This window comes from Lampris incognitus, chromosome 3 (assembly GCF_029633865.1).
Source record: "Lampris incognitus isolate fLamInc1 chromosome 3, fLamInc1.hap2, whole genome shotgun sequence".
NCBI lineage: Eukaryota > Metazoa > Chordata > Actinopteri > Lampriformes > Lampridae > Lampris > Lampris incognitus.
In genome coordinates, this window is record NC_079213.1 from 105195854 (window position 1) to 105267942 (window position 72089).

Below are 72089 nucleotides of genomic sequence, written 5' to 3' on the forward strand. Positions count from 1 at the left end.
ACCACTCATCAAAGTGCAGTTACATCAAGTATTTTACTCATATGTTGCTCGGTTATTGCTGCAGAATCAGAATCAGAACCATGTTTATTGGCCATGTAGGTTTGCACTACATGGACTTTGACTCCTTTTGTGGCTCTCTCCGTGTACTTAACATAGAATAATAGCACTACAACACAACAATCTTCAGATATATACACAAGGATTGACTATACACAGGCGAAATAAGAGGCAATAAAGTGCAATGGTGCAGAGACTATATCAGAGATGCTGAAATAAATGTTAGCAGGATACTTAATTAATGGCCTCTTACTTAAAGGGTTACCTAGTTCAATGTTTTCCTATTATCCTTACTTAGTTCTTAAATGAAATTGTCTGGAGAGAGAAAACATCTCAAGCTGTACTGTGTGTGCACCTGTTGTAGATGTCAAAATGGAAACTGTTCATCCAGTTCTTTGCTGGATGAGGCCATGGTGCCTTTCTCACACAAAACAGCCAATCAGCACAAACCAACTTCTCGGGTGACTTTTGGTACATATAATTTCCTCTGTTTAACAAGATAATTTTTCTTTTCTGTTTTCTACTTCTTAGTCTAAAATGTAGTTGTTTCTCCATTGCAGCAGACACAATATACTAACTGCAAACCCAACGGCATCCTCTCGTGAGGATTACAGACAGTACAAATCATTCTTTGGGATGGGCTCAGTGTTGGTGATAAGGCCCGACAAGAGTGTGGCAAGACGTTTCCTAGGTTCTCTATTTGTTTTCGCTGTTTTCGGTCCTTTAGTCCTGTGTTATCTTACAACTGTTAACAATGATCATTTATGAATAGTCCAGTTGACATGCGTCGTTTGACTTTTTCTACTGCTTGCCGTTGCCATTTTATCCCTTTTCTACTTGTTGCCCGTCTCCTTTGTTCGTGAAAATAGATTCATTCCATGGTCCCACTTACTGTATATGTCGATTTAGATAAAAGACTCTGTTTCGTGTTTGTGTTACGTGTACAATGAAGACTTGGTTAGCACGCTAGTTGAAAGTGACTGCAATCAGTGTTCTTTATCTTAGTTTACTCCATTATCTGGATCGCTTATCCTACACAGGATCGCAGGGATGCTGGAGTCTATCCCAGGAGTCATTGGGCGGCAGGCGAGGAGACACCCAGGACAGGCCACCAGGCCATCACAGGGCCCACACACACATACACACACACATGCACAGTCACAGCTAGGGACAATTTAGTATGGCCAGTTCACCTGACCTACATGTCTTTGGACTGTGGGAGGAAACCAGAGCCCCCAGAGGAAACCCACCCAGACATAGGGAGAACATGCAAACTCCACACAGAGGACAACCTGGGACGACCCCCAAAGTTGGACTACCCCAGGGCTTGAACCCAGGACCTTCTTGCTGTGAGGCGACTGTGCTAACCACTGCGTCACCGTGCCGCCTCTTAGTTTACCCATTTTCCTAAAATGTATCTCACCCTACACACTAAGGTAAACAATTTCTGTTCTACAGTCTGTTTCAGGAGGCTTAGGGATGTGAGTAAACATTCTGATATAATGTCAACTTTTTGAGATGTTTAACTTAAAAATGTCCCCGTAAAAGCATGAGGGGCAGAAGTGTTCAGAATCTCCTTGAGTGGAGAGGAATGATGATGTCTCATTTTAATTCTTAATTTCACTTTAACCCAAATTAACCACATTTACAACACATTTTTTCAGGTGAAAGGTACTTGATAGTTCAAAATGTCACACACCAGCTTCAGTGGATGCACAGAATACCTCAGGCCCATCACTCCAGTAGCTCTACAACTAGATCCTGTCTTTTAAATGTGCCATCAGCTTGTGAAGGCATATTTTGTGTATTGGAAAATATATAAGACTTTGTGTTTCACTTTATTTGGGCATCATCAAAGTGTCATTGTGCTGAAAAGCTCATCATAGTAAAACAAAAATGTGAATGTCCAATAGAGCGGGGGGGGGGGGGGGGGAGTCAGAAGGGTGTTAAAAGAATAGGGACAATGTTGGGGAAAGAGAGAAGGGAGGAAACAATACAGAAAAGAAGGAGGGAGGAAGAAAAGGAAATAAGGAAGGAGGGAATGAATGAATGAATGAAATAAACAACAAACATTCAATCAGAGAGGACAGTGGTGTGTAATAATTCACCAGAGGACGTTGAGGATAGTGCAGGTTGTCAGGCCACCGAGAACTGCTCTCCGAAACCACAGGATCTGGACACAAAGAGGAAATCAAATCACTTTTCTTTTTTGTGATCATTTATTTACAATTTGAATAATAATAATAAGCAAATGACACCCAGTAGAGTTTGCATGAACACATACAGATAAAACTGAACAGAAATTAAGGGAAAAGACTAGAATAACGACAATAAGGTAGGAAAAAATAAATAATTGGTAAAAAAAAGAAAAGAAAGGAAAGGGCATAAACGGAATAAAGAGCATTTCAGCAGTTAGTGGTAAAACCATCAAATACCAGCAGTATGTACATAGTGAACACAGTATTTGCATATATGTATATATATGCGTGATCTGTTTGACACGACTGGGTGCTGGATCAGGTGACCAACAAAATCAATGAAGTTACATGATTGGTCAGTTGACCGAATATGGAAGCGGGAGTTGCCCTGTGGTTGGTGCTGGGGTGTATCAGCCGGAGGGACTGGAGGGACGCTCTGCTCTGTGTGACGAAAGCGTTTGCATGCCTGTGATTGGCTAACCCTCACCCTAACCCTGTTCTTTATTTCATTAACAAAAGAACAAAACACAGATTCAGTACACAGGGGATAGCATACAAATAGAACAACAACAGGAGACGGGGGTATATCACACCAGGGCTGTCCCAAATACCTCCTCCATTTTTGGGCCCCGGAGCTTCGGTGTGTGTGTGTGTGTGTGTGTGTGGGGGGGGGGGGGTGGGGGTGTGGGGGGGTGATGACTCGGGAAAGAGTCAGCAAGACATCCTGTTGTCTGTTTATTTGTTAATAAAAAAAAACTCCTAAAGGTTTGGTGTGTTTTATTCATGTTTGTAATACTGAGGGATTTGGTCGAACAAGGTCATATCGATGCACTTTTTATGACATAACAGCTTGTGACATTTTTTTCTTATCATGGATAAATTATGAATCTACATAAAGGCTCGTTATAATAGGCTCCGAATCCGAGACACCGCCCGGGAAAGTGCTGTGTAACACAGGTGCAGAAACAGCACACTTGCTCCGACAAACTTAAGAGCTGAGATTTATATTCATCTATAATTTCTTTATTGTCATTTCTCAGTATTCGCATGCGTTGAAATGCATTGAACCCTCCCTAGACATGAGGAGAAGTGGGCGGGGCCAACTCCAGTTCCACATTCCATCAGCTATTAGCCTAAGACTAGTATAACGTTTTACAACCTGAACCCAACAAGAGTCAAACAGAAACACAAAACATGCTCATTTCTTTCTTCTTCTTTTTTTTTGGAGGGGAGGATCCCCTCCCCCCATTTTCTCCCCAACTGTACTTGGTCAATTACCCCACTCTTCTGAGCCGTCCCAGTCGCTGCTGCACCCCCTCTGCCGATCCGAGGAGGGCTGCAGACTACCACATGCCTCCTCCGATACATGTGGAGTCGCCAGCCGCTTCTTTTCACCTGACAATGAGGAGTTTCACCAGGGGGACGTAGTGCGGTAGGATCATGCTATCCCCCCCCAGTTCCCCCTCCCCCTGAACGGGCGCCCCGACCGACCAGAGGAGGCACTAGTGCAGCGACCAAGACACATACCCACATCTGGCTTCCCACCTGTTGATACGGCCAACTGTGTCTGTAGGGATGCCTAGCCAAGCTGGAGGTAACACGGGGATTCGAACCAGTGATCCCCATGTTGGTATGCAATGGAATTGGCCACTGCGCTATCCAGACACCCAAAATATGCTTATTTCTGTTATAACAACAATACTTTTAATGAGAAGCTGTAACAGTAGGCTTAACTGTGTAATACACCGATTTTTTTCTGACAATGTGCGAACTGTAATAAATAGAACAAGGCAGCACAATTATAATACCAGCAGCACACATTTCAATTAATGAACAATTTCAATGAAAATTAAAGCCGCAAGCGGCGTTGGGAGGGGTCCAAGCATTGGCACTGTTGCGCCCCCTATGGAGCAATTTGAATGGTTTTGTCCTCATGATCATATACCTTCACCCAACGTAAATAATTAACACTATGATACGTAGGGGCCTTTTATACACCTGGCCTGTAATAGACTACCGTTTCAACATGAAACTAAACCGCTGTTGGTAATGTAATAAAGATTGAAGAATCTTGCTTCAGAAACAGCAGCCTACCCGAGTTTCCAACTACATATGACAGTGTCGGATTACTTGGGTCGCCTGTGTCCTAGACGATTACCGTAATTTTTTAAAATGTCGTAACACTTCCATCGCTTCAGAAACATGTGCCAGAGTTTCCAAAACTGGACCAGACGGTGTCTGATTTCTTGCGTCCTAGCCGACTGTCGTAAAAAGAAAAAGTATGTCGTTATACCCAGGTGTCCTGGCGTGTGGTATGTAGAGCTGCAGCGCTTCCACACCAAATAAGTCAAAATAGCGGGCAAACTACATGACTGACATAGGTGGTCCCAACAGTAAAGTTGTTGAGCACATTGAGATGCATGGGTCGATTAAGTTTTGTGTTGATCTGACTTATGCTGTGGGAGTTATGGCCTTTTAAGCATGACCCTTTGTTATAGCGCCACCATCTGGCTGACATGGGTGATTTGTAGTGCCAGAGTAGTGGGGGGCCATATGAATGCACCTACCAAATTTGGTTGGTCTAGGACTTATGGTTGCTGAGCCTCAGACATTTTTAGCTGAGAAACCGCGCCCAAACTAATACAAGTCAAAATGGCGGGCAAACTATATGGCTGACATACACTCACCGGCCACTTTATTAGGTACACCTTGCTAGTACCGGGTTGGACCCCCTTTTGCCTTCAGAACTGCCTTAATCCTTCGTGGCATAGATTCAACAAGGTACTGGAAACATTCCTCAGAGAGTTTGGTCCATATTGACATGATAGCATCACGCAGTTGCTGCAGATTTGCCGGCTGCACATCCATGATGCGAATCTCCCGGTCCACCACATCCCAAAGGTGCTCTATTGGATTGAGATCTGGTGACTGTGGAGGCCATTTGAGTACAGTGAACTCATTGTCATGTTCAAGAAACCAGTCTGAGATGAGTCTGAGAAGTAGCCATCAGAAGATGGGAACACTGTGGTCATAAAGGGATGGACATGGTCAGCAACAATACTCAGGTAGGCTGTGGCGTTGACACGATGCTCAATTGGTACTAAGGGGCCCAAAGTGTGCCAAGAAAATATCCCCCACACCATTACACCACCAGCACCAGCCTGAACCGTTGATACAAGGCAGGATGGATCCATGCTTTCATGTTGTTGACGCCAAATTCTGACCCTACCATCCGAATGTCGCAGCAGAAATCGAGACTCATCAGACCAGGCAACGTTTTTCCAATCTTCTATTGTCCAATTTTGGTGAGCCTGTGCGAATTGTAGCCTCAGTTTCCTGTTCTTAGCTGACAGGAGTGGCACCTGGTGTGGTCTTCTGCTGCTGTAGCCCATCTTCCTCAAGGTTCGACGTGTTGTGCGTTCAGAGATGCTCTTCTGCATACCTCGGTTGTAATGAGTGGTTATTTGACTTACTGTTGCCTTTCTATCAGCTCGAACCAGTCTGGCCATTCTCCTCTGACCTCTGACATCAACAAGGCATTTTTGCCCACAGAACTGCCGCTCACTGGATATTTTCTCTTTTTCGGACCATTCTCTGTAAACCCTAGAGATGGTTGTGCGTGAAAATCCCAGTAGATCAGCAGTTTCTGAAATACTCAGACCAGCCCGTCTGGCACCAACAAACGTTCAAAGTCACTTAAATCACCTTTCGTCCCCATTCTGATGCACGGTTTGAACTGCAGCAGATCGTCTTGACCATGTCTACATGCCTAAATGCATTGAGTTGCTGCCATGTGATTGGCTGATTAGAAATTTGCGTTAATGAGCAGTTGGACAGGTGTGCCTAATAAAGTGGCCGGTGAGTGTATGTGGTCCCAATAACAAAGTTGTAGAGCACATTCAGATGCATAAGTCTGTGCAGTTTTGTGTTGATCTGACTTATGGTGTGGGAATTATAGCCTTTTACGCATGACCCTTTGTTATAGCGCCACCATCTGGCTGACATAGATGATTTGTGGTGCCTGAGTAGTGGGGGGCCATAGGAATCCACGTACCAAAGTTGGTTGGTCTAGGACTTACTGTTGCTGAGCCTCACACACTTTTAGCGGAGAAAAATAATAATAATCCTAACAAATACAGTAGGGTTCCACCAGCTTCGCTGCTTGGACCCCTAATAAATGAATGGCCTTATATAGAATAAAATGAACAGTAATAAATAGAACAAGGTAGGTAGCACAGTTAAAATAAAAGCAGCACAGCACACATTTTAATGAACAAACAATTTCTTTCCAAACTTTCAAATAAAAATAAATAAATAAAAAGCTACTCGCTTGGAGTTTGGAATAGTGAAATGTACACTACCGTTCAAAAGTTTGGGATCACATTGAAATGTCCATATTTTTGAAGGAAAAGCACTGTACTGTTCAATGAAGATAACTTTAAACTAGTCTTAACTTTAAAGAAATACACTCTATACATTGCTAATGTGGTAAATGACTATTCTAGCTGCAAATGTCTGGTTTTTGGTGCAATATCTACATAGGTGTATAGAGGCCCATTTCAAGCAACTATCACTCCAGTGTTCTAATGGTACAATGTGTTTGCTCATTGGCTCAGAAGGCTAATTGATGATTAGAAAACCCTTGTGCAATCATGTTCACACATCCGAAAACAGTTTAGCTCGTTACAGAAGCTACAAAACTGACCTTCCTTTGAGCAGATTGAGTTTCTGGAGCATCACATTTGTGGGGTCAATTAAACGCTCAAAATGGCCAGAAAAAGAGAACTTTCATCTGAAACTCGACAGTCTATTCTTGTTCTTAGAAATGAAGGCTATTCCATGCGAGAAATTGCTAAGAAATTGAAGATTTCCTACACCGGTGTGTACTACTCCCTTCAGAGGACAGCACAAACAGGCTCTAACCAGAGTAGAAAAAGAAGTGGGAGGCCGCGTTGCACAACTGAGCAAGAAGATAAGTACATTAGAGTCTCTAGTTTGAGAAACAGACGCCTCACAGGTCCCCAACTGGCATCTTCATTAAATAGTATCCGCAAAACACCAGTGTCAACATCTACAGTGAAGAGGCGGCTGCGGGATTCTGGGCTTCAGGGCAGAGTGGCAAAGAAAAAGCCATATCTGAGACTGACCAATAAAAGAAAAAGATTAAGATGGGCAAAAGAACACAGACATTGGACAGAGGAAGACTGGAAAAAAGTGTTGTGGACGGATGAATCCAAGTTTGAGGTGTTTGGATCACAAAGAAGAACGTTTGTGAGAAGCAGAACAAATGAAAAGATGCTGGAAGAATGCCTGACGCCATCTGTTAAGCATGGTGGAGGTAATGTGATGGTCTGGGGTTGCTTTGGTGCTGGTAAGGTGGGAGATTTGTACAGGGTAAAAGGGATTCTGAATAAGGAAGGCTATCACTCCATTTTGCAACGCCACGCCATACCCAGTGGACAGCGCTTGATTGGAGCCAATTTCATCCCACAACAGGACAATGACCCTAAACACACCTCCAAATTGTGCAAGAACTATTTAGAGCAGAAGCAGGCAGCTGGTATTCTATCGGTAATGGAGTGGCCAGCGCAGTCACCAGATCTGAACCCCATTGAGCTGTTGTGGGAGCAGCTTGACCGTATGGTACGCAAGAAGTGCCCATCCAACCAATCCAACTTGTGGGAGCTGCTTCTGGAAGCGTGGGGTGCAATTTCTCCAGATTACCTCAACAAATTAACAGCTAGAATGCCAAAGGTCTGCAATGCTGTAATTGCTGCAAATGGAGGATTCTTTGACGAAAGCAAAGTTTGATCTAAAAAAAATCTTATTTCAAATACAAATCATTATTTCTAACCTTGTCAATGTCTTGACTCTATTTTCTATTCATTTCACAACATATGGTGGTGAATAAGTGTGACTTTTCATGGAAAACACAAAATTGTTTGGGTGATCCCAAACTTTTGAACGGTAGTGTATGTTCATTCTATACTGTTAAACCTCAATAAATATATTGGAGAAAAAAAGAAAAAAAATGTTTCTGGATATTCATCACAGAAAGAGCAGTTTGTGGGCGTCCAGGTAGCGTGGCGGTCTAGTCCATTGCCTAACAACACGGGGATCATCGGTTTGAATCCCCATGTTACCTCCGGCTTGATCGGGTGTCCCTACAGACACAATTGGCAGTGTCTGCGGGTGGGAAGCTGGATGTGGGTATGTATCCTGGTCGCTGAACTAGCGCCTCCTCTGGTCAACTGGGGCGCCTGTTCAGGGGGGAGGGGGAACTGGGGGGGAATAGCGTGATCCTCCCATGTGCTACGTCCCCCTGGCGAAACTCCTCACTGTAAGGTGAAAAGAAGCGGCTGGCAACTCCACATGTATCGGAGGAAGTATGTGGTAGTCTGTAGCCCTCCCCGGATCAGCAGAGAGGGTGGAGCAACGACCGGGACGGCTTAGAAGAGTGGGGTACTTGGCCAAGTACAATTGGGGAGAAACTTTAAAAAAAGAGCAGTTCGTGTTTATCTCTCAATTTTATGCATGTAGTGATTGGCGGGGTAGTATTGATGAATAATTTTGAACAACTCCTAGGTATTTATGGGGGAGCATCCAAACATTCTTCCAATTTATATCATTTACAAACCGATTGGGTGGCATGGTGGCGCAGTGGTTAGCGCTCTTGCCTCACAGCAAGAAGGTCCTAGGTTCAAACCCCGGGGTTGTCCAACCTTGGGGGGTCATCCCAGGTCCTTTCTGTGTGGAGTTTGCATGTTCTACCTGTGCCTGCGTGGGTTTTCTCCGGGTACTCTGGTTTCCCCCACCATCAGTAAGACATGCATGTTAGGGTTAATACTCCTGTCTGTGCCCCTCACCGAGGCATGGCAAGACAAACTGGAGTTGGTCTCCGGGCCCTGCACGGCAGCTGCCCACTGCTCTTAGCTACACAGCTAGGATGGGTTAAATGCAGAGGAAGAATTTCCCCACGGGGATCAATAAAGTAATATAATAAATAAAAAATAATTATATTTCAAGACATATGGAATAGAGACAACTCTGAAATAGGGCACATGGCTGTGTTATTATTTTGGGGATGTAGTGAGAAATAGATTTTTCTACAGATGAGTTAGCTGGCTTGAGGAAATTAACATATCTGGATGCAGGCATAACTGTATTCCTAGAAAGACTTAAGGTGCCTGTTGGAATGGAATCAAAAACTAGCAAATTCCCTAGGGGCTACTGGGAAATTGCACATATGTTGTTTGTATGTATGTATGTATGCATGTATGTTTTGTCTCTTTTTGGCAAATTAATTACACTCAAAATATGAGTGTAGGGAGGTGGAGCGAGTCTGTAACCATAACTGTACAAAAGCGTACAAAAAGAACTACACTTAATGGCTAATGAAAAGGCAACCAGATGAACTGATAAATAAAAGATCCACAAGGCCTACCATAGGGAGACCATACTTTGGTTTTCTAAAAAGAGGACACTGGTGGCATGGGGCAGACTGACACCCGCAGTGGGTGGAAGATTGGGGCTGGGGGGGGGGGGGGTTCAAGTAATTGGTGGCACCGTGGCAATGTGTATGGCCCTGAACCCTAATAAGCGGCCCATTGGCACCAACACACCTGTCACAACATGTGAAATAAAGTGACATCCATCAGATGGATCATAATTTACGCATATTAGTTATAATTACAATTATATTAAATTCTGTCAAATCAACAATCCCAAGATATGAGTGGGAAGTATTGTTCTTACAACTACACTACCGTTCAAAAGTTTGGGATCACATTGAAATGTCCATATTTTTGAAGGAAAAGCACTGTACTGTTCAATGAAGATAACTTTAAACTAGTTTTAACTTTAAAGAAATACACTCTATACATTGCTAATGTGGTAAATGACTATTCTAGCTGCAAATGTCTGGTTTTTGGTGCAATATCTACATAGGTGTATAGAGGCCCATTTCAAGCAACTATCACTCCAGTGTTCTAATGGTACAATGTGTTTGCTCATTGGCTCAGAAGGCTAATTGATGATTAGAAAACCCTTGTGCAATCATGTTCACACATCTGAAAACAGTTTAGCTCGTTACAGAAGCTACAAAACTGACCTTCCTTTGAGCAGATTGAGTTTCTGGAGCATCACATTTGTGGGGTCAATTAAACGCTCAAAATGGCCAGAAAAAGAGAACTTTCATCTGAAACTCGACAGTCTATTCTTGTTCTTAGAAATGAAGGCTATTCCATGCGAGAAATTGCTAAGAAATTGAAGATTTCCTACACCGGTGTGTACTACTCCCTTCAGAGGACAGCACAAACAGGCTCTAACCAGAGTAGAAAAAGAAGTGGGAGGCCGCGTTGCACAACTGAGCAAGAAGATAAGTACATTAGAGTCTCTAGTTTGAGAAACAGACGCCTCACAGGTCCCCAACTGGCATCTTCATTAAATAGTACCCGCAAAACACCAGTGTCAACATCTACAGTGAAGAGGCGGCTGCGGGATTCTGGGCTTCAGGGCAGAGTGGCAAAGAAAAAGCCATATCTGAGACTGACCAATAAAAGAAAAAGATTAAGATGGGCAAAAGAACACAGACATTGGACAGAGGAAGACTGGAAAAAAGTGTTGTGGACAGATGAATCCAAGTTTGAGGTGTTTGGATCACAAAGAAGAACGTTTGTGAGACGCAGAACAAATGAAAAGATGCTGGAAGAATGCCTGACGCCATCTGTTAAGCATGGTGGAGGTAATGTGATGGTCTGGGGTTGCTTTGGTGCTGGTAAGGTGGGAGATTTGTACAGGGTAAAAGGGATTCTGAATAAGGAAGGCTATCACTCCATTTTGCAACGCCATGCCATACCCAGTGGACAGCGCTTGATTGGAGCCAATTTCATCCTACAACAGGACAATGACCCTAAACACACCTCCAAATTGTGCAAGAACTATTTAGAGCAGAAGCAGGCAGCTGGTATTCTATCGGTAATGGAGTGGCCAGCGCAGTCACCAGATCTGACCCCATTAAGCTGTTGTGGGAGCAGCTTGACCGTATGGTACGCAAGAAGTGCCCATCCAACCAATCCAACTTGTGGGAGCTGCTTCTGGAAGCGTGGGGTGCAATTTCTCCAGATTACCTCAACAAATTAACAGCTAGAATGCCAAAGGTCTGCAATGCTGTAATTGCTGCAAATGGAGGATTCTTTGACGAAAGCAAAGTTTGATGTAAAAAAAATCTTATTTCAAATACAAATCATTTTTTCTAACCTTGTCAATGTCTTGACTCTATTTTCTATTCATTTCACAACATATGGTGGTGAATAAGTGTGACTTTTCATGGAAAACACAAAATTGTTTGGGTGATCCCAAACTTTTGAACGGTAGTGTACATTCACAGCCTTTTCTTACTCTAACGTAGCTTAACCATGCCATGTGATATGCTAATTCAGTACACTTTAACAACAAATATTACTGGGGCCACTACAGTAAATTGCAAATGAAAATTTAATATCCAGAAATTCACATTACAGACACTACCACTGACTATCCCTGTCACAAACTGGCCACAATTTTGAACATTGTCCATACATGGTCCAGCCATATACTAGGCTTTGACCTAGTCTTGCTTTGCAGTGTCTACTGAACCAAACCTAGCAAAGCCTGAGAGATATCTGCTTAAAGGTGCTGTGTGTCATTTCACTTGAATTCTTACCAATTCATCGATGTGACTAACAACAAATCAAGCAAGAAAGATATATTGAAATAGAAAGATTGCATATACACAACACATTTACCAACATCTGTTTCAAACGCCCTCAGTAGGTACTGTTCCCTGTGATCATTGTTACACAATTTGATGACAGCTATGAATGTGCGCCAATTCTTCTGGGTATCGTGTCGTCAAACAACAACGAAAGCAATTTAGCTCGTACCTCTGGCTGTCTCTCTTGTGTCTGAGTGTGAGTGTGTGTGTGTGGGGGATACCGGTCTTTTAGTACCATTCAGCAACCCTTTATTATATTCACAACGCTAACATATAATGCTTCAGATGAACAGAAATATTACACCTAGGACCTTTTTCAAGCGGCATTTCCTGGATGGAGAAATGGTCAACTGATTGCAGGTAGTGTCTGATGTTGTGGAGGATTGTGTGTCTGTGCTTTACCTGAGCCTTGTTGTGTGAAATCTGGGAGAAGAGGAGTGGCATCACATTAACAATCCCTCCTGTGGAAACAGAAATATAACGACAGGTAAGAAATGGCCTCTCCTGCTCAAACAAAATTTACACAGAAACAAAAAAAGGCCTGTATTTACTAAACCTCCTTCAGGAGAGATCGTGGTTTTAAATTTAAGCACTTCTTTATATCCCATCTGTGTCTACTGATGTATAAAAATGATATAAAGGGGTATAGATGTAGAGGACAGTGATGGTGGTGTCCCTGTATAAAGGATATAAAGGGGTGTAGATGTGGAGGACAGTGATGGTGGTGTCCCTGTATAAAGGATATAAAGGGGTGTAGATGTAGAGGACCATGATGGTGGTGTCCCTGTATAAAGGATATAAAGGGGTGTAGATGTGGAGAACAGTGATGGTGGTGTCCCTGTATAAAGGATATAAAGGGGTGTAGATGTAGAGGACCATGATGGTGGTGTCCATGTATAAAGGATATAAAGGGATGTAGATGTAGAGGACAGTGATGGTGGTGTCCCTGTATAAAGGATATAAAGGGGTGTAGATGTGGAGAACAGTGATGGTGGTGTCCCTGTATCTACTCATATATTTTCGGAATGTGTGTGTGTGTGTGGTGTTAGTGTATGTGTGTGTTAGTTAGTGTAGATAGCGGGACCGAAAACTAAAGCATTTATGATCCTAATTCTTTTTGGAGGTGGTAGGTATTGTCTCAGAGAGTAAGGGAAAAATCCCAGAAAAGTAAAATTATGCATAATTATGCATAAATATGCAAAATATGCATTTTCTAAAAATGGCTAAAAACCACTTTTCTCGGCATTTCAGATGATTCTGAGCATTTGGGGGGAGGGAGTTGGATTGGGGGGGGTTTAGGGGCAGGGGGAAGGCGGTTAGCTGGCAGGATGGAGAGGAGGGAGATTTAGATGGGTGGATAACCAAACCGCTACATTGTAGCGGGTTCTTCTAGTAAAGGATATAAAGGGGTGTAGATGCGGAGGACAGTGATTGTAGTGTCCATGTTAAAGTATATAAAGTAATGCAGATGTAAAGGACCATGATGGTGGTGTCCCTGTATAAAGGATATAAAGGGGTGTAGATGTAGAGGACCATGATGGTGGTGTCCATATATAAAGGATATGAAGTGGTGTAGATGTGGCATTGTAAGATGGCGACATGTACTCTTAGGCATCTTAGGCAGTACATCTACTGCCATCTCACAAAGCTTGATTGCAAACATTCCCAAATCCTCTGTGACTAGTACACATGGTCACCGAAACTCTAGTTACTGGTCACGCCTATTTGCATATGAAACTGATCGTTAGTTTCAGTCATTGTGCAATTATATTGTTTATAAGGGTGCGGATACCTGCGGTTGGTTTAAACTGAAGAGGTCACTTAGATGAGTGATGAAACATTTCTGTCAGTAAACGTAGTGTCCAGATGAAGTGATTCAACTTTCTTTGATTTTCTTACTTGGATTACTGAGCATAAATAAAGATGTAGTGAGCAGGGATTCCGCTTTGCTGATAACTGGCCTTCTTTCTGGGGTCGCCATTACCTGCTGAAAGCGGATGGCATTCACCCTACTGGGGACGGTGCCGCTCTTTTGTCTAGCGATATCGTTACTTCATTTAGTTTGACAATAGGGACTTATCATTCAGCAGGTTGCAGGTGATTAGAGAGCCTGCTAGGTTTAAATCTAGTGCAGATGTGGCGTCAACTAGTTTAATCAATATGTTTAGTCAGGGAATTTCACATAGCATAGATTATCAGATTGACAGCTTGGTCTGTAACATTGAGACCATCTCCCTACCCTGTTGTATTGCCCCCAAGCTCTCCTCTCCTAAATGTATGACTCACAATAATCTAATAATCATTGCTACCACTGATGGTGGTGAAATGTGCAACTCCCCAATAATCTACAGAACCAAATATTTAATGTTGTCAAAAGTGTGACCACATATTGTCCAAAGCATTGGTCTTAAAAATTGTCAACTAATAATACAAGGTGTCTAATTCCAATTAATATTTCATCCATTGGTAGCTCTAAAGTTCTGCCTACTACTGATCACTTCCACGAGATGCTCAAATTTGGTTTCATAAATATAAGATCATTGTCTACCAAAGTCTTATAAATAAATGATCTGATTCTTGAACATAGTTTCGATATGATTAGGTTGTGTGAAACATGGCTGAAACCAAATGTTTTCGAAGCTTCCCCATCCGACTATACTTATGCCCATATAGCTCAGATAACTAAATAAGGTGGGGGGAGGGGGGTTGCCTTAATATATAAGTGTATTTTCAAACTGACTTCTGGACTTGAATCTAAATTCCACTCTTTTGAGTCTCTTGTTCTGGGTCCATCTCTCTCAGCCATGAATAGACTCGGCTCAGTCCAAATTGTGATACTCTATTGACCTCCTGGCTCTTACTCTCTATTTCTTGAAGAATTTGGAGAATTTGTCTCAGGTCTTGTTACTCATTCTGATGAGATTCTAATTCTTGGTGATTTCAATATTCATCTGACTGAATAAGGCTGCTGAACCTCTAAGTAAAGCCATTCTGGTACTTGTTGATACTTTTGGGTTCGTTCAGTTTGTTCAAGAGTCGACTCATTGCAGTGGTAACACCCTTGACTTGGTTTCATCTAAAGGAACAGCTGTCTCTGAACTGAATGTCTTGTCAACCACATTTGCTGTGTCAGATAATTTTCTCATCAAATTTGAAGCGTTGTTGGCCTGTCCAGTTAATGCCGGCACAGATGTAATTGCCACTCGCAACTTTGGTCCATCCACTGTAGCTGCATTTGGCCAGCAGCTGCCTGAAGTCTTGGCTCCTTTCCCTGTAGAGACTAACTCTGTTGAATATTTCACTAGAGACTTAAATGTGGTCCTCTCTAGTCTCTTGAATTCAGTTGCACCTCTCACTACCAGAACTAGGTGACTAAAGAGGTTTACAACCTGGTTTAACGACGAGACACGTTCTCTTAAGTGGGCCTGCAAGAGACTTGGACTGCTTTTATTGTCATGCCCTATATGCATGTCTCATGCATACAAGGTAACAACATTTCCTTGCCTGGGTCATAGTGAACAAGCAGCTTTGTTGAGTGGAGAAGGCCTTTCACTTCCTTGAAAGCTTCCTCCTGCTCTTTACCCCACTGCCACTTAGTGTCACCGTGAAGCAGCTTGTATAATGGGGCCAAAATCTTTGAGAGGTCAGGAAAGAACTTAGCGTAATAATTCACTGTGCTCAAAAATGATCTGAGTCCATGGATGCTCTTGGGGCTTGGGGTCTCCTTAATAGCTCTTCCTTTGTCTTCCACTGGACAGAGCCCCTCAGCTGTGATCTTGTGTCCCAGGTAGGTAGGTCACACCCTGTGCCAGGAACACAAATTTTCCACGTTTCAATCGCAGCCAAGCGCCTGAGAGCCTCTTCAGCACCTGTACTAAGTTTGCCAGATGTTCCTCTTCTGTGGCCCCTGTGATCAAAATATCGTCAAGATACACTGCTACATGTAGAAAACCCCTGCAACAAAGTTTCCATTGTCCTTTGGAAAATGACAGGACTGGACACCAACCCAAATACCAGGCAATTGTTTTTGAATAATCCCTTGTGAGTGTTGATTGTGATGTACTCTTTTGAATCCTTTCGGTAAGTGTGGCTCATGTCCAGCTTTGCAAATAACTTACCCCCTGACAGGGTCACAAACAGGTCATCCACCTGTGGAAATGGGCACTCCTCCAACTTAGAGACCTGACTCACCATAAGCTTGTAGTCCCCACATATCCTTGCCGTTATTTCTTCCTTCAAAACTGGAACATGGGAGCTGCCTACCTTGAAAACTGGATGGGCTCAATGACGCCTTGCCTCTGTAAACGTTCCAGCTCCTCCTCGACTTTCCCTTTCATGGCATAGGGCACCAACCTGGGCTTGAAAAACTGTGGTGCGGCCTCAGGGTCAACATTGAGTTTCACTATTATGCCCTTCAGTGTGCCCAACTCGTCCCTGAAAACGTCACTGTACCACTGCAGAATGTCCTGTCGTGTGTACATACTTAGGTTCATGCCAACTGAGTCGCATTTTGCGAAGCCAATCACGGCCCAAAAGACTGGGGCCCCTGCCCTTAGCTATCACCAGCCTGGCTTTTGCCTTCTGAACTGAGCTGAAATGTCCACATATAGTACCCCTAAATGAGGTATGGGCTGCCCCGTATAGGTCCTGAGTTTGAGCTTTGAAGGGCTGATGGGAGGCAGATTAGACCCCAATGTCCTGCTGTAGGTCTCCTCACTGATGACCGATGCAGTGACCCCTGAATCAATCTTAAACTTAATGTCCTGTCCCCTGACAGTGACTGTGGCATAATAGGGTTCAGGTGGCTCCTCATCTGTTTCCACTCCAAACATGTTGTAGGCACATGCTGCCTCTTCTTCTGCTTCTTCTAGGTGGTGTGTGGCTGCCTGAGCCTGCTGAGTTTTTCCCTGCCCAGGCTTACCCTTACCCTTTGAACTCCTGTACTTTTTAGCTAGATGTCCCTTTTTACTACAGGCATGGCAGTGTCTTTGAATCTGCAATCATTTGCATAGTGTGTCCCTCCACATCAAAAACATTCCACCTGTTTCGAATGTTTACCAGTCTCTCTCCTGACCAGGTGCACTGTCGACATCTGCGACAAACCATTTCCCTTCTGGATATATTTAGCATTACCGGCAGCCATCTACATACCTTGGGAAATCTCGGGGGCTTTCTTGAAAGTCAACGGTGGGGTTTCCCCCAGCAGGTGGCATTATATGGCGTCATTATTAATGCCACATACCAATTTGTCATTTTATCAGCATTTTATCCAACACTGCCCCAAAATCACAATGCTCTGACAGTTGCCTGAGCTCAGCTACAAAGTTGGCTGCAGACTGACCTGGCTTCATGAAAAGGCTGTGAAATTTAAACCGTTGGACTGTCACTGAAGGTTTTGGACTGTGGTGGTTCCCCAACGAGCTTGACCAGTTCATCATATGGAATTTCCCTCAGTTTCTGCGATGTGGCTTAAGTTTCTTATCAGCGTTTAAGTCTTTGCCCCAGACACACTCAGGAGAATAGAGCGCTGCTTAGCCTCCTTGCAAGGCTCTCCTGAAGTAACTGGTGCACTGTTCCTCTCGTAGCCGCCTAGCTAGCTAGCATACTGTAGCCTAGCTCAAACGAACAACAAAAACGGGAACGACGAAAAACCCAATTCACCTTGTCGCCAAACATATGTGGTAACCTCTCAAAAGGATCATTCGACAACTTCATGCTTCAAGATCCTTTATATAGGCCGGGCAACAACAAAACGTACATACAGTACACAGAGGCTTACGCCGGCTATCTTATAGAGGTGAAGGAGCTTACGACACATGGGGACGAAACTAAATAGAGAACCCCACAACCCAGGAAACTCCCAAAATCAGCATCTCCTAACAAAAAGCTACCCCTAGAGGGAATATGGCTATATAACCATTATTCTAACTTACTTAATAATGATCACATTACAACAAATGTTATATCCTTCTCACACTCAGACATGTGTAATGTGTTGTTGTTTTTTTTTTTTTGTCTACATGGTGATGGTGGTCGCATGGCTTGGGTCCTGGGCTATTCTGGTGGTGTCTGGACACTGCTTGGCAATTATATTCTTCATATATTTTATAATTCCATTAAAATTCTGTTATCCTCTTTCAATGTTGTATTCTGTAAATTATGTAAACACAACATCCATTGTATATTGTCTGTCTTGGGAGAGAGATCCCTCCTCTGTTGTTCTCCCTGAGGTTTCTGACTTGACTTCTTTACTTCTGATGAAGACAGAGGGTTCAGGGGCGTCCGGGTAGCGTAGCAGTCTATTCTATTGCTTACCAACATGGGGATCGCTGGTTCAAATCCCCGTGTTACCTCTGGCTTGATCGGGCGTCCCTACAGACTCAATTCGCCGTGTCTGTGGGTGGGAAGCCGGATGTGGGTATGTGTCCTAGTCAATGCACTAGCGCCTCCTCTGGTCAATTGGGGCACCTGTTCAGGGTGGAGGGGGAACTGGGGGGAATAGCATGATCCTCCCACGCGCTATGTCTCCCTGGCGAAACTCCTGTCAGGTGAAAAAAAGCGGGTAGCAACTCCACATATATCGGAGGAGGCACGTGGTAGTCTGCAGCCCTCCCCGGATCAGCAGAGCGGGTGGAGCAGCGACCAAGGAATGTGGGAGGACAGATGGTGGTGGATTTTGCGAAAAGGATGCAAATGTCTGTGGTGAATACATATTTCAAGAAGAAGGAAGAAAACAGGGTGACGTATAAGAGTGGAGGAAAGTGCCCACAGGTGGACAATATCTTATGAAAGCGGCATGATCTGAACGGGTTTTGAGACTGCAAGGTGGTGACAGGGGAGAACATAGCTAGGCAGGATCGCATGGTGGTTTGAAGGATGACTTTGGAGACCAAGAACAGGAAGAGAGTGAACGCAGAGACAATGGTTGAAGAAGGAAGACTGTTGTGTGGCGTTCAAGGAGGAGTTAAGACAGGCAGTGGATGGTAGTGACGAGCTGCCGGATGGCTGGGCAAGCACTGCAGAAATAGTGAGGGAGACGGCTAGGAAGGTACTTGGTGTGTCATTTTGGACAGAGGAAGGGAGACAAGGAGACTTGATGATGGAATGAGGAAGTACAGCAAAGTATACAGAGGAAGAGGTTGGCAAAGAATAAGTTGGATAGTCAGAAAGAACACAGGAGAGTACACAGGAGTACAAGAAGATATGGCGTAAAGCAAAGAGAGAGGGGGCGAAGGCAAAGGAAAAGGCATATGGTGAGTTGTATGAGAGGTTAGACACTAAGGAAGGAGAAAAGGACTTGTACCGATTGGCTAAACAGAGGGACCGAGCTGGGAAGGATGTGCAGCAAGTTAGGGCAATCAAGGATAGAGATGGAAATGTGCTGACAAGCGAGGAGAGTGTATTGAGAAGGTGGAAGGAATACTTTGAGGGGCTGATGAATGAAGAAAATGAGAGAAAAAGAAGGTTGGATGATGTGGAGATAGTGAATCAGGAAGTGCGGTGGATTAGCTAGGAGGAAGTGAGTGCAGCTATGAAGAGGGTGAAGAGTGGAAAGGTGGTTGGTCCAGATGACATACCTGTGGATGCATGGAGGGGTTTATGAGAGATGGCAGTGGAGTTTTTAACTAGATTGGTTAACACAATCTTGGAAAGTGAGAAGATGCCTGAGGAGTGGAGAAGAAGCATACTGGTACCGATTTTCAAGAATAAGGGTGATGTGCAGAACTGTAGCAACTACAGAGGTATAAAGTTGATCAGCGGCAGATATGGGAAAGAGTAGTAAAAGTTAAGAGGAGAGGTGACGATTAGTGAGCAGCAGTATGGTTTCCAGCCATGAAAGAGCACCACAGATGTGATGTTTGCTTTGAGAATGTTGTTACATTGTGTCTTTGTAGATTTAGTGAAAGCATATGACAGGGTGCCGAGAGAGGAGGTGTGGTATTGTATGAGGAAGTCAGGAGTTGCAGAGAAGTATGTAGGGGTGGTGCAGGATATGTATGAGGGCAGTTTTGCAGTGGTGAGGTGTGCAATTGGAATGATGGATGAGTTCAAGGTGGAGGTGGGATTACATCAAGGATCGGGTCTGAGCCCTTGTTTGCAATGGTGATGGACAGGTTGACAGACGAGATCAGGCAGGAGTCTACCTGGGCTATGATGTTTGTGGATGACTGTGATCTGTAGTGAGAGTAGGGTGCAGGTTGAGGAGAGCCTGGAGAGGTGGAGGTATGCACTGGAGAGAAGAGGAATGAAAGTCAGTAAGGAGCAAGACGGAATACCTATGCGTGAATGAGAGAGAGGACAGTGGAATGATGAGGATGCAAGGAGTAGAGGTGACGAAGAAGGTGTATGAGTTTAAATACTTGGGGTCAACTGTCCAAAGTAACGGGGCGTGCAGGAGAGCAGTGAAGAAGAGAGTGCAGGCAGGGTGGAGTGGGTGGAGAAGAGTGTCAGGAGTGATTTGTGACAGAAGGGTACCAGCAAGAGTTAAAGAGAAGGTTTACAAGATGGTAGTGGGACCAGCTATGTTGTATGGTTTGGAGACAGTGGCACTGATGAAAAGACAGGAGGTGGAGCTGGAGGTGGCAGAGTTGAAGATGTTACGATTTTCATTGGGAATTACAAAGAAGGACAGGATTAGGAACGAGTATATTAGAGGGACCGCTCAGATTGGACGGTTTGGAAACAAAGCAAGAGAGGCAAGACTGAGATGGTTTGGACATGTGTGAAGGAGAGATGCTGGGTATACTGGGAGAAGGATGCCAGGAGCTGCCAGGGAAGAGGTTTATGGATGTGGTGAGGGAAGACATGCAAGTGGCTGGCATTACAGAGGAAGATGCAGAGGAGAGGAAGAGATGGAAACGGGTGATCCGCTGTGGCGACCCCTAACGGGAGCAGCCAAAAGTAGTAGTAGCAGTAGTAACTGTATGTGGTGACAGGGATTGTGGTGTTGCCCCTCCCCAGTTTCCGATCTGTCACTGCTCGTGTCAGTGCTTCAGAGAGATGCTCACCTGTGTGGCTCTCGTAAAGGGAGCGTGTCTACAAAATGGAGCATTTTATCTCCCACTCCAAAGTGATGTAGTAGGCGGTCACAGTTAGGTAACTTTCAGTAGCCTTGAAGGTCCATCCGTCTGTCGAAAGAGCTACGAAGGCTGTGTTGGACAATACTTTGACAATTCCTTGTGTCCGTTCATTAAGTTCGGGAGTTACCGTGTTGCTTAAGTGTTGGCAAAAGGGGATATTATAGTGCGGCTCAAGTACTTTAATCATATGCTGAAATGTCACATCCTCCATGACTACACAGGGCTGCATATCTTTTGCTAAAAACACCCCCAATGCTTTAGTTATGGATTTTGCCTTGTCTGAATACAATACAGTACAAACAACTTCATTAATCCCGCTAGGGGCAATTTGTTTGGAGCAGCTTATTGTACACAAAAACATAGCAACATGCAAACAATCAAATACCACAAACAATACATAATAACACTCCGGGGAGCTCAATGTGGAATAAAATCTATAAGATCTATAATTAATTCATAATATCGATAGGCTAGATAAACTTGGTAAACACAATGAAATGATCCGATAAACAAAACAAAAAAACACACCACGGAGCATTTAGTAGTCGAATTGCAGAGGGAATGAATAATTTAGAATAACGGTTAGCTTAACAAGCAGGTAAAACAAAACGATGCCCTGATGGCAACCGAGAGGGAATTCCCTTGCAAGAGCATGTCCAGAAGACGCCAAAAGACCTGCTGCTTTCTGCAGGACTTGTTGGTTGCAAGAAGAATTCAGATCTCTTTGTTCCACTCCGGTGATCTCAGAACAGATTTTAACAATGCTGTTGAGGCTGTTTGTGTCTTTTACCATATGGCTGTGAAACCGATACCAGCAGCCTTTAAGTTAATTACACACAACCAGTGATGCTAAACCTCATGACAAAAGCACCTGTCAGAGCAGTGTCCATCTTCAGATGGCCGTCTGAAGTAAAATGAGTGGATATGAGGTGGAGGAGCAGCGATACGCCATGCCAGCGAATAACTAATGAAACAGAACGACGGCCACCATATGCTGCTGAGGGTGATGTGTTGCGACTTCAGAAAGCAGAAGTGTGACTAACAACCATGAGACAGACAGACACACACAAGCCATTCCTCTCTCTGTCAGCAGATGGTAAAGGAAGAGAGGTAAGAGGCCTTTAATTTTCACTCCGGGTCTCTTGAGGCAAAGTCATTTAGTACTCAACAAATAAACAAAGCTGGTGTGGCCTGCGGGAGTTTACCCTGCTCCACCATATCGTACCTCCTAAATACCCATGCAAACACAGCACAAGTAAACACACTGCTGCTCTTTTATCAGTTCATATTGTGTAAAAGTAGGATACCAATAACCTCATCCTGACTAGGGATTTTACCACGCTCTTTCTTTTCGGTGTTAAATGTTTTTTTTTATTTGACTGAGAAAAAAAAAATGTGTGTGTATATATATATAAAATATATATACGTATATCTCAACAGGGTAATATCCTGCTCCTTTGGTTTCAAAGCAATACAGTTTTTATTAGGGTTTTGTATGGACAAGAATTTAACACTACAATTTGGATCACAACACAGGATTCATAATTCAAAATATTGTGATATATCATGATGGTACAAACACTGATATATTGCAAATTTTTGCCAAAATATTAGAAAAATGTCATACATAAAACACCCCAACATGCATAAAATCAGAGTAATCGGAGCCATAGCTAGTGTGACACTAGCAACGCCTGCTGCTGTGGTGGTTCTGTTACAATACTGCACCTGCCACCTAGTGGTTGGGGATGTAAACAACACAATGAAGTAGTGCTACTACCATATCTGAGTGGTATCTTGAGAATAAATGCAATCTGGGCCTATGTAAAAATTTGTTCTTGCACACCCATGGGCTCTTTTAGCCCTGAAGTTTGTCTCACAGACCAGTGTAGAATCTGGGTAACCCCTGAATTTAGACACCAACTCATTAACACTGACTGCGAGACTGGGTGATTGCTCGTTGCAAGAGGTACACAATAGATGTTAGGGGGAAAGAATTACAAATAACCATCAGGCTTTGCTCCTCACTGTCAGACAATCTTGAGAGCTAAAAAAAAAATTCCACGGGTGTTTCACAACAAATTTGTACGCACAAATGATTGACGAACGAAGCCCGGTGTTTTTGAAAATATATAAATGCCGCAATACGCAAGTGTATCGGTATTTTCTTACATCCCTAGTTTTTATGCTAGCATGTTTTTGTTTCTTGGTTCTTTTTTTTCTTCTTTTTTTTACATCAAAATGTGGAATCTTTACTATGTTTTCTTTCTAATATACCAAGCCTTGGACTAACAAAAAAAAAATCTCATCTCATCATCAGCCACTTCTCCGGGTTCGGGTCGCGGTGGCAGCAAGCTAAGTATGGCACTCCAGACGTACCTCTCCCCAGCAACGCCCTCCAGCTCCTCCTGGGGGACCCCAAGGTGTTCCCCGGCCAGATTGGACATGTAGTCCCTCCAGTGAGTTCTGGCGCTACCCCGGGGTCTCCTCCCAGTTGCACGTACCTGGTAAACCTCCAAAGGAAGGCGCCCAGGAGGCATCCTAATCAGATGCCTGACAAAAAAGGCACCAAATAAAATAGCCGCTATTGAACAACTGTATCATCACTTGTTACACATTCATTATAGAAAGTGTAAGACTGTTAGTGGTGGACAAGTGTACTGAAAACTATAACGCAAAGTTTGACTCCATATTGGGAAGGTTTTCCTGTTATTTTCTGGGCAGCATGTGTCTGCTACGGTAAATGAGCCTGTCTGCCACACCATCTTCTTCAAGGGGAAGCGAGTATGTTTGATCCTCACCACACACGTCACAGTGGACTCAATCAGCACCCAGTGTGGAGGTGGAAAACCTCAGACACATATACACAAATGTGCATGTGTACACACACACACACAAACACACACACAGACTAAAACGACCACCAGCTGTCCTCTAAAAGACTGTGAGACACCATCCACCTACGTACAACCGGGAAAGACGTTTTACTCTGGCCATTTGCCGATTGTCCATTCGAGCGGTAGTGTGACATTTCAAAGACATCGTTCTCTTTTTAGCGGGAAAAGAGGAGGAGAGTAGAGGAGATGCAAGATGTTAAGCAGCTGGGCTTCTCGCTGACAACAAATGATACCTGTCATCGGCGCCAAAATCTGTATTTCAAACTGTCTTGACTCATTTCTCTAGCTTCTTCAGCGCTCTTGGTTCTTTGACTTTTTGAAGAAAAAAAAAACCCTTCCTATGTGACTAAATATAACCTGTTACACATATCTCGTCTTTAGCAAACAGAAACAAGAAGCCATTTTCTTGATACTAGGTGAAGAGGACACATAGAGAGGGTGATAGAGCTTGGGTAAAAGAATGAATGATTTGGATGGATGGATGGATATATGGCGGCACTGTGGAGCAGTGGTTAGCGCGGTCGCCTCACAGCAAGAAGGTCCTGGGTTCGAGCCCTGGGGTAGTCCAACCTTTGGGGGGGGGGTCATCCTGGGTCGTCCTCTGTGTGGAGTTTGCATGTTCTCCCCGTGTCTGTGTGGGTTTCCTCCGGGTGCTCCGGTTTCCTCCCACAGTCCAAAGACATGTAGGTCAGGTGAATCGGCCATGCTAAAGTGTCCCTAGATGTGAATATGTGTGTGTGTGTGTGTGTGTGGGCCCTGTGATGGCCTGGTGGCCTGTCCAGGGTGTCTCCCCCCCCTGCCGCCCAATGACTGCGGGATGTAAGGATAAGTGGTTTGGATAATGGATGGATGGACGGACAGACGGATGAATATATATTTGAATGGAAAACCCAGGAATGTATTAAAGTATTCAGTCTGTTTTTTTTACTTCTGTTTACCGTTTTCAGTCATGCTCTTTCCTAGTTTGGTGACACAAATGAAATGGCAAACTCACCGCAAACACCAGCTTATGGAACAACTATGTTTTTGTTTTTTGCACAACACATCTAAGCTAAAGGAGGGTTGAGTGCATTGGTGTCTCTGCAGCAGGTCAAGGAAACTTCTGTCAGACATCAAATAATGAGCCTAGTAAGCTGTTGGTTCCAGGGGGAAAACACTCACTCAGATGCCTTTCACACCGACATCATTTGGTCTGTGCTTTCTGACCTTTTAAAGTATGGACTTTTCTTTTTTCAGCAGATATAAACACTTTCTATGAATGTGGTATGTACTGAACTAGTCTAAGAGCCTGGGTCGCCTCTGGTCAGACAATAGTTTGGAATATTTCCAGTGCAAAAGCAATTTCAACAAAGTTGGGATTAAATTAAGGGAGTGACGATGTGCTTTCATTGCACTGTGGGTTCACAGCAGGCAGATGTCTTTAGACACCGAAAGACAAATCAAGATGACGTACTGCTGGGATTTAATAGCCGCTTTGTCCATCTGTCCACAATAAATCCTGTTCTCTATTCGGCAACATGAAACAAAATCATTCCCACCCCCCCCCTTTTTTTTTTTTACCCAATTGTACCTGGCCAATTACCCCACTCTTCCGAGCCGCCCCGGTTGCTGCTCCACCCCCTTGCCGATCCGGGGAGGGCTGCAGACTACCACGTCTCCTCCGATACATGTGGAGTCACCAGCCGCTTCCTTTCAGTAAGGAGTTTTGCCAGGGGGATGTAGCGCATGGGAGGATCACGCTACACCCCCTTCCCCACCCAGTTCCCTCTTCCCCCCAAACAGGCACCCTGACCGACCAGAGGAGGCGCTAGTGCAGCAACCAGGACACATACCCACATCTGGCTTCCCATCCGCAGACGGCCAATTGTCTCTGTAGGGACGCCCGACCAAGCCGGAGGTAACACGGGGATTCAAACCGGCGACCCCCTGTTGGTAGGCAACGGAATAGACCGCTACGCCACCTGGACACCCAAAACAAATCATCGCTAATACGATGTAACTATGCTGGGAACTTTGACCCATCTAGCCTTCACCTGCAAACACTTTTGGAGTTTTGCAAAGCTGCACTTTGCTGCACATATACTGAACAAAAATATAGACGCAACACTTTCATTTTTGCTCCAGTTTTTCATGAGCTGAAATCAAAGCTCTAGGACTTTTTCTTGAAAAGACTTTTTCTTGTTTTATCTTGAAAATAGACATTTATTAGGCACTGAACTATGGATTTCACAGGTATGGGGGGGGGGGGTCAGAAAACCAGTCAGTATCTGGTGTGACCACCATCTGCCTCACACAGTGCAACACATCTCCTTCACAAAGGGTTGATCAGGTTGTTGATTGGGGAATGTTGGTCCACTCCTCTTCAATGGCTGTGCGAAGTTGCTGGATATTGGCAGGAACTGGAACACGCTGCCGTATACGCCCATCCAGAGCATCCCAAACTTGCTCAGTGGGTGACACGTCCGGTTGAGTATGCAGGCCATGCAAGAACTGGGATGTTTCCAGCTTCCAGGAATTGTGTACAGATCCTTGCAACATGGGGCCGTGCATTATCATACTGCAACATGAGGTGACGGATGAATGGCACATTAATGGGCCTCAGGATCTCGTCACGGTATCTCTGTGCATTCAATAAGCCATCAATAAAATGCACCTGTGTTCGTTGTCCGTACCATATGCCTGCCTGTACCATAACCCCACCGCCACCAGGGGCCACTCTAATCACAACGTGACATCAGCAAACTGCTCACCCACATGACGCCATGCACGCTGTCTGCCATCTGCCCGGTACAATGAAAACCGGGACTCGTCTGTGAAGAGAACTCTTCTCCAAAGTGCCAGACGCCATCGAAGGTGAGCATCTGCCCACTGAAGTCGGTTACGACGACGAACTGCAGTCAGGTCAAGACCCCGGTGAGGACGATGAGCATGCAGATGAGCCTCCCTGAGACGGTTTCTGACAGTTTGTGCAGAAATTCTTTCGTTATGCAAACCAATTGTTGCATCAGCTGTCTGGGTGGCCGGTCTCAGATGATCTTGTGGGTGAAGATGTCGGATGTGGAGGTCTTGGGCTGGCGTGGTTACACGTGGTCTGCGGTTGTGAGGCCGGTTGGATGTACTGCCAAATTCTCGGGAAACGACTTTAGAGACGGCTTATGGGTAGAGAAATGAACATTCAATTCACGGGCAACAGCTCTGGTGGCCATTCCTGCAGTCAGCATGCCAATTGCACGCTCCCTCAAAACTTGCGACATCTGTGGCATCGTGCTGTGTGATAAAACTGCAGATTTTAGAGTGGCCTTTTATTGTGACCAGCCTAAGGCACACCTGTGCAATAGTCATGCTGTCTAACCCACATCTTGATATGCCACACCTGTCAGGTGGATGGATGCTCACTAACACAGATTTAAACACATTTGTCAACAAAATTTGAGAGAAATAGGCCTTTTGTGTATGTAGAAAAAGTCTTAGATCTTTGATTTCAACTCGTGAAAAACTGGAGCAGAAACAAAGTGTTGCATTTATACTTTTGTTCAGTGTGTAACTGTGTCCGTTATCATCGGTCCATGAACTGATAAAAAGGGTTTCTTTGAATGTCATGGAAAGCACAAATACAAACTGTTTGTAATGCTAGCCTCGTAGCCAGACCCAGTGTGTATCTTTGTCGGTCTTTTTCAAAGACGTGGGGGGAAAAAAGACAGCGTGGAGAGGCACACAGGTCGGAGGTCAAATGTTCAAAAGGAGGTGAAGATGTGCGAAAGAAGGGAGAAGAATTGCAGCATCCGTCCAATTCACTATCAGGAAAGAATGGGAAGAAAGGAGAGGAGGAAAGAACGATAAAAAAACTAAAATCTCCTCACCAAGAGCCACAGTGCCCATTAGGAATGGTCTTCCCATCTGACTGAAGTCACTGCTGCTCTGTAGGCCAACTTCTGACCCCACTACAAACGTCACGGCCACCTGAGAGAGGGACGGACACACACACACACACACACACACACACACAAGCAGAGAGAAAGAGGCATTTTAAGACCAGGGGGTCTGTCCTGATAAAAGCAACCGTTCTGTCACAGCATAGCTGAGCCATTCCCCCTAAAAAGGCATTTCTCAGTAGCAGGGGATGACTGCAGGTAGCTGTTCCACCTAACCTGGCTGCTCTTTGGGTACCTGCAGGCCGGTGCCGGGAAAGTTTGCGCATCATCCAGCTCAACCCAGACAGACCATAATATTTCTGTGAAAACCTGGGCCAAGCCTAAAGTCAGCCTGACCCGAACCAAAGCCCAAAAAGGCTGACAATATTCCCCGTTGCATGACTGAAAAATTCAGCCGTTCAAATGATTCGAACCCCCAACTGAAAAAAAAAAATCCTTCCTATGTGATGAAACCTGTTACACATATCTCGTCTTTAGCAAAAAGAAACTAGACGCCATTTTCTTGATAGGTGAAGAGGACAAACGGAGAGAGCGACAGAGCTTGAGTAAAACAATGAACGATTTGGATGGATGGATGAATATATGGCGGCACGGTGGAGCAGTGGTTAACGCGGTCGCCTCACAGCAAGAAGGTCCTGGGTTCGAGCCCCGGGGTAGTCCAACCTTGGGGGTCGTCCCGGGTCGTCCTCTGTGTGGAGTTTGCATGTTCTCCCCGTGTCTGTGTGGGTTTCCTCCGGGTGCTCCGGTTTCCTCCCTGAGTCCAAACACATGTAGGTCAAGTGAATCAGCCAGACTAAATTGTCCCTAGATGTGTGTGTGTGTGTGTGTGTGTGTGTGTGTGTGTGTGTGTGTGTGTGCCCTGTGATGGCCTGGCAGCCTGTCCAGGGTGTCTCCCCACCTGCCGCCCAATGACTGCTGGGATAGGCTCCGGAGTATGGATAAGCGGTTTGGATAATGGATGGATGGATGGATGGACGGATGGATGGACAGATGAATATATATTTGAATGGAAAACCCAGGAATGTATTTAAGTATTCAGTCTGTTCTTTTACTTCTGTTTACCGTTTTCAGTCATGCTCTTTCCTAGTATGGTGACACAAATGAAATGGCAAACTCACATCAAACACCAGCTTATGGAACAACTATGGTTTTTTTTGTTTTGGTTTTTTTAACGCAACACATCTAAATTAAGGGAGGGTTGAGTCAAGCATTCAGTTAACAAGTACACTTTCAATTATTTCACAAACAAACAAGCTCGGAGGACGCCGCCAGCTTCAGCAGCTTCAGCAGCTTCAGCAGCAGCTGCTTGTGAAGGAGTGCTTGGCTGCGACGAGACCCGAGTGCTTCGACGCACACTTTAAAGTAAAGTACTCAGACATGAGTTCTGCTGCTGCAGAACACTGGAAGGATTAAAACCTAACAGTGTGTCTGTGCATGTGTGTGTCTGTGCAGGTGTGTGTCTGTGCATGTGTGTGTGTGTGTGTGTGTGTCTGTGCATGTGTGTGTCTATGCAGGTGTGTGTCTGTGCATGTGTGTGTCTGTGCATGTGTGTGTGTGTGTGTGTGTGTGTCTGTGCATGTGTGTGTGTGTGTGTGTGTGTGTGTGTGTCTGTGCATGTGTGTGTCTATGCAGGTGTGTGTCTGTGCATGTGTGTGTGTGTGTGTGTGTGTGTGTGTGTGTGTGTCTGTGCATGTGTGTGTCTGTTCGTGTGTGTGTGTGTGTGTGTGTGTGTGTGGCACCATATGTTTATGTTTATGTAACCAGTTGAAAAGAAAAAAGAACTGAAAAGCAACATCAGGAAACCTCTGTCCTGATACGCACTCACACTCACACACACACACACACTCACGCACACACACACACACTCACATGCACACACACACACTCACATGCACACACACACACACACACACACACACACACACACACACACACACACACACACACACACACACACACACACACAGAGTGAAAGGCCATTAGATGACAGTCACAGTTTTCTATCAGCTAATGGAAAAAAAAACAGGAAAAAAAAAGACTCCAGAGACAGAGAGACGATCCATTTCACAACAAACAGAGTCAGAGAGAGTCAGAGAGAGAGAAGAAGAAGAGAGAGGAAGAGAAAAAAGAGAGGAGAGAGGAAGGAGACTGTGGGGAGAGAGAAGAGTTCTGAAAGGAAACTTGGGAGACAGTGGAAGAATGGAAAGCAGAAACATGGAGAAGATTGAGAGAAGGGATGGGAGGCAGAGAGGAGAAAGAGGAGAGAGAGGAGTGTGGTTGACTGCAGAAGGGATGGGAGGCAGAGAGGAGAAAGAGGAGAGAGAGGAGTGTGGTTGACTGCAGAAGGGATGGGAGGCAGAGAGGAGAAAGAGGAGAGAGAGGAGTGTGGTTGACTGCAGAAGGGATGGGAGGCAGAGAGGAGAAAGAGGAGAGAGAGGAGTGTGGTTGACTGCAGAAGGGATGGGAGGAAGAGAGGAGAAAGAGGAGAGAGAGGAGTGTGGTTGACTGCAGAAGGGATGGGAGGCAGAGAGGAGAAAGAGGAGAGAGAGGAGTGTGGTTGACTGCAGAAGGGATGGGAGGCAGAGAGGAGAAAGAGGAGAGAGAGGAGTGTGGTTGACTGCAGAAGGGATGGGAGGCAGAGAGGAGAAAGAGGAGAGAGAGGAGTGTGGTTGACTGCAGAAGGGATGGGAGGCAGAGAGGAGAAAGAGGAGAGAGAGGAGTGTGGTTGACTGCAGAAGGGATGGGAGGCAGAGAGGAGAAAGAGGAGAGAGAGGAGTGTGGTTGACTGCAGAAGGGATGGGAGGAAGAGAGGAGAAAGAGGAGAGAGAGGAGTGTGGTTGACTGCAGAAGGGATGGGAGGCAGAGAGGAGAAAGAGGAGAGAGAGGAGTGTGGTTGACTGCAGAAGGGATGGGAGGCAGAGAGGAGAAAGAGGAGAGAGAGGAGTGTGGTGATAAAGAGTCAGAATAAGAGGAGAGGAGAAAAGGAAAGAACGAGTGTTAATAACTTTAGAAATGGAGGGAAACTGGAAAATGGAAAAGCAACAGCGGGCTCCTCTCCTCTTCACTCCCGACACTCCTCACTCCTTACTTCACCCACGTTTCCATCCCAGTGTTATTAGAATTTTGTTGTTTTGGGAAAAAAAAGTTTGATGAAAATGGCAGATATCCAAGTTCTCACCCTCGCTTGAGTGATGTGTTATTCGATATATAGAACTCTAAGTTGTTGTTGTTTTTTTGGCCAACTACCCCACTCTTCTGAGCCGTCCCGGTCGCTGCTCCACCCCCTCTGCCGATCCGGGGAGGGCTGCAGACCACCACATGCCCCCTATGATACATGTGGAGTCGCCAGCCGCTTCTTTTCACCTGACAGTGAGGAGTTTCGCCAGGGGGGCGTAGCGCGTGGGAGGATCACGCTATTCCCCCCAGTTCCCCCTCCCCTCCCAACCAGAGGAGGCGCTAGTACAGCGACCAGGACAAACACCCACATCCGGCTTCCTACCTGCAGACACGGCAGGTTGCCAGAGGCAACACGGGGATTCGAACCAGGATCCCCATGTTGGGAGGCAACGGGATAGACCGCCACGCCACCCGGACGCCCATCCATTCATCCATTATCTGAACCGCTTATCCTGTTCTCAGAGTCGCTGGGATGCTGGAGCCTATCCCAGCAGTCCTTGGCTGGCAAGCGGGGAGACACCCTGGACAGGCCGCCAGGCCATCAGACATGGCCAACACACACACACACACACACACACATACACACACACACACACACACACACACACACACATTCATACCTAGGGACAATTTAGTACAGTCCATTCACCTGACCTACATGTCTTTGGACTGTGGGAGGAAACCGGAGCACCCGGAGGAAACCCACGCAGACACGGGGAGAACATGCAAACTCCACACAGAGGACGACCCGGGACGACCCCCAAGGTTGGACTACCCCAGGACTCGAACCCAGGACCTTCTTGCTGTGAGGTGCCCGCGCTAACCACTGCGCCACCGTGCCGCCCTAAGTGACAAAAGAAATTAATTTGCTGGACAAAAACAATGTAATTCAAACAGAATTGAATCACACGATCAGCTGTTTTTCATCTCCACAGGTCCGTGTCTCCTGCTGGGTGTGCCAGCATGGACATACGACGTAGGACGAGCCAAAAGCTACGCTCAGTTTTATTTGTTTGAACAGATGTGTTGAAAACACATGATTTATTTTGCAATATTTGATTATTCGCTTGAAACGTCTTCCATATTTGGATGAAAACACGACTTTCATTAAGACAGTAGTCAAGTCCATTTTATTTGCATAGCTCAATATCACAAGTTACACATTTGCTTCAGGGGGGTTTTACAGCAATACCACGTCCTGTTCTTCGACCCTCACATCGGATACGGAACACCTCCCTCCCTGAACCCCCTCGTCTGTCCTTCTGGGACCCGGTGGGGAGGATTCATGAGGTTTTTGTTTTCACACACATGTGGGCCATATTCTTATGCAGAGTCACACGCCCGGCATCACCAACACAAGGACACAGAATATGCCCCCATGCACCGCCTGAGCTAAACCAAGCTCTGCCCTCTGTTAAATGATCTGACCCCCGGGGGCCAGGCTGGACAGCGCCGGCCCCCAGCTGCCATGGCAGTCGGCGGCATTAAAGCCTCGACGACAACTTTATCAGCGGTGAGGGCGCTGAGTCTTAACCAATTACACAGCCGGAATAAATGTCATGCTAATTACCCCCAGATAGCCGTGAAATCGCGGTTGATTCGGCGTGAATAATCTACCTTTACACACATTTACGCCGCTGTGGAGCTCAAGTGCAGGGAGATTCGTTTTAAATTCAGTGTGCGTGCACGCGTGTGTAATTGTGTAATCGTGTTCATCCATACCTCTCTGTGAAGCTGATATAATGGCCGAGCCCCTTTCAGGCCTATTTCACAAAGGTTTAATGGAGTTCTTATCAAGGTGTAACAATTTTATTTGAGCTCTCCTGCGTGCCTCTATTATTCATTTAGCCGGTGTTTTTTTTTTTTTTTCCCGTGCAAAGCATTTAGCTACCGTCTGGACTCAACCGTCCCTCACTTTAAACCGCTAGTCACATTACAGCATCGAGCTGGATCAGATTACTGAGAGAATGATAGTGTGGGGAGGAGGAGAGAAGAAGGAACAGAAAAAGGCAAGAAAATGAAGCAATCATGGAAAGAAAATAGAAGAGAGACAAAGGGAAGATGGAAAGGAAGGAGAGGATGGAGAGAATAGCAGAGGATTTTAAAGGAGAGGAGGTGAGATGGGAAGCGGCAGTGAGCTGAAGAGAGGAGTGATAGAAAGAGATAGATGGAGGACAGATTATGAACTTCCTTATCTCTCTCTTCTTCCAGTTCTTCTCCTGTCGCTTACTTCCCTCTTCTTCTCCTACTCCTCCTACCGTCCTTATCTCATCCTTCTATTCAATCTCGACCTTTTCTCTATCCTCCCCTACTCTCTCACCCCTCTCCCCTTTCTTCCTTCTGTCCGGACATCACCTCTCATCACATCCCCTCTTCTTTCTGACATCTCCCACCCAAATCCAGAGGACGAGCTGCTCTGAAGCCGGTGAGCTCATCAGGATGTAACGTGTAGAGGGGCTCCATAGAGAGGGAGCGATGCTGCAGGAGTAAGGGTACATCTCCAACTCGGGCCATCAACAACGCAAGCAAAGAAACTAAACCCTGCTTGTATGTTCACTACATAAACAAATTTGTAGTGTTTGGTGCAAACACCCCCCCCCCCCAAAAATGGCTATGCTACAGGATTAATAGGATTTATTTCACAATGCATTCAACCACGAAGCAAGTGTCCACACTACCAGGTACCGCTCCTCGCTTGACCATTCGACAGTGGTTCTCCACATTGGGTCACAAACATGCTTGACACACAGCTGAGATTTTGAGGGCGGACACTGAACTCTGTGACGCTTTGTGGGCCAAAATTACCCAGATTTCCCATCTCGGTGACACATCACCGAGATATTCATAGTTGTACCTTCGCAAAAGTATGTTTCGATGTTTAGTCTCTGCTCCTGGGGGGCCTTCAACCACAGTAATAGCATGCCAGATACAGACATTTTTCCTTTTTAAGTTGCACTGTGCCACCTTAAGCCTGCTCCTAAAATACTCCCAGCCACTGTAAACGTATTTGGGCTTGATAACAGCTCTGTAAAATCCTATTATAAGGTTGCGAGCTGCTTCACCGATCTTGGCAAATCTTTAATGCCATTCTGGGGTAAGTCAACTGCTCATGGGTCGAGAAGATCCAAGATTTACAGCCCTGTTTTTGAAATTCTGGAAGAGCTTTTGCATTGGGGCCACAGATGAGCAGTTACTGTTTGAGGTTGTGGTTTATAAAATAAATATACATGCCAAACAGCCTCTTTCACTTGCTGTTAACCTGCTTCCTTCCTGTTCCTCTCCTTTCACCTCCTCACCTCCGATCTGTGTTTCACTCCCCTCTCCCCCTCTGATCTATTCTCCTTTCCTTTCCTCTCCACTCCTCTCTATTTCTCTCCTCTCATCTCTGAGTGAGTAATTGATTAAGGTTGTCAGACAGTCCCTTGCCAGACTCGACAGGAGACCCAACTTTCAGGAGGAATACAGGCTGACTGCTGCATGTGCGGAACACACATGCGTGAATGAGAAGGACAGCAGAATGGTGAAGATGCAAGGAGTAGAGGTGGTGAAGGTGGATGAGTTTAAATACTTTAGATTAGGATGGCTCGGAAGAGTGGGGTAACTGGCCGAATACAGTTGTGCAGAAAAAGAAGGAAAAATCCACAAAAAAAAAAAAGTGAACCAAAAAACTGCATACAACCCTGAGAACATACATTCTTCATGAAAAGTGTTTAATTTCAAGCTTTACCGAGCTGACGTTTAATGTGAGCAGCAAAGGAAAGGGAGCTATTGAATGGCATGCTACAGGTCATTAAGGCAAGTATGGTAGTTGGTTAAATATTAGCCTTCCCGATCCTCAGCCTCACCGCAGCCTATGACTGCTACCAGAGGTGTCAATATGTTAAACATTGAAGGAGATTCTGATTATCTGTTTTTGTTTATTTGCTCCCATGTTATCATCTTAGGTGCTGGGCAGTGCTGCAGATTGTCCCTCAGACATTATCACCAGAGAGGTGGACGGCAGCTGAGACAGTGGCCAATGGCGGCTCTGGCCATCCTGGCCTGCTTCCTTCTTGGACTCCAGCCTATATCTCGGTGTTCTCAAACATCTCACTAGAGGAGTAAGTCTGTTTTTTTCTCTTGTTGCTTGGGGGGGGGGGTTGTCTAAGCCGTTTCTTTCTCTTGGGGGGATTTCTAAGCTAAAATAGGACACAGTAGGTGTGGGGGTCACAGGAAAGATAGCTTGGTTTAAATATGATTTTATCTGTACAACCATCTTGGGCATGGCATCTAGTAGTCTCCTCTTGACACTTTCTCAGAATTGGATGTACTCAATATTTTCTTTTGACTCGGTGTGCAAGGTTTCTGTTTTTAAATCAACTGAACACGTCATTAAGATGGCGCCACGGATGGTAGCCTCATTTCTCCACTCTCTTGTACTTTTTCTGTTTTTGTTTGGTTTCCAGTACCTACTCACTGCTCACATACAGCAGGGAAGAACTTTTAAGCCTCAACTGTCCACTGGACAAACTGAACAGACCTTTTTACTGACTTTGAAAGTTTTAACGAAAGTCTTGCCGAGCTTTTGGCTGGTGCAGCTCTGTGTGGACTCCGACGGAGACGACGACAGGGTAAGTAAGCTGGCGCGCTCGTTAAGCTGCAACATTGGGGATTTAGAACCACACTACCATCAATTACCTGGCGAATGTCCGCTCTCTGGCCAACAAGATGGACGAACTCCTACTCATAAATGGAAAAAAATGACTTTTCCAGATCTGCTGCCCTGTGCCTCACTGAAACCTGGCTTAGTGAACACTTAGACTTACTACACTACACTTACACCTAACAACAGCACTGCCATACTCATTCACACCCTGGTTACATCCCATGTTGACTACTGCAGTTCTATTCTCTTTGGTCTTCCCCTCAAGTGTCTTCATAAACTTCAGTTGGTCCAGAATTCAGCTGCCCATATCCTTACCAGAACTCCTTCCACAGATCATATCCCTTCTGTTTTTCAGCAGCTCTATTGGATCCCTGTTAAATACCGTATTGACTTCAAGATCCTGCTTCTCACCTTTAAGGTTTTTAGTAACCTAGCTTCTTCGTATCTTTCCGAACTCCTTCATATCCGCACGCTCAGATCCTCTTATGCTCTCCAACTCACTACACCATAGGTCCACTTGACTACCATGGGGTCTAGAGCCTTCAGTCATTCTGCCCCCTGCCTGTGGAACTCTCCCACAAGACATGTGCAACATTGACTCTCTTTCAACCTTCAAATCCCATCTCAAAACTCATCTTTTCAAACTGGCATGTTCAGTCTGATCCACGCTTCATTGAGTTTTGTGCAGATAATGATTTTATACTTATTTGTTCTATTAACTTTTTATTGTCTACCCTGCTTTGTTTTGATTTTTGCTGTCTGATACAGTGCTGCTTGTTTTTTAACTGTGCTCTGTAAAGTGGCCTTGAGTGCTCTGAAAGGCGCCCACAAATAAAATGTGTCATTATTATTATTATACACCGGATAGTATACTTCATCTGCTGCAGTTCAAACTCTTCCGAACGGACCGCGAAACGGAGCTATCAGGGAAAAAACAGGGTGGAGTGCAGGCAGGGTGGAGTGGGTGGAGAAGAGTGTCAGGAGTGATTTGTGACAGAAGGGTACCAGCAAGAGTTAAAGGGAAGGTTTACAAGATGGTTGTGAGACCAGCTATGTTGTATGGTTTGGAGACAGTGGCACTGATGAAAAGACAGGAGGAGGAGCTGGAGGTGGCAGAGTTGAAGATGCTAAGAATTTCATGGGAGTGACGAAAAAGGACGGGATTAGGAACGAGTATATTAGAGAGGCAGCTCAGGTTGGACGGTTTGGAGACAAAGCAAGAGAGGCGAGATTGAGATGGTTTGGACATGTGCGGAGGAGAGATGCTGGGTATATTGGGAGAAGGATGCTGAATATGGAGCTGCCAGGGAAGAGGAAAAGAGGAAGGCCAAAGAGGAGGTTTATGGATGTGGTGGGGGAGGACATGCAGGTGGCTGGGGTGACAGAGGAAGATGCAGAGGACAGGAAGAGATGAAAACAGATGATCCGCTGTGGCGCCCCCTAACGGGAGCAGCCGAAAAAAGAAGAAGACAGTCTGATTGCTGCAAGCCTGTGTATGTGTGCGTGTGTCTGCAAGGGGACTTAATTTTGGATCGCTTTAATAGCGCACACAAAGGACACACGTGCTACGGAATGCACACGCACAAACCCACACACTGATGTAGATAGGAAGGAAATATAAACAGAGGAACAGGAAGATGAAAAGAGAGCCAAATGAAACAAACCAACAAAGTGGAAGGTAGGCAGGCAGCCTGGCAGATAGGTAGTGTGAGGGCAATTCATATATGAATGTTTGCTTGCTTTTAATCTTTGACCACAGATCAGCTATACTAGGACTCACGACAACACTTTACCTCGCGAGAGCCACCTAGCCTCGCTGTGAAACAACACAGCTGAATGTTCAGCTCCCATCTCCTCATCAAGTGCAGAGAACAACCGTGCTCTCAGGGGTCTTGTTTTGATGAGACTGACCACACCAACAACATCGGTCAAACCCTCATTTAGGTCAGGGCTAATCTGTCTTGATGCTAGCACTTCTCTGTGCATTTGGCAAGACCCTCTTGATTAGTGCCTGCAATCCCTCCATTTTCCCTGCCATGGTCTGTGCACCATCTGTGCAAACGCCCGCACAGTTCCCCCATTTCAGCCCATGTTCTGTCAGGTGACAGTCAAGAAGCCTAAAGAGCTCATCAGCCGTCGCTCTACTCGGGACGTACTTGCAAAACAGCGAATCCTCACACAGTGACTCTGACGTGACAAAGTGAACATCAGCAATAAACAAGCCGTCTTTACTGCTGTCAGTAGCCTCGTCCACTTGTACGGCCAAACATGTCTTTCAGTTTTTCAACGCAGAGCCTGGATGGAAGCTGATGGGCTCACATTGGTTAACTTCTGCTTTCTTTGAGGGTCAGAAATCCCTCATCCAAGGAGGGCATCACATTTTCTGTGGTACTTACTATGATATGCAGGACTGCAACTTACGATATTTTACATTTTCAACTCAGTTTCAGTATTCTGTTTCAACTTTCAATATCAGTTAGGTTGTTGACTAATCATTTCCCCTGTAAATGGCCACGATAAATTCCCAGGGGCTATAGATGTCTTAAAACTGTTTACTTAATCTGATCAGCAGCCAAAATATAACTCAAGTATTCAATTTACAATGCTATGAATCAGAATGATGAGCATATCCTAGCATCCTTGAAGCTGTAACCAGCAAATGTTTTTGATAAATGACTTCGCTTAAACATTAATCAACTAACAAAGTTCTAATCAATGAATATTATGTCAATCGATTAATCGACTAATTATTTCAGCGCTAACAGAATCAGGTCTAGTAGCTATTCAGTTACGCTGCTAAAAGGGAATATTATGATCATATACTTTTTTACTGTGTTTACACAGCATGCCATTTCCTATGTGCAAATTTCATTCCACAGCTTCCTAATAGTGCAGTCAACCAGACTCTTACACAGGCCGTGTGTATAATTTATAGAATGTATATAATGTTTCTCTATAAAAGATACATTTTCTTGGAGAGACTAAATGATAGACTCTTACTCAGAAAGATTGAGTGCTGTAATAAAATCAAAAGGTGCTTCAACAAATTATTAGTTTGGGGCTGTGCACACTTATGCAACCAGCTTACTGTAACGTTTTATTCTTATTTTTTTCCTCCAGAAAGGTTTCCGTTTGTTTTTCACTTGAATTGTATAGGTTGCAATTTCATATTAAAGGTGGAAAAAGTTCTAACATGATTTATCTTGGGTATATATGTGCGTGCATATATATATATATATATATAAACTTAGCACAAAAAGTAAGGAAATGTGTGTTTGGTAGATTATTTCTTTGGTGTAACAATGCTTCTTGGCAATAAATCTTCTATCAGGCACCTGATTGTCAGCACCTGGGGTACCAGAAGCTCAAAACAAGAGTCAATAGCAACAGCAAAATAAGCTGTTTGGCACTGGCGGAGAAGATTTGGCAAATTTTTCATGGGAGCAACCCACATACTCAGCTCTGCTGCTCATCCCACAAATGCATGTTCCTTACCAATGTGGCGCCATTTAAAAGGGAAATAAACAGGCTTTCCAACGGCATAAGATTTATTGCCAAGAAGCATTATTACAACAAAGACATAATCTACCAAACACAAATTTCTTTACTTTTTGTGCTAAGTATATATATATATATACATATACACTCGCCGGCCACTTTATTAGGCACACCTGTCCAACTGCTCGTTAACGCAAATTTCCAATCAGCCAATCACATGGCAGCAACTCAATGCATTTAGGCATGTAGACATGGTCGAGATGATCTGCTGCAGTTCAAACCGAGCATCAGAATGGGGAAGAAAGGTGATTTAAGTGACTTTGAACGTGGCATGGTTGTTGGTGCCAGACGGGCTGGTCTGAGTATTTCAGAAACTGCTGATCTACTGGGATTTTCACGCACAACCATCTCTAGGGTTTACAGAGAATGGTCCGAAAAAGAGAAAATATCCAGTGAGCGGCAGTTCTGTGGGCGAAAATGCCTTGTTGATGCCAGAGGTCAGAGGAGAATGGCCAGACTGGTTCGAGCTGACAGAAAGGCAACAGTAACTCAAATAACCACTCATTACAACCGAGGTATGCAGAAGAGCATCTCTGAACGCACAACACGTCGAACCTTGAGGCAGATGGGCTACAGCAGCAGAAGACCACACCGGGTGCCACTTCTGTCAGCTAAGAACAGGAAACTGAGGCTACAATTCGCACAGGCTCACCAAAATTGGACAATAGAAGATTGGAAAGACGTTGCCCGGTCTGATGAGTCTCGATTTCTGCTGCGACATTCAGATGGTAGGGTCAGAATTTGGCGTCAACAACATGAAAGCATGGATCCATCCTGCCTTGTATCAACGGTTCAGGCTGGTGCTGGTGGTGTAATGGTGTGGGGGATATTTTCTTGGCACACTTTGGGCCCCTTAGTACCAATTGAGCATCGTGTCAACGCCACAGCCTACCTGAGTATTGTTGCTGACCATGTCCATCCCTTTATGACCACAGTGTTCCCATCTTCTGATGGCTACTTCCAGCAGGATAACGCGCCATGTCATAAAGCTCGAATCATCTCAGACTGGTTTCTTGAACATGACAATGAGTTCACTGTACTCAAATGGCCTCCACAGTCACCAGATCTCAATCCAATAGAGCACCTTTGGGATGTGGTGGACCGGGAGATTCGCATCATGGATGTGCAGCCGACAAATCTGCAGCAACTGCGTGATGCTATCATGTCAATATGGACCAAACTCTCTGAGGAATGTTTCCAGTACCTTGTTGAATCTATGCCACGAAGGATTAAGGCAGTTCTGAAGGCAAAGGGGGTCCGACCTGGTACTAGCAAGGTGTACCTAATAAAGTGGCCAGTGAGTGTATATATACATATATATATACATATATACACACACACACACACACCACTGCTCCTCATTAGTCGAGCACTCACAACACCATTGTCAGTTTCGGAAAAAAACGCTCTACATATATATATACATATACATATATACAATACTAAAACTTGCCATTTTAACTGGGGTGTGTAGACTTTTTATATCCACTGTACATATATTTACTTGAAGGGCACCTCCATCCTCCTGAGTTTAAAACCCCTATAGACCACTTGCCGCTGTAACAGGTGTGTACAGAGGGGGAGCACTTGTGTGAAAACCAGTGAATGGGGTTGGGCTGTTGATCCACTCTGGAATGGAAGACAAACAGCTGACGAGGTCTCCACAACACATCTAAAGGCCATTATTATGGTTGCTAACATTTTCCCTTGTTTCTCCAGAATCAACCCCACTCAGCTGAGCAGCCCCAGGGCCCGCCTGCCTCTCAGGAGACCTCCCATTCTCTTATATGGCTTAAATAATTATCAATCAACTTTAGGAGCTGTATATTACCAAGATGTCGCATTCTCTTTCCACAAACTGAAGCCTAAGAGCCCAAGACAAGCCATTTCATGTTCTTTGTTTGATTTGAGGATTTAGTGCGGAGAAAAGGTTTTTTTGTGGCTGTTTTCACGTTTACTGCTGTTTGTCAAGCCAGACATTCAGAAATAAAAAAGCTACAAAAAAAAGAAATAACAACATCAATCTTACCATGATGTGCACAGTTCTATGTCAGTATTTTATCAATGGGAAAAAATCAATAGATTAATCGATATATGAAAATGATTAGTTGTGGCCTTTGTTCGCAATTTTGAATAACTTGGGTTGAGGAAAACAGTATGTAAACGGGACTTCGTCTGTGTTGTGAGGCGTGTTAGCGTTTCTGTTCGCTCTGTCCATCTCTTCTGTTCCTTCCTTTTTGTGCCTCTTCCATGTTTGCCACGGCTTCCTATACGGGAGCTGTTATTTAAGGCTGATTCTTCACTGGCTGTTTGTGTTCTACTGCTGCTTGTCATTCCATTCAACAAATAGCCACACTTGCCATTCAACTAGTCTAACATCCATCAGCTTTAACTGCAAGTGGCCAGCCTAATTTGAGAATCACAACACCTTTTTTGTTGGTTAATTGGAAAGCGCTTAGACATTTTTTCCCCACGTTGTGACATCCTTTATAAAAAAAAAAAGGAAAAGGAAAAATAAAAGAAGAGAAAACTCTTTAGTCTTAGCTGATTGCTTTTCTTAACTGGCACTTCAGTTGAAACAGAGTGTTGCACCTGAAGCACTTAGCAGTAGTGGTTTATGCCTATTAGTGTTCATTATTCAGTGTGCTTTGTATGGCTGGATGAGAGGACGTGATGTTGCATTGTCTTTATATTAGTGTTACTCTTTATGCGGCTCGCGAGCCGCATGCGGCTGGTGAGACTTTGTTTTGCACCTCATATAGATCCACTGATAACAATAAGAACATAGCTATAACTTACTTCTATAGGTTCCGTTTGTGTCCTGTTTTAGCACATTGAAATGAATTATCCAGCAGATGATGATCCCACGCTGTTACGTAGGCTACATAACAGCGTGGGATCATGGGTAGACGTATAGCCTCTATGTGTGTAGCTTTGCATTTGCGAAACATTTTTTCATGTTGATAATGCTTATGTATAATTGCATATGTACATGCATACATAAGATGGGTTCCACTCCCAGCCTTACAAACTCACAAACAAGTATTATATATTTTAATAATGCAATGTAATTATTAATTGAGAATAAAAAGAGATGTATGGATGGAAAGCATGGTACTGTATTTTTTTTTAAACATACACAAAGATTGTAAATATCTTGAGAGTCTACTACTACTACTTTCGGCTGCTCCCGTTAGGGGTCGCCACAGCGGATCATCCGTTTCCAGGTAAATATTTTGAGAGTGATGATTAAAAAAAAAAAACACCCGAGTTATATCTGCAATCTCTGCGGTTCTTTGAGGAATGGTCTTACTCATAAGTGGCTCTCATAAGAAAATTAGTGAGTACCACTGGCTTATATAACGTGTCTGCATGCACCACAGTGACCTCTATCACCGCTGGACAGTGTTGATGTTGACAGTAGCCCTTTTGGTATGTAATGTCTGGACCAAAGAATCTATTAGAAAGCAGGCATGTTGGATATTTCAGAGTGTATCAGCTTCCTTTTCCTTAACCATCCTGCTCGGGCCTGTCGAGTCACTAATTAATTCGTTCTCTCATAAACACAGAATCCCACGCACAAGGTTGCTGGGGAAACAGGTCTAGACTAACGGAGCCCCATAGCTCCTGGACTGCAAACAGCCAAAGCCAAACGATATCCTCTCAGAGCCGGTTCATGCTTTGTGGGTAGATAAGACTGACAGGACAAACAGCCAGCTACAGTGGATATAAAAGGGTCTACACACCCCTGTTAAAATGGCAGGTTTTGTGATGTGTAAAAAATGAAACCAACATAAATCATGTCAGAGCTTTTTCCAACTTTTTCTTAAATTGCAACCAATTAAAATAAAGTGAAAAATATTCAGAAATATTTTAGGGAAAAAATACAAAAGTTGCAATAACCTGGTTGCATAAGTGTGCACACCCCTAAACCAATAACTGGTTGAAGCAGCTTTTGAATTTATTACAGCACTCAGTCTTTTTGGGTAAGTCTTATTAGCTTGGCTTATCTTGACTTGGCAATATTTCCCCACTCTTCCTTGTAAAAATGTTCTAGATCCATCAGATTGTGAGAGCATCTCCTGTGCACAGCCCTCTTCAGGTCAACCCACAGAGCTTCCATTGGATTCAGGTCTGGACTCTGGCTGGGCCATTCCAAAACGTTGATCTTCTTTTGGTGAAGCCATTCCTTTGTTGATTTGGATTTATGCTTTGGGTCGTTGTCGTGCTGCAAAGGGAAATTCCTCTTCATCTTCAGCTTTCTAGCAGTCGCCTGAAGGTTTTGCACCAAAATCAACTGGTATTTGGAGCTACTCATGATTTCTCCACCTTGACTAAAGTCCCAGTCCCAGCTGACTGAGAGACTTTTTTACTTTTAAAATAACTTTTCTTTACATCACATTATAAAATAAACCCTCCATTCTTATCATAAATTGGTAAGCTAAAAAACAATAAAATCCCAGGCATCATTACCGAGGCTCCATCAAATTGTCTATGCAAAAAAACTTCCCTGACACATACACTCCCACATCCACACACACCTACATACACACACACACACAACCATAATAAATTAAAAAATTAAGAACAAGTGAACCATCTTCCCTAAGTGAACATAAAACCTGTCTGATCCCCCACAGAGCCCTGAAAGAGTCCAGATTACTGGTCAAGGTATAGACAACCCTCCTCAGCACTCTGGAAGACCTGATGTTGGTGATACCACTAAGTGTTTCTATTGACGTTTTTGTAAGATGGCCCAGTTTAGTAATGCCAGCCTCAACAAACTTATTCCTTACTGTAGCAGAGGAAAAGGTGGTATTTGCAAGAAAGTTATCATAAAACAGTGGTTCCTCAAAAAGCCACATTCCTGATCTAGGGTCAGGAGTTTGTGTGACCTTCAGCATCTGCCAGGCTTCAACCACCAAGTTGTGAAAGGGTGTAAGTCCAATCAGGTCAGCTTCAGATGATCTCAGCAAAAAATATGTTTATCGAACCCAAACTGGCCAGCTTTCCTAAGAAGCAGCCGAGCAGGAGCCAACCAGCAGTGACGGTTGCCGCACAGCAGCCTCTGTGCCGTCTGTAGTCTGAAGGCCACAGTTCTGGATAGAATGTCTATAAGTCCTTGTCCTCCCTCTGCCACAGGGAGATACAGAGCTGATACTCTCAGCCAGTGCTGACTAGACCAGAAAAAAATCACCAGGAGCCTCCACATCTCTTTCACAAGGCCTGGCGGTGGCACTAAAACAATGAGTCTGTGCTATAGAGATGAGGTGACCAGATCAGAGCTCTTCCCCTGTAGGCCAGCTGGGGTAGTAACCATTTCCATTTCGACAACTTGGCTTCCACCTTCTCCAGCACTCCCTCCAAGTTCTGCCTCTGAAACCCCTCACTTCCTAAATATACTCCTAGGACTTTAATACCTCTTTCTCCCCACCTAAGGTTCCAAGGAAGACCAGGAGTGCTCCCCAAACCTCACTGACCCACCAAACAAGCCTCATTTTTTCCACAGTTAACCTGGGCTGAAGAAGCTTTTTCATATAGGACCAAGGTTTCTTTTAATTCCTGGACATCTCCCTCTCCCGGGACAAACACATTAACATCATCAGCGTATGCTGATACAACAACAGAAAGGTGTTGAGCTAGCTCTGGCAGAGAGAGACCCATCAGCCTGCCCCTCAACCTACACAGGACAGGTTCAATGGCAATGCTGCAAAGCTGGCCTGAGATGGGGCAGCCCTGCCCGATCCCTTGCCTAACTGGTACAGGAAAGCTTAACCCTCCCCCCACCTACACATCAAGCACCACTACACAACAGCTTTATCCAGGACAAGAACCCCTCCCCAACACCAAAAGCCTGCAAGGTAGAGAAAAGAAAACCATGATCTACACATTCAAAAGCCTTCTCTTAGTCAACAGATAAAATACCAACATTTATATTACATAACTACATATATCAAACACGTCTCTCTTTAAAATAAATTATCTCGCATAGACCTGTCTGGAACACAATAAGAATGATCTGCACCAATCAACAGTCCAATAAATATTTTTCAGTCTGTTTGATAAAACTTTGGAGAGAATTTTATTGTCTGTACATAAAAGAGACACAAAAGGTCTCCAGTTTTTTAAAAGGGCTAAGTCTCCCTTCTTAGGCTGCAGAGTGAGAACTGCATGCCAACAGGAAGCTGGAAGTGTCGCTTTTTTAAAATACTCTTTAACAACGTCCAGAAGATCCTGTCCCAAAACACTCCAGAAGTGTTCAAAAAAGATGGATGGTAACCCGTCTATTCCTGGAGCCTTGCCTGACGCCATCTGAGACACAGTCAGGTCACCCAGAGTCATGTCCAACATCAATTTATCCTGTCCTTCTAGACTCAGCCGAGGAAGGCCCTGTAGAACCTCCACATCCAGTCCACATCCAGTCCACAGTCCACATCACAAGCTGTCTGCCCTGAACAGGTCTGTGTAGAAGTCCACTGAATGTTTCCTCATCTCAGCTGAATCTGTGGTAACCTTTCCATCAGGGAGACGAAGACATACCATTTGTTTTGTTTTGTTTTTGTTTTTTGTTTTTACCACTGCCTTCTCTAAATTAAGGAAGAAAGTGGTAGGTGCATCCATGTCCTGGAGTCTGGTGAAGCATGCTCAGACTAAAGCTCCATTAGCTCTCTCTTGCAGGGAGGAGTTCAGCTGCTGTCTTTTACAGTGTAAGACATCATTATTCTGCTGATCACGCATGAGCAAGTAAAGTCAGTGCAACAGTTCCAGTCTCCACCCAATACAATACACCCTCCTGGATAAATGCCACTTAATTTTTCGTTCAACATTTTAAAAAGCCCTTCACGTTCAGAGCCTTGGTTTGGTGCATAAACATTAATAAAACTAAACTTAAACACCTATATTTCAGCTTTCACCATAAGGACTCTGTCCTTCACAATCTCTGTACTGGATATGTTTGCATTTAAGGTGGAAGAAATAAAATGGCAACTCCTGAACTAAAATATGTCCCATTGCTAAGGACATGCTGCCCTGCCCACCATGAGTCCCAGTCTATTTCATTTGTGCTGTCACTGTGTGTTTCTTGTAGAAAAACTACATCCTGTCTTTTCTGCTTGATTACTTCGGGTTATTAAAGCTCTTTTCTGTGCATCTCTTCCCCATTCTTGTTTAATTAAAACACCCTTAAACCCTGCATACGAGAAGAAGAGAGACAGACCAGTAAGAAAAAGTAAGCAAGACAGAAAAAGACAGCAGAGATGAAACACCCAGTGTTGTATGATCATGGTATGTTTAAAATGAGTTTCATTTTCTTTACCATTTTAGCTTTAGGCACTGTTAAAGCTCTCCTTGGACCAGTGACATGCTTCTTGAGGTGATAACATTTTTTGCTATCCAGTAAATCTAACCCAATAACTTTTTGCAGTGTAGTAACTGACCGAATAAATTTCTCAGCATCAGGAAAGTAATCTTTGACATTAGCTGATTTACCAAATGTGCCATCCAGAAAAAATATTAATCTCCTCTAATTAATATAAGCTTACATTCTGAGAAATACTGTCTGCTACAGAAACACTATCAGATTCAGGTTCAGAGTCACACTCCATGTCCGTCACATTATCATGGCAACCAGTAGAGTTCACCACCTGTTCCTCTGTCTCACTGTCCCGTCTGACCTGCAGCATCTCAGCCTTCTGTACTGCAAAATGCTCCAACCTCCACATGTCACCCTCCCTTTGTACTGTCCTGACCACAAGTTCAGCCTCTACCTCCCCTGCTAAATTATCCTTAGAAACAGAGCTGCACACACCGGTGGCCTCACTTCGCACAGGGGGAGCAGCCTCGGGCAGCGTCCGCTACCCACTGCTCCCCTCCCTACTGTCAGCCACATCGGCCTGTTGCTCGCCATAATCAGTCACATCGGCCGCAGTGGCCTGTTGCCCACTGCTCCCCTCCCCGTTGTCACACAGATCAGCCGCTGCGGACCCCACTGCATGCTGTCTATGTGAACAGGCAATCCGCTTGTGACCCACATCTCCACACTCAAAACCCTTCATACTCCCACAGCTAGCATATACCATATACAGTGGTGCTTAGAAGTTTGTGAACCCTTCAGAATTTTCTATATTTCTGCATAAATATGACCCAAAACATCATCAGATTTTCACACAAGTCCTAAAAGTAGATAAAGAGAACCCAATTAAACAAACGAGACAAAAATTATATTTGGTCATTTATTTATTGAGGAAAATTATCCAATACTACATATCTGTGAGTGGCAAAAGCATGCAAACCTCTAGGATTAGCAGTTAATTTGAAGGTGAAATTAGAGTCAGGTGTTTTCAATCAATGGGATGACAATCAGGTGTGAGTGGGCACACTGTTTTATTTAAAGAACAGGGATCTATCAAAGTCTGATCTTCACAACACATGTTTGTGGGAATGTATCATGGCGCGAACAAAAGAGATTTCTGAGGACCTCAGAAAAAGCGGTGTTGATGCTCATCAGGCTGGAAAAGGTTACAAAAACCACCTCTAAAGAGTTTAGACTCCACCAATCCACAGTCAGACAGACTGAGTACAAATGGAGGAAATTCAAGACGATTGTTACCCTCCCCAGGAGTGGTCAACCATCAAAGATCACTCCAAGAGCAAGGCGTGTAATAGTCGGCCAGGGCACAAAGGAACCCAGGGTAACTTCTAAGCAACTAAAGGCCTCTCTCACATTGGCTAATGTTGATGAGTCCACCATCAGGAGATCACTGAAAAACAATGGTGTGTATGGCAAAGTTGCAAGCAGAAAGCCACTGCTCTCCTAAAAGAACACTGCTGCCCGTCTACAGTTTGCTAAAGATCACGTGGACATGCCAAAAGGCTACTGGAAAAATGATTTGTGGATGGATGAGACCAAAATATTGAATGAGAAGCATTATGTTTGGAAAAAGGAAAACACTTGTAATGGAAAAATTTAGACTCATCTCTCAGCGAGCAATTGATTAAGGTTGTCAGACAGTCCCTTGCCAGACTCGACAGGAGACCCAACTTTCCGGAGGAATACAGGCTGACTGCTGCATGTGCGGAACACACATGCGTGGATGAGAAGGACAGCAGAATGGTGAAGATACAAGGAGTAGAGGTGGATGAGTTTAAATACTTGGGGTCAACTGTTCCAAGTAATGGGGAATGCAGGTAGGGTGGAGTGGGTGGGGAAGGTTTACAAGATGGTAGTGAGACCAGCTATGTTACATGGTTTGGAGACAGTGGCACTGATGAAAAGACAGGAGGCGGAGGTGGAGGTGGCAGAGTTGAAGATGCTAAGATTTTCATGGAGTAACGAAGAAGGACAGGATTAGGAACGAGTATATTAGAGGGACAGCTCAGGTTGGACGGTTTGGAGACAAAGCAAGAGAGGCAAGATTGAGACGGTTTGGACATGTGTGGAGGAGAAATGCTGGGTATATTGGGAGAAGGATGCTGAATATGGAGCTGCCAGGGAAGAGGAAAAGAGGAAGGCCAAAGAGGAGGTTTATGGATGTGGTGGGGGAGGACATGCAGGTGGCTGGTGTGACAGAGGAAGATGCAGAGGACGGGAAGAGATGGAAACAGATGATCCGCTGTGGCGACCCCTAACGGGAGCAGCCGAAAAAAGAAGAAGACGGTCTGATTGCTGCAAGCCTGTGTATGTGTGCGTGTGTCTGCAAGGGGACTTAATTTTGGATCGCTTTAATAGCGCACACAAAGGACACACATGCTACGGAATGCACACGCACAAACCCACACACTGATGTAGATAGGAAGGAAATATAAACAGAGGAACAGGAAGATGAAAACAGAGCCAAATGAAACAAACCAACAAAGTGGAAGGTAGGCAGGCAGCCTGGCAGATAGGTAGTGGGAGGGCAATTCATATATAAATGTTTGTTTGCTTTTAATCTGTGACCACAGATCAGCTATACTATGACTCACGACAACACTTTACCTCGTGAGAGCCATCTAGCCTCGCTGTGAAACAACACAGCTGACTTACACTTTTGTTGAACTTCTGCTATTAGAGACCATCTGTTTGTCCTGCACTTGCACTCTTGTTGAACTTCTGTTATTAGAAACCACTTTGGGCAACGACTGACTTTCGATCCGAGGTGTAATTATGAGACATTCCATTTCTCATTCTCCCTTTTCCTCTTTTCTGTGTATAAATGTGACTGCTGGACTACCCCTCTTTGAGCTTCTCTGACAGACTGCATAGCACTCTGTTACGACGTTGCTCCTTCTTGCAAGCATTAAATTCAGATAGACAACTCTGCTTCATTTGTCTGTTATTTCAATTCTCACCAGAGACCTTGCAAAGACAAAATATTTTTGTTTCCACAACACACTGCATTCCAGCATAAGAACCTTATCCCATCTGTGAAACATGGTCATGGTAGTATCAAGGTTTGGACCTGCTTTGCTGCATCTGGGCCAGGACGGCTTGCCATCATTGATGGAACGATGAATTCTGAATTATACCAGTGAATTCTTAAGGAAAATGTCAGGACATCTGTCCGTGAACTGAATCTCAAGAGAATGTGTGTCATGCAGCAAGACAACGACCCTAAGCACACAAGTCGTTCTACCAAAGAATGGTTAAAGAAGAATAAAGTTAATGTTTTGGAATGGCCAAGTCAAAGTCCTGACCTTAATCCAACCGAAATGTTGTGGAAGGACCTGAAGCGAACAGTTCATGTGAGGAAAACCACCAACATCCCAGAGTTGAAGCTGTTCTGTACGGAGGAATGGGCTAAAATTCCTGCAAGCCGATGTGCAGAACTGATCAACAGTTACCAGAAACGTTAAGTTGCAGTTGTTGCTGCCCAATGGGGTGGGGGTCACACCAGATACTGAAAGCAAAGGTTCACATACTTTTGGCACTCACAGATATGTAATATTTGATAATTTTCCTAAATAAATGACCAAGTATAACATTTTTGTCTCATTTGTTTAATTGGGTTCTCTTTATCTACTTTTAGGACTTGCGTGAAAATCTGATGATGTTTTAGGTCATATTGATGCAGAAATATAGAAAATTCTAAACGGTTCACAAACTTTCTAGCAGCACTGTAGAAACCCTGCTCATGCTTAACACAGAAGGAGACATCCAGTGTTTGAGTGGGAGAGTCCAACTACATGAACACCTGTCTCCGCACAGACTAAACAAGCTTCAATTTGGCATCCTTACAGCCCAGACTCACCGTCCGGGATCCACTCGCAAACCTCATGAAGTGCCTCAGTTCTTGCACCAGCGCCTCATTGGAAACAAAAGGAGGGACTCCGGACAGCGATCCGGGTGGAAGGCACCGCCAGCGGGAAAACTAGTGTAAACTCACCGTTTACGAGCAAGCCGTTTTCTATCAGCTGGTAGACAAAACCCTGGTCCTTCGTAAATACAACCACGGCTTTATTCATTCGTGAGGCATATGAGATGTGTCCATGCCCTACCTGTTCTGCTACCGCCAACAGCACCTGCTCCACCGTGGTACTGGGCCGCGGTACTACCCTCACTCTGTGCCTCAAAGACATGGGTGGTGTCTGAAAGGACGCCATGCCCGGCAAGAAGCACGGTTTACCATCCGTCAAAAACAACCACCGAACACAAACCAAACTACAGTAAGAAACTACAAACTACAAACTAACTACAAAACAATCATACAATAAACACAGCAGGAAAAACAAAGATAAATCGAGAAAGTCCCACAACAAACTCCCAACATGCAGTGCAGACAGAGAGAGAGAGAGAGAGAGAGAGAGAGAGAGAGAGAGAGAGAGAGAGAGAGAGAGAGAGAGAGAGAGAGAGAGAGAGAGAGAGAGAGGAGAGGGAGAGAGAGAGAGAGAGAGGGAGAGAGAGAGCAAAAAAAGAAGGGATAAACAAGGTAAGGATGCAGATGTAAGTAGGAGATAGGGAGTTTTTGATAATGCTCTGCCTCCAAAATGTCAGACTTCAAACTTTTGGATTAATTTGACATTTGGTGTTAAACAGAATTTCTTCTGTACACAATTATCCAGTTAGCATAGCATTGCTTACAGCTTCAGTGAAGTGGATGACAAGTGTGTATGTGTTTGGACATGTGTATGTGTGTGCTTTGTCAAACACTGGCATATAACATGCTTGTGGAACTGTACACTTCCTGCAGAAGCTTAAGCGTGGGTTCCCACTCTTTGTGTGTATGTGTGTGTGTGTGTGTGTGTGTGTGTGTGTGTGTGTGTGTGTGTGTGTGTGTTTCTACCTGTGTGTGTGTGTGTGTGTGTGTGCGCGTGCGCACGTTTGAAAAAGACAGGGAGCGAGTGTGTGCGAGTGTCTGTTTGAAAACTTATTTCGGGCTTTTCCAGGTCAGTGGTTGCCAGCATCATGGAGGGTTTCAGAGACTCAGTAGGAGCTCTTAAAGGTGGTCTTGAGGCTCGGGCCAGAACACATTTAACACCATGTCACATCCAGCAAGGTTGCACTGCCTCTAATAACCACACCACACCGCTAGCTGAGGCTAATGCTGCTGGCAAGTGGAAAATGCGCCAACTGTATTCAACTTGGGCCGACGCTTTGGATGACAGCTTCTTTTTCCTCTTATTGTGCTGTCATAAGACAGGAACCCAGTGTGACCGATTCTGACTCGCCGGGCTCCAGAGACACCAATATTTCCAACCTTCACCTGACCTTGACTGAATATTTTCTGGTCGGGTTGTTGGACTCGGTTAAAGCTTCAGTATAACAACTGTACTGACAACAAAACAAAAAAACTGTAGTTAGAAGGAAAACAACCTGTGACTGGTGTCTCAGTGTTCATATATCTATTATCACCATTTATTGTCATAAATTCAAACATTTTATCATTCACCTGACCTGAACTGAACATTAAATGATCAGACTGCTGCTTTTGGCCACAGTCTGAGAAAAATAAACTATTAGCAAACAACAGAAAACCAAGGTCTGAAAGGGGACTTGTCACTTAATTGGACTTAAATCGGAATCAACAGACTAAGTAATTCTCTCTCTCTCTCTCTTCCTACCCCCCACCCCCCTTGGTAGCACACAGCCTAAAACAACGTATGTTTCCTCTCTAAGTATACCCAGGATGGAAACATTAATATTTTACCCATAAAAAGAAAAATCCCTTTTTCTATGCCGTAAATGGATGGTGCTTGCCGCTGGTTTGTTTTATTCTGGTGCTGTCGACCTTGTGTGCTCCCTCTCTCTCATATTGACAAAGTGTGGAGCCGGCGGCCCTCAAAGCCCTGCTCATGTACTAAAGCCCTAAATCTTCAGACCGCCCTCTGTTTGGGATATCGCTGCAGGACACATTTCTCTCCCGGTGTGTGTGTGTGTGTGTACGTGTGTACTTTTTTGTCTATCTCTGTCTATATAATGTGTGTATGGGCGAACTGAGTACCTTGATTTAAGTTTTTGTGTGTATATATGTTTCCCTGGCTGTCTGTAATTGTGTCTGCGTGTGTGTGTGTGTGTGTGTGTGTATTTCGGTGTGTGTACCAATTCCATGGTTGTCTGCTATGAAAGCAATCAAAAATCAATCTGTCCAATTTTTCCACTGTTCTTCAAGGGCAGGAGATCCTTAAGGGAGCTATAAAGGCTCCGCTGGCTGGCAGGTCCAGCTCTCAGACAGATAAAGCCCTTGATCCGATGTCATGACACTGAAAGTCATTCTCCTAAAACCTTCTGCATTGGTCCACCCCTCTCCACCTTGGAGACTTGTGCAAACTGCATGAGAAGTCAATGATTTAAGATGATAACTGAGTAAATTAGCACAAAGTAGCATTTGGCATTGCTTATCCAGGAGAGGAAGCAATGCAGGACCACAACTGCCTGATCATTGTTAAGTGTCCACGCTGAATGAACATGATAAAAACCTTACCTCAGAATTGCTACAGCAAATGGTAAATCGTTGCGTTTAAAAAGGGTTGGTTGTTATTCCCATTGTCGTTTTACTTGTACAATGTAAATTATTTGATGGGGAATCAAGGTTGATTTGTGTAGTGCACTAAACACAAGCAAAGCTCAATAGCTGTGAAACCAGATCCTGCAGTGATGTGACCTCAGCCTTCATCTGAAGATTAAAAGAAAACAAAATCAGGGGCGTCCGGGTAGCGTAGCAGCCTATTCCGTTGCCTAACAACACAGACATCGCTGGATCGAATCCCTGTGTTACCTCTGGCTTGGTCAGGTGTCCCTACAGACTCAATTGGCCGTGTTTGCGGGTGGGAAGTCAGATGTGGGCATGTGTCCTGGTAACTGCACTAGCGCCCCCTCTGGTCAGTCGGGGCGCCTGTTCAGGGGGGAGGGGGAACCGGGTGGAATCCTGATCCTCCTACATGCTACGTCCCCCTGGTGAAACTCCTCACTGTCAGGTAAAGAAGCAGCCGGTGACTCCACATGTATCGGAGGAGACATGTGGTAGTATGCAGCCCTCCCCGGATCAGGAGAGCGGGCGGAGCAGCGACCAAGACAGCTCAGAAGAGTGGGGTAATTGGCCAGATACAAATCATACAACTGGGGAGAAAAAAAAGGGGGGGGGGATAACAAAAACAAAATCAGAGCAAACCAATATAACTGCACTAAGATAATTGCATGTACAGGGGGGAATCAACCTGAAAGAATGCATTTTTTCAGTGTCTGTCCCACTCATCATAACAGCCCAGACCTAGTTAGCGGTAGTACCATTGGCACCTCGCACTCTGGTACACTACAGCAGCAAACCAGTAGTTGACATCCACCTTTAATACAGTAAGTTGGGCAATGATATAGTCTATATTTCTTTTGGATATGGGTTCACAGAGCAATACGACGCCTCCTCCAGTTCGTCCCTGGAGAGCACCTGGTAGAGAAACTCAATTCACTATTGAAACGAAGGGGCAGATGAACACAAGAATGAATTAATGTAACTGAGCAGTGATGAGATTTGTTGTGATAGGACTGAGTATCCTTTGTTCAGATGGGAGAAACGCATGATCGATATACTGATATCCTACAACTTAAAGGGTATTTATGTATAACCAGCTATTATTTACGGTAACATCGACTCTATATATAGCTGATATATGTAACGACAGAAGAATCAGTATTCTAAAGAATAATAGTATCTAGGTATAGTAATTTGAGTGGATATTGCCAACAGCCTAAACACCAAATACTGTACTGAGATAATAGTTTTTGCTTTTGAAACATTTTGGTTTGAAAAGCAACAAAAGAAAACAATCAGAACCAGAAAAGTAGAATCACGTTTGATAAAATCCAAATGATATCCGACCCTACTGGTGACGTTTTCTTGTATTCATTAGGGGTGGGACGATGCTGGATCGAATTCAGAATCGTTTGATACGGTCCTCACGGTTCGAGACACTCCCCATTTCGTGAGATCGTGCGTTATTAACACTAGAACGACCGGGATTTCACTCCTTCCTAAAACGACCACGGGCGGTCAAAATGACTGCCGGTTTTTAAACTCAATAGTCTATCAAGGTAAATACCCAGTTGAGATATTAATGCATTGCATATGCTAGTATGTCTGTTAGGAAATGACTGACACCAAAATTAACATTTTAACACTGTAGAGAATTCCCGGGGCAGTCGGGAATCTACCGCAGCCGGGACACGAACCCGGGTCTCCCGCACCACGGGCAACTACGTTAAGCAGTCGACTAAAGGGTGCGTCCTGTTAGCCAGCGGGCTAGTGACTCTACACATCCGTGATCGTTACAATGCTGGAGCGAATTCAGGGGGACAACGCAACCACAGGAACTGCCGCGGCCGGGAAGCAAACCTGTATCGCCCGCACCGCAGGAGTCATCGCTAACCGCTCGACTACAGGGTCAGACCCGCCAACCAGCGGCCAGCGTGTCTACTTATCCATGCACGTTACAATACTATTTTTCAAACAATGTACAATCGCCCCCGTCCAACGTCTGTAAATACTGCAACGCCTCGGTGGTAGTCATGGTGCGTCTGAAATGGCGTCTGAACCCAGACATGTTGGAAATAATACCTGAAAAACCAAACGGGAAACATATATTGCTAATCGAACAAACGTAGTGTAAACTACTAATAAGACACGTTAGCCCCCTAGCTAACGGGTCCGGACCTTTAGCCGAGCGGTTAGTGATGTCGCCTTGTGGTGCAGTACACCCCGTATCGAATCCCGCACCGGGCAAGAAAATAACCGGTTACAGTAGCAAGGCCTTATCCTGCTCTCAGGGTTGTGGGGATGCGGGAGCCTATCACAGCAGTCACTGGGGGGCAGAAGTGGAGACACCCTGGACAGGCTGGCGGGCCATCACAGGCCCGTGGTTAAACTTTCTTTGTGTGCAATTGATCTAAAACTCCTTTTAATGCAAATATATGCAATTTTAGGAGCATTCAGGGAGCAGCAGGTCTGTATCTTTTTTCCCCCACAAAGTTATTCAACTTTGAAAACCCAAAATGGTCAAAATGACCCCATCTTCGTCATTTTATTAGTTTTAAAAGGTTAAAGTTTTAAAGTAAAGCAGTTATGTTACACATGAAAAGAGGGCACAAAATTTTATTAGAACTTTTGCACTTGCATTACGCTTGAATACGTTTCTTGATGATGCCAAAATGTTGGACCCAATCCTTAAAATAAATGAAAAATAGAGAACTGCAATGGTGTTTTTTATTGCTCACCAAGGCATCCACTGTATCGTACTGAATCAAAATAGTGAGCCCTGAATCGTGAGACGTATCGAGCTGTGAGATTTGTGAATCTTCCCACCCCAAGTATTCTTGAACAATTCGATGATGATGTGGAGTTGAGTTAGACTGTTGATCCTTCTTGCAGAAAACGGTGCTCTCTCGCGCGCTCTCTCTCTCTCTCTCTCTCTCTCTCTCTCTCTCTCTCTCTCTCTCTCTCTCTCTCTCTCTCTCTCTCTCTCTCTCTCTCTCTCTCTCTCTCTCTCTCTCTCTCTCTCTCTCTCTCTCTCTCTCTCTCTCTCTCTCTCTCTCTCGTGCTCTCTCTGGACCTAATCAACCACACTCATATACATATGAACACACTAACTGAATTTTTATAATCATTGCTAAGAATCACAATAATGATAGCTCTGTAGTAAAACCTAGCACTTTTGAGCAGTTCCTTGCCTGTTGCCTGCTCAAGGTTTGATCTTTTAAGCAATAAAACAACCAAAAGCACAAAAAAACAACTCCAAAACAACCTGACACAATCACCACTACAACAATGCGTCAACGATGTAGAGATCATCTCTAACAACAACAAAATAACGACACAACTGATTGCTGCAGTGGCATTTGAGGTTAATGGACAGCATAAGTCTATGTCTTGTTGAGGAGAATTGTGAAGGAAACTGGGATGAAAGCCTTCATTGTTCCGGTTGTCCCTTAAAATATGTGAGCTCTACAGCTCCTTTGAGATATGAGATCGTACTTTGATAGGAACAAGTGAGAGATATTACTACGGATTAGAGATGCTTGGAATGCTAAAGATTGTTCAGATTATGGCCAAGTTAAACTCTGGATGCTATGTTGCCTCTAGTCTTGATAGGACTCATGAATCATCCAGTATCGGATTAGCCAGCATATCTTTCTGACACACAGATAAGTCTAAGGTTGTAAACAGTAACAGAATTATCCTTTAAAGAAGTGTACTAGCAGCTAGAAAGTTCCTGGGCCAGACAGGACAAGAGCTGGCAAGATGTGAGCTGGCAATACAGTAATAATCAGATGCAAACTCTATCCGATGTCATGTATTGTTGTTGTGCCCTGAACCCACTTAAGGCCTACAACTGCTCTCTGGGCACTGTCCTTCCGCTGCCCTCTGCACCCGCACCTCTACATTCGGGGGGTGGGGGGGCAGCAGGGAACCACCACACCTGGGACGCAAACCCGTGTCTCCTGCACCATGGGCGACTACGTTAACCAGTCGACTAAAGGGTCCGACCTGTTAGCGGAGGGCCAGCGAGTCTATTCATCCGTGATCTTTACACTACCCCCCTCCTTCGAGAAGTGCATCCCCGTGCTTCAGCATAGGTTGATGCTAGATCCAACGGGGTGTAGGCACGGAAGTAGCCGTGATTGGCTGTTGCATCGACCAATAGACAGCACGGAACCTCGAAGCGCACTGACTTGAAACAAACGATGCGCACTGAAACATTTAGCTAGCTAGCTTACCAGATCATACTGTAACGATGGCTAACGTTAATGCTTGCTAACAATAAAAATTCAAAAAGAGTTTAAACCCTAACCAACAACCAATCACGTCTACTTCCGTGCCTACACCCCGTTGGATCTAGCATCAACCTTCAGCATATCAGCTCCCTCACGCCTCTGGGCACACGCACTTCCGATGGCCTCGTTGTCTCATCATCCCACTTCTGACAGCAACGTAGCGAATTCAGGGAGGCAGCCAGGAATCGCCACAGCCAGGACACGAACCCGTGTCTCCCGCACCACGGGTGACTACATTAACCAGTTGACTAAAGGGTCTGACCTGTTAGCCAAGGGTTAGCGAGTCTATTCATCCGTGGTCGTTACACCTGCATGCATATATGTGCGTTTGGGGGGGGGGGTAAGTGCAGGGAATAAAAAGTTTCCTCTAGTTGTTCTGAAATGATGAAGATGCCACTGTTACCTTAAATCCCTGTCAGTATAAAATATCCTTTGGTTGCATTTAATAAGTCTTTATCTGTGAGCATCCCGCCAACTTGAGACCGTTTCAGCCAACCAATAAAAAGTCATAAGCAGTTATCTTGAGCTTGGATTCCCACCATCTCTTTCTATAATCTAAAACTGCAAACAATTTTCCACGTTTTAAAAAGCCACCATCTGCCATCTGAATCTATCCTCTGCTAACATGGAAGATGGGGGCAATTTGTTTGTCTAGTGTCGGCAGTGTTCCTACCATGAACTGCAACGGTGTTAGGAAACCCATTTCTCCTTTCCTCCGTGAATGGAGCGCAGCTCCACAGCAACACAACGCTGACTCACCTGCAACCAACTGGCCAATAATTCACTTGCCCTTCACTAAATATGGTTAAGCCAGCTTGTAAATTCCATTTTGCTCCAAAGCTATTCTGTAACATTACAGCCTAAATGACCATCTGCTGCTATGGGACTAAAACGGATGTGAATTAAATAAAACTTTCAGGGGCAAGAAAGTTGAAGGACGTTAAAAGACAGCTGTGCCTTGAGTACCTCTTTTTTGGGCATTTTTTTTTTTACCTTTATTTGACAGCAATAGTGAAGATGCAGATAGGAAATGTGGCAAAGAGAGGGGTATGACATGCGACAAAGGTCACGGGCTGGAATTGAACTGGTGATGTTGCGACCATGTGACCATGTGTAATGTGCTGTAACCATTCGGCTATGGAGACGCTCCGAATGCCAAACAAGTTGTTCTGATATGCATTTCGGGCTGGGGGATATTAACAAAATCAAATATCATGATATGTTTGACTGAATATTGCCATCCATACATCCATTATCCAAACCACTTATCCTGCTCTCAGGGTCGCGGGGATGCTGGAGCCTATCCCAGCAGTCATTGGGTGGCAGGCGGGGGGACACCCTGGACAGGCCGCCAGGCCATCACAGCCCACCCCCCCACCCCACCCCACCCCCCCCAAACACACACACACATCTGATTCACCAGACCTACATGTCTTTGGACTGCGAGAGAAAACCGGAGCACCCGGAGGAAACCCACACAGACACGGGGAGAACATGCAAACTCCACGCAGAGGACGACCCAGGATGACCTGCAAGGTTGGACTACCCTGGGGCTCGAACCCGCTGAATATTTCAATATCGATAATGTGACAATATTAATGGGGATGACTTTTGATGCTTTCATAAGATATTTACACACAAGAACATTTATATAAATGATCGTTAGTGGACATGATGACCAATTAGGCAGAGGCATTCATGGTTCATTTCACTCAGCTAAAACAGTCCAGCAAGCTCAGAAAATTGTATCATTTTACTGTAATGCAGCCTTTAAGACCAAGGCTTGACAACATTTTTATTCTTTGGATTTTCCCCCCTTTTTTTCTCCCTAATTGCACTTGGCCAATTACCCCACTCTTCCGAGCTGTCCCAGTCGCTGCTCCACCCCCTCTGCCGATCCAGGGAGGGCTGCAGACTACCACATACCTCCTCTGATACATATGGAGTCGCCAGCTGCTTGTTTTCACCTGACAGTGAGGAGTTTCACCAGGGGGACGTAGCGCGTGGGAGGATCACCCAGTTCCCCCTCCCCGAACAGGCACCCCAACCGACTAGAGGAGGCGCTAGTGCAGCGACCAGGACACATACCCACATCCGGCCTCCCACCCCAGACACGGCCAATTTTGTCTGTAGGGACGCCTGATCATGCTGGACGTAACACGGGGATTCGAACTGGCAATCCCCGTGTTGGTAAGCAACGGAATAGACCGCCACGCTACCCGACCGCCAGGATTGACAACATTTAAGTTAAATCATGATATTACAATAACCAAAATCCTAGATGACATCTTGTCTTATATCACAATCCTGATATCGTATCAGTATACTGCCCAGCTTGCCATGCACATACGTTAAGATGTGTAGTAAAGAAGGAAAATGTGGCATGACTTCATGGCCTTCACATACTCACAGAGAAAAAACAGATCATCTCTATAGCCCTCCAAAGTAACGCCCAAAAGTTTGCCAACCCTGTGAGTGAGAACTCTCGTTTCACATTTGAAAAAACACCCAAACTTTGTAATCAGAATACCCAGATATTAAAACAACAACAGTAAGGTTATACTCCAAATGCAAATACTGCATGAGGGAGAGAGACCGTACAAAGGTTGTTTTACTTACAACTACAGTTTTTTTGTTTTGTTGTCATTACAGTTGTTATACTGAAGCTTTAACCGAGTCCAACAACCCGACCAGAAAATATTCAGTCAAGGTCAGGTGAAGGTTGGAAATATTGGTGTCTCTGGAGCCCGGCGAGTCAGAATCGGTCACACTGGGTTCCTGTCTTATGACAGCACAATAAGAGGAAAAAGAAGCTGTCATCCAAAGCGTCGGCCCAAGTTGAATACAGTTGGCGCATTTTCCACTTGCCAGCAGCATTAGCCTCAGCTAGCGGTGTGGTGTGGTTATTAGAGGCAGTGCAACCTTGCTGGATGTGACATGGTGTTAAATGTGTTCTGGCCCGAGCCTCAAGACCACCTTTAAGAGCTCCTACTGAGTCTCTGAAACCCTCCATGATGCTGGCAACCACTGACCTGGAAAAGCCCGAAATAAGTTTTCAAACAGACACTCGCACACACTCGCTCCCTGTCTTTCTCTCACACACACACACACACACACACACACACAAACACACACACACACACACACACACACACACACACACACACACAAACACACACACAAAGAGTGGGAACCCACGCTTAAGTTTCTGCAGGAAGTGTATGCCACTGTGTGCCAAAGCACACTTACACTCATTCATAACACTTGCCAATAGCATCACACACACACACACACACACACAAAACACAGTTATGATGACATCACATCACATCTGTCACCCAAATGGGCCATCCACACTCCCAGTGGATGAAGAAAAACAAAGAAGAAGATTGCATGGCTTCCACAGTAAGCTGAAGAGGAGGCGTATTTATTTTCAACTTAAAGTACACTACCGTTCAAAAGTTTGGGATCACCCAAACAATTTTGTGTTTTCCATGAAAAGTCACACTTATTCACCACCGTATGTTGTGAAATGAATAGAAAATAGAGTCAAGACATTGACAAGGTTAGAAATAATGATTTGTATTTGAAATAAGATTTTTTTTACATCAAACTTTGCTTTCGTCAAAGAATCCTCCATTTGCAGCAATTACAGCATTGCAGACCTTTGGCATTCTAGCTGTTAATTTGTTGAGGTAATCTGGAGAAATTGCACCCCACGCTTCCAGAAGCAGCTCCCACAAGTTGGATTGGTTGGATGGGCACTTCTTTGAGCAGATTGAGTTTCTGGAGCATCACATTTGTGGGGTCAATTAAACGCTCAAAATGGCCAGAAAAAGAGAACTTTCATCTGAAACTCGACAGTCTATTCTTGTTCTTAGAAATGAAGGCTATTCCATGCGAGAAATTGCTAAGAAATTGAAGATTTCCTACACCGGTGTGTACTACTCCCTTCAGAGGACAGCACAAACAGGCTCTAACCAGAGTAGAAAAAGAAGTGGGAGGCCGCGTTGCACAACTGAGCAAGAAGATAAGTACATTAGAGTCTCTAGTTTGAGAAACAGACGCCTCACAGGTCCCCAACTGGCATCTTCATTAAATAGTACCTGTTAGAGCCTGTTTGTGCTGTCCTCTGAAGGGAGTAGTACACACCGGTGTAGGAAATCTTCAATTTCTTAGCAATTTCTCACATGGAATAGCCTTCATTTCTAAGAACAAGAATAGACTGTCGAGTTTCAGATGAAAGTTCTCTTTTTCTGGCCATTTTGAGCGTTTAATTGACCCCACAAATGTGATGCTCCAGAAACTCAATCTGCTCAAAGAAGTGCCCATCCAACCAATCCAACTTGTGGGAGCTGCTTCTGGAAGCGTGGGGTGCAATTTCTCCAGATTACCTCAACAAATTAACAGCTAGAATGCCAAAGGTCTGCAATGCTGTAATTGCTGCAAATGGAGGATTCTTTGACGAAAGCAAAGTTTGATGTAAAAAAATCTTATTTCAAATAAAAATCATTATTTCTAACCTTGTCAATGTCTTGACTCTATTTTCTATTCATTTCACAACATATGGTGGTGAATAAGTGTGACTTTTCATGGAAAACACGAAATTGTTTGGGTGATCCCAAACTTTTGAACGGTAGTGTAATTCACAAGACTGTTGACACATAGCAGGGGGGAATATATTCTATTACTAATTCGATATTTGGTTTTCTGCTCTCGGTTACCTTACGAAATCACTTGTAAACACTGTCAACTTTTCTTGTTGACATAAACGCTACGCTAATAGCAAATGCTAATATTCCCCCCAGACAGTTAATCAGCTTATTCCCTCGCGTTATTAGGTTTGCCTCACTTTGTCTGAGGCTGTTTGCTATTCCCTGTTCGGAAAACTTGACCCTTTTATATAAAGTGGAGCTGGGACGCCGATGGAGTGAGCTTCAGGGGATGAGCTGATTCACGGTCTGATGTTCCAAAACAAAGACAAATACGGGCCACAGTAAGGCGGTTTCCGGATGCCCCTGAATTCGCTACATTGGTGTCAGAAGTGGGACGGTGTGCCGCTCTGGTGGCCGAGTGAAATAAACCGCCGTTCTTGCAGTCCGCTTGTCATGTGGCTGGGAGGTTCGTATCCCAGACTCGCCGTAATCGGTCACGGCCAGAGCGTCCACGGGGTAAGGCATTCATTAGGCCACCCTTACCCGAGGGATAGTGGGTGTAGATTGGTGGTGTTCGGGGACTCGTCGTTCTGCAGCGACCCCTCTGGCCCATCTGGGCGCCTGCAGCCAAGCAACCGAAAGCATCCTCCCTACGTCTCCTTCGCGGCCTGAAGGTAATGCAATCCATGCGAGGCTTCAGCGTGTAAAATAGCGAGAGCAGCAGACATGAATTTCAAGGAAGCTGGTGTTACGACTATCTCCTTCCTGTGGAAACGTGAGCCGGGGGAGTTATTCAACAAGAGTTCCGGCCATATGCCATTGGGGTTAATTGGGTGGGATAAGGGGAAAAACTAGAAATACATTTAGAATAAAAAGAAGTGGGATGGTGAGACCGTGAGGCCATTGGAAGCGTGTGCACCCAGAGGCGTGACCGTGAGGGAGCTAGCATGCTGAAGCACGGGGACGCGCTTCCCGAAGGAGGGGGGGGGGTGTAATGAGCATGAATGAGTAGACTCGCTAGCCGGTTGGCTAACGGGTCGGACCCTTTAGTCGACTGGTTAACATAGTCGCCCGTGGTGCGGGAGACCCGGGTTCGCATCTCGGCTGCGGCGGTTCCCGGCTGCCCCCTGGATTCGTTACATTGGTAGCAAGTAGGGGGGAAATTGGTCAGAGTTTCACCGCACAAACATATCACGCCACAGCGAGGTGAACTTTTTAAGGGGAACGCCTTTTAACTGAAGTGCCAGAAATGTTTTCACAATGTGAAAAGCTACATGATGACAAGAAATGGTAAAATACAATTGTCAGTGTAGGCCAAGGTCAATTAATTCACAATTATTGCTCGAGGCTGTGAATCAAAGTGTGGATGAGCTGCGTGAATACAACCTGCACACAGTCAAGCTGAGGAGGCCAGGAAACACCAACACATTCAACCAAGTCCAGAGTTGAGTAATTCGAGGAAGGAGCAAGCCTCCATTTCGCTGAAGAAAATGTAGATAATGCGTTTCCGAACAAGTCTGAAAATATCGACAGACATACAGAAGTCATAACTGTACACTTGGGTCTCTTCATGGATGAAAAATATTGCCCGTGTTAACATAGAAGCTACTTTCTCAGTGGAGGTTGTGTCTAAAAAAAAGGTGACATTACATTGTGGCAGAGCTATACATAGACCATAGGAGGTACACACCATTTTAGTTATCTCGACAAAACAAGACTGAAATAAGATGGCAAAAAAACTTCCTCCTCACGATTCATCTCCGCAAGTGGGGACAAATTGGGGACAAATCGATTTCCCCTGTTGAGAAGATAAATTTCGAGTTATAAAACTGATGTTGCAACTCTATTTTTTTCTTTTTTTTTTGTTATTAGTCAAGCCTGCTTTCTGCCAGACAGTCTGCCTGAATTATTAAAAGATTTAAAAGCGTCCAAACCACCGCCGGCAACCATACACATTTTTAATTCATCAATATTTCAGATAGATCATTTTCCTTTTTAGAAGTCGGTCCTGACCCGAGGAGCCCCCGGCACAAATCTGCTGCCTTCCCAGCGGCAGCCCGCTCGTTTCCTGTCCAAGATGACTCAATTAGTTTCGGGAAGCTGCTAGGCTCGTTAAGCTCGTTAGCATATTCAACTGGAAACGCTTGTGGGGAGTTTGGGCGCACATCTCTGGTGACTGTCGAGAGTTAGTGCTGACTCAAAGGCAACTCAACGAGAGGTGGGAGAATGGGGACAAGGGGTGACAAGGTGTGTGTGTGTGTGTGTGTGTGTGTGTGAAGGCATAAAGGAAGATGAAGTACTGCAGTCAGAGAGGAGGGTGAAGATCCAAATTGTCTTTTCCAAACCTGCACCTCTTCCTTGCTTAAAGCTAAAATGCATCTTTAGAGGCGATAAGAGTCCTGAATTATGTGGCCAGGAATTATGTCAGGATTACATTAAATGTTTTATCAAAAATACTGATGATAAAATCAATAATTTGGTAATAATCTGATAACAATGATGTGTTTGAGTTAATTGAGGATAAAATCATTAACTACACTTTACTGCCAGCAGTGTAAAAATATAATTTGACAGTAATCCTTGCTTTCACAACACAGTTGGTGAACCGGATTTATTGTTACTTGCTACTGATACAGGGGAAAGAAATGACTGAATCTAGGGGGCGTCCGGGTAGCGTGGCGGTCTATTCCATTGCCTACCAACACGGGGATCGCCAGTTCAAATTCCTGTGTTACTTCCGGCTTGGTCGGGCGTCCCTACAGACACAATTGGTCGTGTCTGTGGTTGGGAAGCCGGGTGTGGGTATGTGTCCTGGTCACTGCCCCAGCGCCTCCTCTGGTCGGTTGTTGCGCCTGTGCAGGGGGGAGGGGGAACTGGGGGATCCTCCCACACGCTACATCGCCCTGGTGAAACTCCTCACTGTCAGGTGAAAAGAAGCAGCTGGCGACTCCACATGTATCAGAGGAGGCATGTGGTAGTCTGCAGCCCTACCCGTTTCGGCAGAGGGGGTGGAGCAGCGACCGGGATGGCTCAGAAGAGTGGGGGTAATTGGACGGGTACAACTGGGGAGAAAAAGGGGGGAAAATCCACAAAAAAAAAAGAGAAAAAAATGACTTAATCTAAACAGGCTTTGACTATTTTCTAAACACTGGACCCAAATCTGGCAGTCAACAAGTCCCGTCCCTGAATCATTCTCATTTCAAATTCTTTCATCCTTTCTCTTATTCTGTCTTCACTCCTCTTAAGCTATCTTGTTCATTGTTAGCCTTTCTTCCAGTTCTATGGATTACACCATCCATCCATCCATCCATCCATCCATCCATCCATCCATCCATCCAAGCCGCTTATCCTGCTCAGGGTCGCAGGGATGCTGGAGCATATCAGAGCAGTCATTGGGCGGCAGGTGGGGAGACACCCTGGACAGGCCGCTAGTCCATCACAGGGCTCAGACACACACACACACACACACACACACACACACACACACACACTTTGTATGGCTCCACAACACAGAAATGTGTTTTGTGTGGAAACGACTGAGCAAGTGTTTTAATTGTTTTAACTTCTTTCATTAAATGTTACTATGTAACTAACGAACACATATCACACCACACCATACATTATACCACACCAGACATTACACCACACCACACATTACACCACACCACACATTACACCACACCATACATTACACCACACCAGACATTACACCAGTCCCCACTCGTTTTACAAGCTCAACAGCCTACTCAGTCTTCCACTCAAGTCTTTACCATGAAATAGACAGTTGTCACTCTTCTTAATAGACTTCGGCTGTTCTGGTCACTGTCACACAAAGTGTGACGACTCATGTTTCGATTTCGCACTCTGTGAAGTACTGTTTAGCAGTCACCAGGCTGCGCTCTTCACTCTTTAACTCAAAATGCTTTGTCGACTGCGAAGCTTGAACTCTGCAGTTGTTCTCAATAAAATATTAAATACCTCCTGAAATGCTAGTTTTCAGACTTCATCATTAGTGTGTGTGTGTGTGTGTTATGTCCATGCTGTATTGAGTGGCACTCCACAGCTGTAATATTTCCAGTTGTGGAGGAAGGCTGTATGTAGTAGGTCACCGTGGACTTTAAGCAAGGCATTTACAGATGACACTTGTCTTGAATGATAGTTGTGCGTGAGTGCATCTAAAAGTATATGCTGTTGTACGCTGTTGAAGATTATTTGTTTGTTTTGAACACTATATTGTAGCGACTGGGGGAAGAGGTTGCTCTGACTGTCGGCAGTTCTGCACTGGGGGAGCGCAAGGGCTGATATGCAAGGGCTGATATGCAAGGGCTGATATGCAAGGGCTGATATTCATTGCAGAAAATGTTTTTATTAGCTGTCCCCATTCACTGCTGTGCATTTTTGTGATCACTTTATGGGACTAGCAGACAAATCTCTGACCATGGGAGTCACCCACCAAGGTAATGTCAATGCATCGATATCATTACTGGTGAGTAAATTAGAGCACCTTAGGTCAATGAATCTGAACCATGCCTTTATTTCATCCCTTTATTTTATCAGAATATTGCAAGACCACTGCTTATTGTGTTAAAACTTTGGAAATGTGAAATTCTGGCCCCTACTCCAAGGTTCCCAAACTGTACCGTGGAGTGTATTTGCGGTGTCATTACAGACAGATGGCAAACACAAGGACAAAGATTTGATATCATGGCTTCCAATATGATCTTGGAGGCAATAAAAGTTTGATCTCATCGCTGCCCTGCAACCTGTTCTCTCGCCCTCCCCCTCATTCACTTTCCTCTTTCTGTCCCCCCTCACTATTCCCACCCCGCCCATTTCTCAGCCTGCTTTTTATATAGCTCACACAGGTGCCAATTTAATAAGTCTTTTTATTGCATTTCCACAGCATCCAGGTTACTTTGCATTCAAATACAGTTATGGCAAAACGTCAATCAGAAAGCAGTTATTGATGCGACGGTATGCACTATCCACCCCCCCCCCCACCCCCACACTCACACACAACTCCCCACCAAAAAACACTCTTTACTTGCCTAACTTGGGGTGGATTCTTGACTGCTGAATACGTGTATCTTTATAGAATTGTATGCTATATCTTATATGATCATTAGCCAAAGTGTTTCTTATTTCATTATAATTTATCTAAGAACTATATATATTCTGCAGTGATTGCTAAAACTTGTTGTATTTAAGTACCTTAACTGACTAGTTATAGTAAATCTGTTACTGCTTGTCTACTCTGTCCAATATTACATATTGCATGTCTATCTGTTCTTATTCTCTCCCTGAGTCCCCCACCCACCCCCGATTAAAAAGAAAAAGTAGTTTTTCCTCATCCTAATCGGGGGTCTAAGGATCAGGAGTATCATCCACCGCTCAGAATGTAATGCGATTGTAAAACTCTCTGGAACTAGTTTATCATTTAGGGCTATACAGATAAATTAGACTTGATTTGGCTTTTTCCTTTAACCTCAAAACAGGTTTTAACAAGAGAACAACAATATGGCCTGTCCAGTGTCTATTCCTCAGTGAAATAACAACAACGATACATGTAACAACAAACTTATTACAAATAACTTCTTACCGTGACAATCAGCAGGATTCCTTTTAGCAAGGTGAGCACTGAGGTGATTGGCTGGATGATCACCTGGGCCAATAAAATGCCAAGAGTCAGAATCCAGGTGAATGCTGGGATCACATAAATGTGGCTGTTGAAACACACACACACACACACACACACACACACACACACACACACACACACACATACACACACACACACACACACTCATTAGCAATGGGAAGTGAGTAGAGTTGTTCTGATACAGATACCAGTACTGGAAATGCCTCCGATACTGCCTAAAATTCTGGATGTGGTACCGGCAAGTACGCAAATATCATGTAATCTATTAGCCCTGAAACGGGACCCTGCTGGGAAGTATCATACACCTGTATGCAACTTAAAAGAGTACCCAATATTCATAAATGGCAAGAGACTTGTGTACCTTCAAACACATGTCAGCAAACTACATTTGACAGGGGAAATACACCAGGTCGAAAGTGCCCAAAAAAAAAAATCAACTTTAAAATAGTTTCACTCGGATAAAACGGCTGCTTTTCCGGAAATCGATTCTTCTTCGCCTCTCTAAAATAGCAGCCTACATAGCAAGTTGCATTGTGTTGCTACTGGCAACTCCTTCTTCCTTTTTAGGCTTACTGGTGGTTAGCAAACAACGATTTGGTGCATTACTGCCACTGCCACTGTTAGTTAAAAAAAAAAAAGAAAAAAAAAAGACTAAAATCTTATCAGTTAAGCTGGTTATTTCTCAGTTTTCTGAGGAGGACTAAAAGCATCTGTCAGCAGCTGCTGCGCACCTTCTCCAGAAACTCCTACAACACCCAGAAATGTGCTTGCTGCAACTACAATTGTTTCAATTCTCTCCGATTTTCTTTCTGCTCCTGCAGTACAGTCAACTACCATTGCCAAAATGGCCAAAAAATTCATCTGGTCCGTAAAAAAGCAAAACTCAGCACGCTTCCTAACTGACTTGACCTCCTTAGGTTCTTGTCTCACATCAATCTAGTCGTTTCTCTCCATTCTTTTAGCAGCTTCAGCATACGACAATCCCTTTTCTGCTCTCATCTTATTCACGTTCTCTTCCTTCATTCTTTTGGACACTGTGCTGACCCCGCATCATGATTTCCCTTGCAGTGCAGGCACTTTGCTTGCGCTTTATCAACTTTACAATCTTCCACATTTCCACTAGCAACTACTGTTTTAGAGCGCCGAAGAAGAATTGGTTTCCACTAATTTAGTATAATGTTAGACAGAGCTAGCAAAATGTCAGTAATTTGGCAACATTTTACACTGGAAAATCCCACCAGTAAAGCAGAGTTGTGTACAGTATGCAAGGCCTTAGTTTCAAGGGCTGGCACTAATGTTGCCAATTCCAACACTAGCAATCTTATGAAGCATTTGAAGATGCATCTTCACCAAGGCAAAGGGGGGAAAAAAAGGATGAACTACAGCAACAAATGTTGGAAACCGCATTCCAACAACACAATACATTCCACAATGATAGCCCAAAAGCGACAAAGGTTATGGAATTCATTGTTCTGGATGACCAACACGTCGGTCGTCGAAAACGTGGGATTTCGCCACTTAATGGATCATTTGGAGCCAAGGTACAGTTTGCCAGGTCACAAATACATCTCCGAAACTGCCCTTCCCAAACTATACGAGACAGTGAGGAAACAAATTTCAAATAGGCTCAAAGATATGCAGACGATTAGCTTTACAACTGACATTTGGAGCTCCGACATGTGCTTAATGCCTTTGCTCTGTTTAACTTCACATTGGGCGGACACAGCTTGGACATTTGCTCTTCAAAGTGCGGTGCTGCAAGCAAATGAATTCCATGGGTCACACTCATACTGGCACGTCATTTGCCAAAACAACTGAAGGGCCATCCCCAAGTCCAACATTCATGTTGTTTCGTGTGACAACGCAAGCAACATGAAGAAAGCGATGGACAAGATGGATGTGTGGAGTTTGGGGTGTTTCTCCCACTCAATCTAGCTGATGGTGCACGAAGGGCTACCATCACAATGATGTGTGAGCGATGCGCTGGCAAATGCTAGACAGATAGTTGGGCACTTTAAACACTCGCCACTGGCTACTACATGCCTGGAGAATATCCAGAAAGAGTTCCAAATGCCCACTAAACAACTGCACCAAGATGTGGCCACGAGGTAGAACAGAGTCTACTGGAGCAGGAGTAATCGATTTCATCACATGGAGCTGACCATGACCTGCCAGGGACCCTGGCAGCCAGCTAGTGGCCTTTGCTGGAGAAAACCATCGCCATTCTGGCATCGTTTCAAGAACAGACCAGACAGATTAGCTCCTCCACCTCCTCTGCAGCTGAAGTTATCCCCTCAGTCACAGTGCTAAATCAGCTGCTTGTTCGGGAGAAACAGGAGGACACGGGTATAATAATGATGAAAACTACCCTTCCAGAAGCTGTCAAGAAAAGATTCAGAACCATCAATGATGACCCCTTGTGTGCAGTTGCTTCTCTCTTGGACCGTGTTTCAAAGACAGATATGTCTAATAGTATGCTTGTTAAATGTAATAGCCCATATTAGAATCAAAACTTAGAAATGGTGTTCTAGATATTGCATTATTATTTTATGCACATGTAACATGTTGAGGGTAGCGGATGCAAAAAGACTCAATAAACTGATCTGCAAGGCTGGTAACATTGTGGGTGTGGAGCTGGACTCTCTGGCAGCAGTTTCTGAGAGGAGGATGCTGTTGAAGTTATGTGCCATGATGGAAAATGTCTCCCACCCACTCCATGATGTGCTGGTCGGGCACAGGAGTACTTTTAGTAATAGACACATTCTGCCAAAACGCACTACATGCATGCGCCACAGGAGGTCATTCCTGTCTGTGGCCATCAAACTTTACAACTCTTCCCTCAGAGGGTCAGACACTCTTGTGTCAATAGTCATTAGACTGGCCCTTCCACTTGTTTTACCCTGTCAGGTGTTTGCTTGTGCTGTTTGTTTCATGCTGCAGTAATGCAGCATATATAGGCTATTATATGCTGGAGCATGTATGTTTATATATTGTATTCTTATTTCTATTTCTTGTTTTATCTTCTATTTCTATTTATTTGTTTTTCTTATTTATTTATTTATTTTCTTATTTATTTCTTTTTCTTGTTATCTTGTTCTTAGTTTTTCTTTAATAGAGCGTGAGTGTCTGTAATAGGACCCAATTTCCCCTCAGGGATGAATGAAGTATTTCTGATTCTGATTCTGATAACCTATGTCTGTCACCATCAAGAGCTATTATGGAGGAAGGTGTTAATTATTTTTTAGACATTTATCTATTATTTTTTATTGTTATTTCAGATACTTCACAAGTGCAGACAGTAACAAGCATAAAAAAGATGCACTGACCCAAGGGAAAATGGAGAAATCATTGAGGAGGACCACAACTGAAGCAGCACAGCCAGCACCGGAAAAGACCCCACATATAGAAGCACAGCCAAGCAACAGCAGCAGAAAGAGTAGCTTGTAGGGCCTATTTGAGGAAATTCTCCAATAGCATGATGAGGAACATGGGATGAGTAGCACAAGCACACAGGTTAAAATACATATTTGACAGAAAAAACTATCCCGAACTCAGACAGCTCAATTCGAGGAATATACACTATATATATATATATATATATATATATACATAAAAAAATAACTGAGGAAACAACCAAGCTCGGGTTCCCACCCTGGCTGCCACAGCTGCAAAATTTCTCTGTGTTCCTTGTACTAGTGTGGATAGTGAGACTGTTCAGCGCAGCCTCCAACATTTTTGATGCAAGGAGGAATGGAGTAGGAGGAGAGAGAGCAGATACACTATATATAAAAAAGTATTGGGACACACCTCTTAATCATTCAATTTAGGTGTTTCATTCAGACCCATTGCCACAGGTGTATAAAATCAAGCAGCTAGCCATGCAGTCTGCATTTACAAACATTTGTGAACGAAGGGTTCATCCTGAAGAGCTCAGTGAATTCAAGCGTGGTACTGTCATAGGATGCCACCTTTGCAATAAGTCATTTCATTAAATTTATTCCCTGCTAAATATTACAAGGTCGACTGTAAGTGGTATTACTGAAAAGTGGAAGCGTTTAGGGAACAACAGCAACTCAGCCATGAAGTGGCAGACCACGTAAAGTCACACAGCGGGGTCAACGAGTGCTGAGGTGCATAGTGCGTAAAAGTCGCCAACACTCTGTTGACTCAATAACTGCAGAGTTCCAAACATCCTCTGGCATTAACATCAGCACAAAAACTGTGTGGCGGGAGCTTCAT